This window comes from Lissotriton helveticus, chromosome 8, assembly GCF_964261635.1.
Source record: "Lissotriton helveticus chromosome 8, aLisHel1.1, whole genome shotgun sequence".
Classification (NCBI taxonomy): domain Eukaryota; kingdom Metazoa; phylum Chordata; class Amphibia; order Caudata; family Salamandridae; genus Lissotriton; species Lissotriton helveticus.
In genome coordinates, this window is record NC_136069.1 from 65,045,020 (window position 1) to 65,117,108 (window position 72,089).

The 72,089-nt window shown below is 47.6% G+C and overlaps 1 protein-coding gene across 1 annotated transcript; it reads left to right on the plus strand.

Annotated features, from left to right (window-relative positions):
- The first annotated feature begins 27,427 nt into the window (after positions 1-27,427).
- On the plus strand, positions 27,428-55,060 carry LOC144772364 (cystatin-B-like). Its single transcript, XM_078656629.1, has 3 exons — positions 27,428-27,584; positions 35,216-35,317; positions 54,770-55,060. The coding sequence occupies exons 1-3, from the start codon at positions 27,519-27,521 to the stop codon at positions 54,896-54,898; spliced, it is 297 nt and encodes a 98-aa protein (XP_078512755.1). The 5' UTR covers positions 27,428-27,518; the 3' UTR covers positions 54,899-55,060.
- Positions 55,061-72,089: the final 17,029 nt, after the last annotated feature.

Here is a 72,089-nt window from a genome sequence, read left to right on the forward strand (position 1 = left end):
GTGGTGCACCCTGTCCTGAAGAAGGAGTTGATCTCCGAAACATGTCGACGCACCCAAGAGGTGTTGTGCTTAATATCACATAACCACCTCGACTTGCACCTTTTTAACAGTAACAGCCCGGGGGCTCATTGAAATTTAATTGACCATCCCCACGAGCCAGGCACTTTTTAAACAACTCACTCACTTAAATTAAATTTCTCCACCAGATACTCACACACAACCCTCACACGAACCACGCATAGTCTTGATATTCAGTGCTCCCGTGTAGTCGTAGGTTGTAGCACGCCGCATCCCGTAGAGGGGTGCGAAGACCCCAATGATGAAGCATGACCCCAAGGGTCCTTTTGGTTTGTGAGGGGTATTTTAAAAACACTATGTGCTCTCCACCACAGTAGGGAACACACCACCCACTTTGTAGTGTAAAACATACATATAAGTATTTAGAAAATTAAAGTATAAATAATAAAATGGAATTTCAAGACTTTAAAAGAGAATGGAAAGCAAATTAAGTTGTATTTTTAAGTATTACATGGGTATGCATTTGTTCAGTTTAATAGCACAATTCTCATAGTTGTACAGTAATGTAAAGTTCATAGAAAGAGGGGGATGGAAGAGTGTTACAATTGTGTTGGTATTTTTAAGAGCTAAAGTTGATAGAAGTGTATTTCAAATTGCTTGGGGCTAATTATTTGAGGTAAACAGTGTTTTTTTTGTTATACTTGCCAAATGTTATGCTTGTTGCCCGTCATTTTATGGAATGTTTAGTGGATGTTTGCGTTATAGTGCAAAAGACTATTTCAATCTTTAAAAAGAAGTGTTTATATCTTCTTAAATATTGTCAAATTCAACATAAACATAAATTGCCCCTTTTTCACAGAACTGCCACCATAGGAATGAAGTATGATGTGCACCTGGTAAAAGTGGAGGTAGGTTAGGAATAGTGGGCTTTGCAAATTAGGTATGGTAGCTCGGTATGTTTGGTATGGTAGAAAGAGGCATTGTAGGTGAGGTCTGGTAAGTAGGTCAGTATATGTTGATAAGAAAGGCATAAGATACATATTAACTATCATCCGCTGCACTAATGGACGAATATGTGGACTATAAGCAAGTCAACCTCAAATGAGTACACCATCCTTTCTGGAAGACTTCAGACTCCTCTGGGGTCCCAAAATGTTCTGACCAATCTACCTATCTTTCCTTAACGACCATGACCTTAATTAATTCATTTGAAAACTTCCACGTACCTAAGAAGGTACCCTAGCCCTTCTTATGGCAATACCAGATTCTCTGACTTTTGATGAGTTCTGAGAAGTCTATTGGTCTGATCATCTTGGGATCCCTTTCAACCTCCTACATATGCATAAAAATCTGCAAACTGGTACTCTATAAATCTTAAGAATAAAAAAGAACCGTACAGGCTACATATAAAATAAATCAAGGAAAATCCCTTCATCTTTCTCTAGGCATATGTTAAAACTAAAGAAGAACCCTACAAGAAAAAGCCATCATGGCCAAATCAGACATTTTAAGTAAACTTTTAAGCAAAAAAGATGAGAAAGTTATTCCTAATGCTGGATGAGTCATATACTCCAAAGGAAAAAACTGAATTTACAGCAGAAAAATTAGGTGGTTTTACAAACTATTTACTTAAAAATATTCTTTGATATAAATGTGGTTCCTCTATATGTGATACCTATGGTAGAAGTATAACTAAGCAAACCAATACTTCATGGTTTAACTTTAAACTAGTTACAAAGGAGTCTCTCAATGACAAAGTAAATCAAACAAAACTCTCCAGCTATGCAGATGACTCAATACCACCAAAACTGGCACATACATCAGTCAAGCTCTAATACCTAACTGGCTTGAGGTTATTAGTTATCACTTCATCTTTAATAAGTGTTTCTAATCCAAACCTTTTGAGAAAGTTGGTCATGTTAAATCACTGCTTGAAAAGCAACGATGGACCAATGCTACCTTAAGAATTTTGGATAAATCACAGAACTTCTGTTTCTCTTGAAACGTATGGCATGATATGATGCATGCCAACTCAAGAATATCAGAATGAAAAAAGCTTCATTGGCAGATTCCAATCAGGTTTCCAGTTGGAGCACAACACAGAAACAATGGTAGATGATGTCCTAAAATCTTTTGAGGTCAGAGGTAGCAGCTGTCTAACCTTTTTAGGGGTTTCCTTAGCCTTTGAAACAGTGGCCCACAAATCCTCACATAATTCAAAAAAAGACTCCGTATCAATAAAGTAATACTATAATTAGATTAATCTTTTTTTAAACTAGACCAGTGTTGTTTAAAGATTACAGTCTCTCTTTAAACCGCTCCATTCTACCTGTTGTGTGCAACAGGGCTCAATATTGGTATCTCTACTTACCAATATTTATGTAGAATCACTTGGGTCTGCACTAACCGATTTAGGGCTCTTTGTAGATGATACTCATTAACATTACAGAGTCTGTGACTTTACAGTCTAAACCTCTTTGCTTAACTGGGATCTACAAATGACTAAATGGTCAACGCCTGAAATAAATAAACAACAGAATGTCTTCGACTTTCGCCTAACCTGACTTTCATATGAATGACAACAGCATTAATAAGATCAAATCCACTTCCAGCCCTAAATTGTTGAATCTGCTAAAACCGTCGGAGTCATATTAGAAAACAATCTCAACCCTGATCCACAGTCTTGGTCCTTTTTCACAGTGACTATGCTAATGCTCTACTCAACTGACTTCTGAAGAAGAGCCCTTAAGTGCTGGGATTATTGCTTCCCCCTTGTTTAAACCTTTTTTGAAGCTTTGGGGTAGTTCTCAATTAACCCTTACCATGAGGTTCTTTTCATAAAGGAGCACAGGCCTTGAGTCATTTTTCCCAAGTTGTGCATTCTAAAGGTACCCACGTTTCCTAGATTCTCCTGGAAGAAACCATGAAACTAGCTAAAAAATAGCAAACATTTATTCTTCTTTTTTTATTTGAACTATGTGCCATGCAAAAAGGTGACTTTTCTTTACTCAGAATGAAATCAATAAAAGGTTTGTTGTGCTGTAGGCACCCTCTTCTCATCCTTTCGGAACACAGTTTTAAAAAGATTGGGTTTTGTTTACAATTTTTGTAATTTTGTAAGTGCTAGTCAATTTTTCCTATATGTGTTGTTTCCAGGTATTTGAGGTTCATGGTGCAAACAAGTGTGAAACTCATACCTGGAAAGCTATATTTTTCTGAAAAACAGACAAAATTTGAAATTAGCAAGGAGTCATTTTTAGGTCTCGCCTAGCGTTGCAGCGCATGAGCTACTCGCTTGGCGAGCAGCGCCCCTAATTTCCATTGGCTTGCGTCATCGTTTATGGTCAACGGTGGGCTGCCATTGGAAATGAGCTTTCTGGGTTGCCTCCCTTTGGCTTTTTGGTCCGGCCCACACAGACTGGCTCGCCTGCTTTTCTTCTGTCGTAAAGCTTTTTCTTATCTTAGTGGGCGTGTTGTATTAGATTTTGTGTGTTTGTGTTCACTGGACCATTGCGGGTGCATAGCTGTTTGCTGATGTCATGCCAGGGTCATCTTCATGCCGTCTTGGTTTGGCGGGGTAATTAAGGTGAGTCAGGGTTGAGCGTGTCGTCCCTGCCTCTTGCTCGAAGTATCTTCAGCTGTTGAGGTTTTAAGCTGCACCAGGTACAAGCCGGGGAGCGAGAGACCCTTATGGGGACCCCGATGTTATGGGGGATTTGCGAGTAGTTGTGCGTGCCCGACTTTCTTTGCAGACGGGAACCCGATGCAACAGCACTTTGTGGCTCTCGGCTCTGTGGTCTCGAGTCCCAGTGGGTTGTGTGTACGGGAACCATTCCCATGTGTGGCCGCTGCGTCTTTTGCCTCTCAGGATGTAATCCCTCCCATCCTGATGTCCGGGCCCGTAAGCTTGTGGTGAGCAGTTGTGCTCTCCCCCCTGGTCACCAACCGGTCATTGTTTGGGGGGGCTTGCATGTAGGGGAGAGGCCCTTTGTGTGGACTCCCTCTGCCCGGCGGAGCATGTGTGGCGGTTGGGGGGGCGCAAATGGTGGACAGTTGCTGCGGGAGTCTGGGCCCTTTGAGCAGTTTGTGTTGTCTCCGTCGCTCCCTTGGGGCCGATGCCCCTGCCCATAGGCGTGTATATCAGAGCCCACCGTTGTCCTCTCTTCCCCTTTTGAAATAAGGCTATTAGAGGGGGCAATGTGCCGTGTAGGACAACGGTCGAGTGCGGCAACGGGTCACTGCACTGCGCAATCGGCAGCATACGAGCCTAGCACGGGAGGCCCACGACATGGGTTAAAGGCCCACGTCCTGGTTTTGTATGGCCATTGTTGGGTCCATGGGCTTTAGCTCTCTGCCGTGGCTCGCGGGGTGGGCGGTCGACTGAGCCAGGCCAGCTTCTCTGGCCTCCTGTGCAGCAGAGCTATAGAGTGGTTTAGCAGTGGGAAACAGTAAGCAGCATGGTGGGTGGCCCACATCACTGTTGGTGCACAAGCCCCCATTTGTGGCACGGACATGCAGTGTCCGGGGGTGAAGCGTAGCACAATGTTGTTTGCCGTGAGTTTATAGCTTCTCCGCAGCTTTCCTGGGGTGCTGTGATCCCTGCCTCCGTTGGGCACCACCCCAGTTTTAGCTGGATTATCATTTACCGCGAGTGTAGAGGTTGACCATGGGGATTGTTGTTAGGGAGGTCCTGTGGCGCGTTTTCCGTCTATGTGGGTTGTTTTCTGGCCTTGGTCCCGACTGTGTTGAGATGGGGGCATATTTGCTGGGCGAGTTCACGGGCATCCTTTCGCTTGTGATCTATTGCCCATTGGACACGCTCCCAGTGGCTACTCAAATAGTGTTTCATATATGGCGTGGAGCACTTCGCCGCATGGGGTGGTGGAACAGACTAACGAGGGAAACCCCATTGTGGCAGAATGGGCTACTGCCAGCATTGGCGTCCCTGCAGGGGTTCCGTGGCTGGGACGCGATTGGCATTTCAGCCTTAGGCCATGTTATCAAGGGTACGACCCTCAAGTCGTTCCAGGAGCTACGCGAGGAGTATGACATGCCCCGGACCCAGTTCTTTAGATACTTGCAGTTCCGTCATGCTATTGCACCCACCCTGAATGGCCTGGACTCATTGCCCGAGTTTAGCCCACTTGAAGCTAAGGTATTTATGGGGGAATTGGAAAGTAAAAAGATATCTACTATCTACCAAACGCTGGTTACACATTTCTCCTCTTCCCTAGACACTCTGCGGACTAAATGGGAAGGTGATGTGGGTCCATTTGAAGAGGAAGACTGGAGAGAAGCGCTTGAGGCTCCAAGAGGAGCGGCCATTGCGGTACGCCTGCGATTCATTCAGTTCAAATATTTACATAGAGCCTATTATACAAGGGAACGGCTGTGGAAGGCGGGCATGATTGCGTCCCCTGATTGTTTGAGATGTGGCAGAGAGGTGGGCACTTTTATACATACTGCATGGTCGTGTGACGGGCTACGGAGGTTTTGGTTGGGGGTGTGGGACTGCCTGTCTGAGGTGTTGGGCTGGGAGCTCCCCCACTCGCCACAGTTGGCTCTTCTCCATGTTCTGGAACAGGTGGGGGGAAATATCTACAAACGACATTTGTTGCTGCTAGGCCTCACAGTGGCCAAGAGAGATGTGGCCCGAGCCTGGAAAGACCCCTGGGCCCCACTAGTGGGAGTGTGGAAAAGGGGACTGGACTTTTATATGGGACTGGAGCGCCCGATCTTTGAAGCCAGGGGCTGTCCCCGGAAGCATTATAAGATTTGGTAGAGATGGGCAGACTATAGAGGACTGTGGCTGGAACCGCCAGCACACGATGAACCTGATGAACGACTATTGGACACTGATCCCGGGTGATGAGGAGTACACGCCGAATGTTTCTTGACATGCTTTTTGTTTATAGATTACCTAGACACTGTGCAGGGGGCGGGAGGGGGGCTCCGGGTAGGGGGAGTGGGAGGGAGAGGGGTGGGGGGACATAAGAAAGTTATCCTATCTTAAACTGTTGTTTGAATCGCCTAAATGTGATTATTACTCTAGTGCTCACAGCTCCTCCGGTTTCCGGGGCGCTGTGCTTGTCATTTTTTTTTTTTCTTGTAAAACATTTTTTATTGCAGGGATAGACAAAACATATCACGAATGAGCATCATACAGTTCAGTGTTATATTGCATCATTCGTTTCCCAGTTATGTGAAACACAGCCATTTAGCCCACATCCCGGAGGCAGGGCGGCGTCAATTCTCTGTACCGTATATTCTGCGGGCCGAGAGCGTTTATACTATTAGCTCTGCAGGAACTCCTTACTCTGCTTTTATTCATGTAGCGTGTCACCTCTCTATTGGGTTGTTCGTGATGTGCATAACCCTCCCCAGGAGCCCTGAACAAAGATCCCTCCCCTCCCCCTCCCCCTATCCACCCCTCCCTGTGCCTACGTCAGTGATCGGTGCTATCGTAAGGCCCAAATCGTGGGAAAAACTGAGTCAATGCTTCTTATTGTCTGTGTGCATCTGGTGAATGTACCGTGGGCGTGTTCGACCCTGTTCGAGGTGTCTCGTCTAGTGTCTCCTCTTCCTCTTCTCCCTCTGCCAAACTGTCATTTGAGCTACGGCGGGCCATCTGGTAACGTAACGTGCTCTCCGCAGTTGCCCACTTCAGGAATTCATTCACCCATCTTCTATGCGTCGGTGCCACTTTCGATTTCCACCCCCTAGTCAGTTCCCTCTTTGCTATCAGTAGTCCCAGATCTATACATTTACTCATCAGCTTGTTCTTCTTCGTGTGGGGGAACCGGTGTAAGATGGATACTGCGCTATCGTATTGTACGTTTCTGTCAGGGATTGTCAGGGATTGTGTTCAGGGTCTCTTCAATTCCCGTCCAATATATCTGTAATCCCGGACAACCCCGCAGCATGTGGACTAGGTCAGCCCCCATAAAATTACATCTGGGACATGCTGCATCCGTTACATGAAAGTATTCTGCGATCTTGCATGGTGTGAGGTACGCGCGATGGAGTATATATAGGTGTATCAATTGGAAGCGCGCATTCCTAGTGCCTTTCTTGACCCTTCGTACTAATTGTGTCCATGTAGTGTCTGGGATCTCTAATTGCAGGTCAGCCTCCCACTTATTCTTGAGTGTCGTGAGCGGTAGTAGGGCGTCCGTGTGCATTCTGCGATAGAGGCACGTAACAGCTTTAAACGTTCCCGCCGCCATCATGGTATACTGGCACGCTAGTGATGTAGCAGGTTCTATCAGGCCCTCACCCCAATGCGCCTGTATGGCTCTCACCACTGCTGCATGCAGTAGGTAGTCCCCCCTCGGGAGGTCATACCGTTCTTGCAGAGTCTGGTATGGGGATAACTCCCCATCCTCGTAGAGGTCACCCACCATCTGCAACCCCGCCTCTTCCCAAAGGTGCAGTCTCGGCCAATCACCGCCATGCGGGAGTGCCGTCACCATGCCCAGTGGAATTTCCGGAGCATACGGGTGTCCAGTTCCGGTTCGCCTCCGTGTTTTGTTCCAGCACTGGCGAAGGGTCCTCTCCTCCAGGGAGAGCTCTCGCAGAAGCAGTTTCTGCTGAAGAGTGATGTATGCTAGGACATGGCGAGGTGTGCCGAACTCCCTCCCCTGCTCTGGGCCTCAGTACACTCTCGCGGCTTCCTGCGTGAAGAATTGCAACTGAGCCGCTAAATAATAGCGCTGAAAGTCCGGAACCGCGAGACCCCCCTCGTCCTTTGGACGGGTCAGCGTCGTCAAAGCCACTCTTCGTCTGCCAGCTCCCCATAAGAAGGACACCACCGCTGATTTCAACTGTTTGAAAATCGTGCCGGGTATCCATACCGGGAGGGATCGGAAGAAATAGAGGAGACGAGGCAGAGCGATCATCTTCAGAAGAGCAACACGGCCTGCTGTTGAGAGCGGCAGAGTGGCCCAGAATGACATACAACTCTTCAGGGAGCGGATACAGCGGCCTATGTTACCGTCAAGAAGGTCTTTCGGGTCGTGGTAGATGTGCACTCCGAGGTAGCTCAGGCATTGGGGTTCCCAGCGCAGATTCTGGCGGAGTGAAGGACATTCCTCCCCCCTCCGTAGTGGGAAGAGACAGGTTTTCGACCAGTTCACCCGCAGACCCGACAGATTACCAAAGTGCTCCAGCAGACTCTCAGCGCCCTCTACCGCCTCTTCGGCGTTGTCTAGAAAGAGGAGGAGGTCGTCCGCGTATAAGGAGATATAATGGAGTGCACCCCCGCGAGCCAGCCCGGCGTAACAGGCCCCCTTCCGAGCCCGAGCCGCAAGCGGTTCCATCGCGAGCGCAAACAGCAGTGGGGACAAAGCACACCCCTGTCTGGTACCTCGGTGTATCTCGTATTGGTCCGACACCAACGATCCCACTCTCACTCTCGCTCTCGCCGAGGAGTAGAGCACCCTCGTCCATTGTATGTATCCCTCCCCTAGACCGAAGTTGTGCATTACCGTATACAGATATTGCCATTCAAGGCTATCAAAGGCCTTCTCAATGTCGACCGCCAACACCACGGGGGACCGCGCCTCAGATGGCGGAGCGTCCACCAATCGAAGCAACCTACGAATGTTGTGTGTAGTGTTCCTCGTGGGAATAAAACCAGATTGGTCTGTGTGGACCAGCTCCTGCATATGTGTTAGTAGCCTGTTGGCCAGCACTGTGCTCAGTATCTTGTAGTCAGTTGCAAGCATTGACAGTGGTCTGTAGGACGCCGGGTCTGTGTCCCTCCCTACGAGGCTTTAACAAGGGGACCATTATGGCTTCGCTCATCGATCGGGGGAGTCTTCCTACTTCCTTGGCCTCGTTATATATCGTTTGGAGTCTCGGGGCTAGTTGATCTAAGTATCTCCCGTAGAACTCTATGGGCAACCCGTCAATCCCTGGTGTTTTATTGCGCGCCATTCGTTTCACTGCCCCCCTTATTTCAGACAGGGCGATTGGGCCCCCCAAAGCATCTGCTTGTTCCCGCTCTAGGCGCGGTAGCTGCAGGTCGCTCAGGAAAACGTCCAACTCTGTAGCGCGATCGCTCAGCTCCGCCCTATATAGTTTCTCATAGTACAACCTGAAACAATCCAGTATTTCCGATTGTATAGTAAGTGTGTGGTTCCCACGTCCCCGCAAGGCCAAGACCGGCTGGTTGCGCCTATTGGGGTTCGCCAACCAGGCCAGGAGTGTCCCTGTTTTGTCCCCTTCAGCTAGGGTCCTCGTCAGGTATGCCTTATAATCGAAACTACGGAGGCGTTCCATCTCCACTGCTACCGCTTCCCGTGCTCCTCTCACTTTCTCCTGCATTTCAGGACGATTCGGTCGATCTAGTTCTACCTCTCGAAGAGTGCTCTCAGCCTTGTCTAAGTCATCTATTAACGTTTTGCGCACTCCCGCATATTTCCCGATGCAATGCCCCCTCACCACTATCTTAAATGCATCCCACTCTACCGCCCTGGAGGAAGCCGTGCCCTCATTCTCCGCAAAATACTGGGCAATCCGCTCCTCCAGCTCAGCTCGGAATGGTGGGTCATCCAGCGTGTCGGGCCGCAACTGCCATGTCGGAACTTTAGGAGGTTCAGTCACCCAGTCCAGCGTCAGGAGAAGAGGGTTGTGGTCGGACAATGTACGTGTCAGGTATTCCGTTCGGGTCACTGCGGCAAGCACCGGGGGGGAGCACAGGAAAGAATCTAGGCGCACGTGGAGGTCGTGTATACTAGAGTAGAATGAGTAATCGCGCTCAGTGGGGTGCTGTGAGCGCCAACAGTCAGTCAGGGCCCATGTGTTCTGCCAGTCAGTCCTGCATCTCGCTAATCGGTGGACGGGGGAGGTGTGTAGTGGCGGGTGTGATCTATCTAGCGTAACATCCTCTATAGTATTGTAGTCCCCTCCCATCAGCACCGGTCCTGTAAGATAGCCGGTAAGCCCCCTGGAGAGACCAGTAGAGAATGTCGCCTGGTCCGTATTCGGTGCGTAAACGCTACAGAGCACTATGTGTCGACCTCTCAGCAGTCCCTCAACAGCCACATACCTCCCATTTGGGTCCACCGTATGCTTAGTCACCTGAAGGGGGATTCCCGCCTTAACCCAGATGAGCACCCCCCTAGCAAACGCAGAGTACACAGTGTAGAACAGGTGACCTCTCCACCTGCGCTGGAGCGCAACACCCTCTTTTTTGGTTAAATGGGTCTCCTGCAGAAACGCTATATGCACCCCTCTACGAACCAGGTATGAATGGATCTTGTGTCTCTTCGCCATTGTGTGTAATCCCCGCACATTCCATGATACACATTTCAACAACCCTACATTAGCCATTGTCCCGATGGAGAAAAGGAAAATCACTGGTGTGTAGCATCCTGATCACTGACTCGACCCCGCCCTCATCCTTCCCCAAGTAGCCCCTAACTGCCCAACCCCAGGTCCCCCCCAGAGTCACCCCAACCTCTCCAGGCCCACCCTCCCCCAGAATGGGATCCAACCTCAAAGGGGTCGTTCCCATCCAAACAGTTGAGCAACGTGCTCACGTAATGTCTAATACGCAGTCAACGCTGCGTTGGCCTTATGGGCCTCGGGGTGCGCAAACAAGCTTCCGGGCCTCTCCAGTGCTGTTCCCTGACCCCCCGCCCATTCACACACAGTAAGTCCCACATCATTTCAGTTATAGAAACTTCTGCTCCAAGGGCATTAGAAATCTCAGCAAGCCCCCTCAGCCCCACCCGGTACCTTATCAAAGAGTTCAGCCCTCTACGATTTCCCCCGATGTTTGTGGCGTGATCTTCGGGCCCCTGGCTCCTCCCAGTTCAGATAGATCAGTGTCCGAGCCCGTGCCCTGGTCCTCCGAGCCCGTTCCTTTCTCCGAGTGGGTCAACGCCGCTCCCGATACTTCTTTCACCGCTTGTAGCGCCGCCTTCCGTTCATCCGCCGTTTGAAAGTTCGTCGGCCCCTTCAAGCCCCGTCCGCGCCCCCTGTGGCGCCTCGAACGCCGAAGTGATTGTCCCTGGCGCTCCTCCTCAGCCCGGAACCGGGCCCCATCCGTGCCAGCTTTGTAGGTGTCCCACCAGGCCCAAGCCTCCGAAGACGTCGGGAAGAACAGGGTGTTCTCGTCTACCATCACTCGGAGTCGGGCCGGGAATAGTAGCGAGTACTGTATACCTTCCGCTCTGAGCTCCCTTTTCAGAGAAAGGAAAGAGGAGCGCTGTCTTTGGGTTTCGAATGTGTAGTCCGGGAATAGTGTCACCTTGCTGTTGTCGACCTGGAATGGGCCCTTCTCTCTCGCCCGCTGCAATAGCAAGTCCCTGTCTTTGTAGTGGAGCAGTTTTATGACCACTGGACGCGGCGGGAGTCCTGGCTTCGGGGGTCTCGACGGCACCCGGTGCGCCCTCTCTAGTGTGAAGAAAGGGGATAGTCCCTCCGGGGCCACCACCGTCCGCAGCCATTCCTGTAGGTAGCTCACCATGTACGTTCCTTCTGTTTTTTCCGGAAGGCCCACGAGGCGCACGTTGTTCCGCCGACTGCGATTTTCAGCGTCCTCCGCCCTCCTCTCAAGCGCTTGAATCCGGTTGAGCGCGTCCGCGAGTTTCCCATCCATCGACTTCTGCGCCGGCGCCAGGTCCTTCAGGGTAGTCTCTGCCTCCTTGACCCTGTCCGACAGCTTCGCGTGGTCAGCTCGCAGGAGTCCCAGCCCCTCCGACACCTGCGCTATATCGTGGTGCAGGGCGTCTTTCGTGGCTGCTATGGCCTCCAGGATCCTGTCCTGCATTTGCTGTAGGTCCGTCGCTGGTTGCATGGGGTCCTCTGGTGTGTCCGTAGTAGGGGGCCCGTCCCCCTTGGGGCCCCTAGGCTTGCCCATGTCGCACCCGCGTCGCCGAACCGAGTCCCAGGGGGTAGGCAGCGAGGGGAGGTTCTTCTGTTTTGGGTCGGCCCTCGTGTCCCAGTCCCGGGCCGAGTAAGCAGTCCCCTCGGGTTCCCAGCTGCGACGTCAGTGCCCCAGCAGAGGGCATGATCAAGATCCCCACAGATGGCCAGTCCCTAGCGGGTAGGAAAAGGGGTGCATCCAGGATCAGCCTACTCTTTCCGGGGTGGTCGCGGTAGTCCAGGCAGTATGGCAGTCGGGCCTCGGGGCCCCACAGAGAAGGGCGTCGCAGGCCCCCCCCTAAAGCGATGTCTCGTCTTCTACTTCCGGGGAAACCCTGGGTCCAGTGCAGGAGGCAGTCGTTGGCTGACCCCCAGTGTCCGGCGCAGCACTCGGGGGGGGCCACGCCTCCCAGCCAGGGTTCGGTGATGGGGAGAGCGACCTCCCTGCAGGGTGTCCAAGGTTCCCGTTGCTCTCCGGAGTAGGCAGGGGGGCACAGCTGTAGCCGGATAGTAGGGCGAGGTCGCCGCTGATCTGCTGTCCCCTGGGGCACCACGGCAGGCGCGGCGGACGGACAGGGCCCCGGCCAGGGTCCTCACTCCATGCCAGGCCCCCCGCACCCAGTCCAAGAGTACAGTCCGCAATGGGGGCGGCGCCGTCAAGAGCTATGGGGTAGGCCTCGGAGCCGGGGCTTCAAGTTGAGTTCCCTGTTGGGGCGGTGCTCCGTCGCCCCCTCCCAGGCTCCGCCACCAGGTCGGCGCGTCCCTCTCGTCTCTCCGTTCCCCGCCCTCCCGGAGGGGCTAGCGTCGGCGGCTCCACAGGCCCCAAAGCCGGGGCCTGGATTTACGGCAGCGCTGGGCGGGGGGGCGGGGCCTCACCTGGTTCCTCCGCAGGCCGTCACCCGCCTCAGTCCGCACCTCAGGCGGGAGTCTGCCGACTCCCCAGGAAGGCGCCGGTCCGTCCAGTCAGGGCCCGCCCGCCGTTCACGATGCTGGCGGTCGCCGGCGGGGGTGCCTCCATGGACTCGAGGCGCTCAGTCACTCGGGAGCCGCCATCTTGGCCGCCATCGGCTCGGTCCTCTCCCAGCCCGCCGCAGCCTCCGCAGCAGCTCCACCGGCCTGATCTTCCCAGCGGAGCAGGTGTGGACGTATTACTCGGGATCCACCCAGGTGAAGCGGGGATCCCGAGTCTTGGGCAGGATTACGTCACGGATAGCCGGGCGGAGGGACGGGAGCCTCGCTAGGCTGCGTCCTTCTCCATCGGCTGCCGGCCACGCCCCCCCCGCGCTGTGCTTGTCATGCAATTATTCAACAATACAATAAAAATGTTGTTCTGAAAAAAGAAACGTTACCTATCAAAGAGTGTCCAAAGTCAAAACTTTGACGATGAGTTGGTATACGAACACAGCAAAGGAAACAGTAGCTGACACACAATAAACTGCAACTATGTTGTTATACACATCAAATGTTGTCACGTCCGAAATCATAACAACATATCCAATTAGAATCATATCCTCATGCTAGTCTGTCAAGTCAAATACCTCTAGAATAAGTTTTAAAAAATCATACCACATTAACCTCGCTTCACTAAAGGGCACCTGTTAACCACAAAAAAAGCATTTGCAATGCAATAGGTCTCGCATTTACGCAAATTTAAGCTACTGCCATTGTAAATAACAATGCCTTTTATTTATGTTTTTTTTAAACTTTAAAAAAAGGCATTATTATTTGCAATGTCAATAGCTTAAACTCTCAAAAATGCAAGACCTATTGCATTGCAAATGCTTGTTGTATATCTCTCAAGGTATTCCCCCAAAGAAAATAATCATTGAAAACAAAAACTAATCAAAGTATTAGGAAAAAGTTGAAATATGTGTAAATGTTTTAATCTATAATTTTTTGCCAAGGGCAGATCTACAAAAGCATCATACTGTTACGTCTGTCAGACCCTTCTAGTGGCACAGGTTTATAGGGTCACTTGGTTGTTCAAAAACACAATACCCACAGCTGCAGCTTATAATGATTTTTCATTGTGTACTGACCATGCATCCATCATGTAGCAAAATCTAATCCACAAAAAATGTTTTTGTACAACTCTGAATTTGGTGTCACCCATAAAAGCACATGATTCAGAGGGAATTTTGCAAAATGTGTTTTTTCTTGCACACTAATTGACAATAACAAATGTTCTACCTATTCTCTGTTCCCATACTTCTAATAAAAACGGTACCCTATCATCCGTGACTCAAAAGAGTCCCAAAATGCAATGTAGAAACATCAAGATTTTTTCCTAAGAAATTCACTTGTTGTGGAACTGTAGGTAGCTATAGTTTTTGTGGTCAGGCTCGGCCGGCACCAAGGGAAGCCTACCAACCCCAGACATTTCTGAAAACTAGACACCCCGGGGAGTTCAGGATGGCCTGACTCACGTTCTCTTCCTTAGAAGCTGTGCAAACTTCGGTTAAAATTGCAGGTTTTTCTCACATTCCTGTGAGGTCATGACAAAATTACTACCACCCAACATTCCCACAGTCCTTCCTATAAAAAAAAAGGTACCCTGTGGGTGAACCTATTGCTTTAGGACAACAAAAAGGCCACTAAAAGCAACCTGGCAACATTAAGATTTTCCTCTGAAATCCACTCATTCTGGTAAAGTGTGCAGCTGAGGTATTTAGGCCAGGGTGAGGCCGGCACCCAAGAAAAACTACCAACTCAAGGCATTTTTTAAAACTAGACATCCTGTGCAGTTCAGGGTGGTTACTTTTGTGACTCCCACAATGTTTTCCTACAGCATGCCCTGCAAGCCTCAAACTTTGACTAGAAAAACAGATGTTTCTCATATTTCTGTGAGGGAAAGTTCTGGAATCTGAGGGGATGAAGAAAATGCCTACCACCCAACGTAACTATACACCTCTCTATGAAAACGGTACCCCACTTGTATATCTGCACCTACGGCTGGAGACTGGGCGAGCCCCAAAATTCAATGGAGTAGGTATATTAGGCATTTTGAGAAGGTATTGTAGGTATGGTTAATATTGTAGGCATTTTTGGCAGGTATGGTAAGTAGGTACAAACACAAGTAGATAGGCATGGTAGGTTAGGTACGTAGTTATGGCTGGTAAGGTATGGCAGGTTAGGTATGGCAACCAGGCCAATTGCTAACAATGGATAACCCAAAGCCTTTCAATCAAAATGCATTTTATTAATGTAGTGTTTTTTTCATGCCATTGCAAAGGTATGCTTCGGTATGGAAATATCGATATGACCGAAAGCCTGTGTGTGAAGGATGCATGTTGTACGGTGAGTGTCGTGTGTATGGGTGAAATGGGGACTCTCCAACTATAGTTGTACTCTCAAAGAAGAGTGTTATAAAAAGGAGTCCCAAGGTGGAAATTTGTTACATAATGTACAGCAGATTCTTTTGAAATTATTTGGCTACATTCTTAAGAAAGCCTACACGTGCACGTCTTTACTTTGTGAATTAAAAAATCGGGAAACCTGGCAGTATGTTATTGGGACAGCGAAGTAAAACAAAGGAACATGCATGAAGGATTAGTGACTAGCACCATGGCTCAATTCTACTTTCTGCCTTATTTAATCTCAAACCTATGGGTGACATCATTAAGAATGCTGGCATATGCTCCCACCAGTAGGCAGATGATGCCTGGCTATATTTGAAAGTTTCTTCCGCTACCAACGTATCTTGACTGGCACCAAATCTGGTTAACAAACAATCCTGTATGACAATATCATTTGTAAAGTGCGGCTTATTACCCGTGAGGATATACAGGTACTGGGCTGGGGTCAAAGAGCCAGATCTTGAGCTTCTTCCTGAAATCTGTCAGCGAGGGTGGTGTTCGGAGGTGTAGGCGAGAGTGTTCCAGGACTTGGCCAAGAGGTGGGAGAAGAAGCATCCTCTGGTGCGGCAGTGGCGGATACGCGGTGTTTGAGCGAGGGCGAGGTGGGTGGAGTCGAGGTTCCTGGAAGGTTGGTGAAAGTTCAAACGGTGGTTCATGTATGCAGGTCCCAGGTCATGAAGGGCCTTGTGGGCATGAAGCAGGAGTTTGAAAAGGCATATTTTTGGGATGGGGAGCCAGTGGAGGCCTTTCAGGTGCTGTATGAAATGGGTCCTTTTGGACAGGTTGAGGATCAGTCTGGCTGCTGCGTTTTGTATTGTCTGGAGTCTTCTCATGAGTTCGCTGGTGGTGTCTGTATAGAGTGCATTGCCATAGTCGAGACAGCTGAGGATGAGGCCTTGCTTCACTGTTTTCCTGGTGCTGATAAGGACCCATTTGAAGATTTTGCAGAGAGTGTGGAAGCAGGCTGAAAAGACAGCATAGACCTGTCATTTCATGGAGAGAGAATTTGCTGTCCAGAATGATACCAAGGTTGCGGGTGTGGTCTTTTGGTGTGGGGGTGGGTCCGAGTTCCAGTGGTGTGGCTGCCGAAAATCAGCACCTTGGTCTTATCCATGTTGAGCTTGAGGCAGTTGCCCTTCATCCACGCTGAAACGTTCTTCATGCAGTTGTGGAATTTACATTTCGTGTTAGTGCGGTCGGCTGAGAGTGAGAGGACGAGCTGGGAGTCAAGAGCGTAGAAGATGATGTGGATGTCATAGGTCCTGACAATGTCTGCTGGCGGCGTCATGTAGACGTTGAAGAGGGTTGGACTGAGGGGTGAACCTTGAGGGACGCCGTAGATGGTGCGCTTGGTTGTGAGGTGAAGGGACGGTGGCAGATTCTCTGGGTGAGCTCTGTGAGGAATTATGTCATCCATCTAAGAGCGTCCTGTTTAATTCCAATCTGGTTTAAATGTTTGATGGGAGTGTGGTGGGAGACGGTGTTGAAGGCTACGGAGAGGTTGAGAAGGATGAGGCCGCCAAATCTCCTCTGTCAAGTAGGGTTCAGATGTCGTCTGTCGCAGCGATCAGGGCTGTCTTGGTGCTGTGGTTGGCTCTGAATCCTGATTGGGAGGATTCCAACCGGTTGTTTCTGTCCAGGTGTTCAGTGAGGTAAAGGTTGATGGCTTTCTCCAGGCCCTTGGCAGGAAACGGGAGAAGCGAGATGGGTATCACTGCGGTCTGTGGAGGGATTCTTAAATTGGGTTCTGACCTCTGAGTGTTTCCAGGCTTTGGGAAAGGTGACTGTGGCAATGGAAGCGTTGAGAATGGTGGTGAGCTGCAGGCTCTTCTCAATGCTTCTGAGGTTGAAGAGTCAATGGGGGCATGGGTCGGAGGGTGCTCCCACGTGGATGGAGTTCATTAAGGCAGTAGTGTTCAGTGTGCTGAGCTGTTTCCATGTGGTGAGTAGGTCATGGGTGGCGGTCTTCCATGGGAGTCGGGAGGCTAGAGAGGTCAGTGGGTTGGGGGGTTGAAATTTGTGTATATGGTGGCTATCTTGTGGAAGTGGTCTGCTAGAGCGTCGCAGAGTTCCAATGAGGAGGGTATCGAGATTTCGGTGGCTGATGGGCAGGTGCACTTTCTGATGATGGTGAAAAGTTCCTTGGTCTGGTTGGTGTTGGCCCGATGCAGTTTTCCAGGGCCTCCTTATTCGCATCTTGAATTGGTGGTGGTAGTTGTTGAGGGCAGACTTGAAGGTGGCTTGATCAGTGTCAATTCTGCTGGTACGTTGTATTCTCTATAGTCGTTTGCATCTGAGATTAGCCGCACTGAGCTCTGGGGTGTACTAGCTAGCTGGTTTGGTGGACTTGTGCATTTTTGCCGGTTTGGTGGGTGCGAATTGGTCGGTGGCATTGGTGACCCAGGCGTTGAAGTTCTCTACTGCCTGATCCAGGTTGGTGGCAACATCCAGCTGGGTGTTGCTGATGGCGTTGATCCATTGGTGCTGTGTGACTTTAGTCCAGTGTGGAAGGAGGTGCAAGGTGGTTGGGGGTGCAAGGTGGGCAGGCAATTGTGAAGTTCAGATCTCCCAGGAAGACATAGTGTTCGGATTCAATGGTGAGCGGGTGATGAATTCTGTAATGGCGTCGCTATGGCTTGCTCGTTGTCCTGGGGCTTATATGGGAGGGTGCTTATGATGACGGTTTTGTGGTCAGTGTGGAGTAGGGAATGTCCATGTGTTCCATGAATGGCGTGGTGGTGCAGGTGATTGATTGCTTGGGTACGATGGCCGAAGCCACATTCGTGTCTGTTGATGCTGTCTCTGTGTTTCATCTTGTAGTCGTGGGGTGTTGCAGTGGCGATGTCACGGGTCGAAGCCGGGGTGAACCAGGTTTCTGTGACTAAGGTCACATCGGGGGCGAGGATGGTGATGGTGTTCCATACTTCGGTGGTATGTCTACAGAGTGATCCGGCGTTGATCCGAAGACATCAGAGTGCCTACGGTGAGGTAACGTCCGGCGGAGGAGGCATGGCTCAGGTTTCTGCGGAGCGGTCGGTCCTGGGATGGAGGTGAATCTGCAGGGGCGGGAGGTGAACAGTTCAGTTGTGGCGCAAAGAGATTTGAGCAAAAGTTGTTGTTGCGACCGGAGTCCAGGACACGGAGGTCTGCTGCGGGGTACCTGTGGGAGCGCGGAGGGCAAGGGTTCCTGGTTCTGGGCATGGTCCAGGATTGGGCGGGCACTGAAGGGCTTGCCTTTGACATGTCAGTGCCACGGCTGCACTGTACCCTTCATTAAATAGATCAGGGGGAGAGGAGTTCTGGGTAGGCGAGAAAATCAGAACGGAAAAAAACGGTGAGGCAGGAGGTGACGTTGGGCCTATGGAAGTGGAACCTGGGCCTGGAGTCGCTAACAGGCGAGGCTGAGGCTGGCTGAGATTGGCTCCCAACAGGAGCGGTAGCGTTGTGGGAAGAAACAGCAGCATGGGGCAACCCTCACACTCTGTTAAACTGTCCTCCGCAGCGCACACACGGTGCTCCCTCTCCTCCGGCTTCAGCCAGTGCTCCTGCAGCTGCCCAACACCCACCTCCACCACTTTTATGTCGCTGTCGAGGGGCAAGAGGGAGAGGAAGGATCAGTGAACTTCCCAGAAGTGCAGTCATAACGTGAATAAAGTAAGAAGTACACCCACAAGACTTTTGCATGCATGGCAGGTATTTTTTATTTACATTGAATTAATTAACTTTGTTATTCAAACATATTTAGCTACTTTGAGCCTGTTTCACAGAGTCCTCTCAGTTATTCCTGAAGGTCTCAATTAACAAGGTATAGATTACGTTTACGGGGCTTAAATTTTACTGCTGCGATTGAACCAATGTATTTATTTTTTTGTTGGATTCTCAGAAATATTCAGAACTATGCCCAAAAATATCTAAATGGTTTAGATTTGAGAGCACAGTGGGCCATATGCAGACATGCCAACCCTCCCGATTCAGGCGTGAAACTACCGATTTGAAGGCTAGTCTCCCGCCTCCCGATTCCTGCAAGCAAAAACCCGATTCCTCGGGGTTTGTTGACAGGGCTTAGTATTGTGTGAAGTGCTCGCAGGGGCTCTCGATGGGGTGAAAAAACAACAAAGGGTCATTAACAAGGCAATAGTCTTTTGAAGACCTGTGAAGTAGGGGGTGGGGGCGTGTGTGTGCGCAGGAAGCTGTTTTCGGCTGGGGTGTCACACAGGGGGGGTGGGGGGGACAACACTTGCATCACCCTCTCAGCCTGCCATTGCGCTCTATGCTTGTAAAAGGTAAGAAAAAAAACGTACATTTGTGTTTCAAATGCCCAATCCTGCAGCAGCACACTTCCAAAGCCCATACACGCCAGTAACCCGATTTGAAGCCCCATTCTCCCGATTTTTAAAAAAAAATCTCCCTCTTTGCTCTTCTGAAATGTTGGCATGTATGCATATGTATCATCAACCTGATTTACGATTCTCAAATAGCGATTTTTTAGAAATCGCTATTTGAGAATCGCAAATAGGGATGTATGTACAAAATCGCAATATTTTTGCGATTTCTTAGTATTCCTTAATTGCGATTCGCAAATTGCGAATCGCAATTAAGGAATACTTTCCCATTCATTTCTATGGGCCAGGAGGCCCATAGGAATGAATGGAAAGTTATTCTCAATTTGCGATTCGCAATTTGAGAATCGCAAATTGAGAATAATTTCAAGGGTGCAGGGGTGTCCAAAGGAAACCCTGTTGCACCCCTGAAATCAGCATGGGTGCACATGTGGCGCACATACATGCCCCAAGGGCATGTATGTGCCTCACATTGCACTTTGAAAAATGCAAAAAAGTGCATTTTTCAAGGAATTCGCAAATTACCACCAACTTGAAGTTGGTGGTAATTTGCGATTCCTTAAGGCCAATTTGCATTTTTTTATGCTTCATACATTGCATTTAAGGAATCGCAAAATTTGCGATTCCTTAAATGCAATCGCAAAATAAGGAATCGGAAACTTTGCGATTCCTTATTTTGCACGCAGATTTCTGTGATACATACCATTTTGCACTAATGCGTTCGCAAACGCGCAAACGCATTAGTGCTTGATACATATGACCCAGTGTCCCCAGACCATACACTTGTGCACTGCTAGTGGCTTTAAGGCCTTGCGACCAGTGCGTTGTGCCTTTCTCACCCCTTTTCTATCCACTCCACAAACACGCATGGCACTGTTGGTTTCGTGTTTTCACCCTAGTCCACACCACCTGAAGTACCTGAAGCTCGGTCTGGTAGCTTAGTAGACTAATACATTGCTTTAGAAAAGGAACCGTGGGAGTACTTGAAATAATATAATGCATGCATGCTTCTTTTCTAAGGGCTGTATGTGCATGAGATCACAGTGTGCGTCACTGTTCACCAGTTCCCTTTCACCGTCCTAAAATGACTCGCAAAGTCGCAAACAGAACGAAAACAGTGAGCAACTAAATCAGTCCACATCCATACAATTACATGCTTACACATACACTACAGTATGTCACCCGCTAGCAATGAGATAGATCGGTTCTGGTGCCTGCCCGGTTGGAGCAACCTGGCACCCCTACTTACAGAAGCAAGATCACACGTTGCACCACACTGCTTTCTCTTTTTTTTTTATATATCAAAGGGGTTTACCCATTCATACCTAGAGGTCTTTTACAAACCCCTCATTATTGGAACAAATAATATTAAACAACAAGCATCTGCAATGCAATAGGTCTTGCATTTTCAAAACTTTGACCTATTGGTATTGTAAATGACAATGCCTTTTATTATTGCAGTTTTTTTGAACTCATAAATTACAATGCCAATAGCTTAAAATCTCGCAAATGCAGGACTTATTACATTGCAAATGCTTGTTATCATGTTATTTGCGGTTCGCAGTGGTGCAAAGTTTCGTCGTTTGTTTCATCTGTATCACACAGAAATCTAGACCAATAACTAACCTCCTTAACACGTGAGTTTTCTTCTTTCTTTCTGAGATCAAACATCACATGTATGGATATGGGGGTTGCAATTTACAAATGACTTGCACAAGGTAGAACTGAAAAAAATAACCTCCCTCACCAAATGAGCGCCCGCTGGGGGGGTGGGGGGTACACCTGGAGAGAGCAAGGGTTAAGAGGGAGTCGAGCCTCTTTTGTTGTGAAGTAATGTTGGTAATTACAACTTACTGTTCCCTGTATATGTTTATCCCAACACAGCTGCATCTATATTTTAAACTGCATTATTGCATGTTTTATATAGCACTTTTGGATGTTGTGTAATGGCCACAGCTGCGGACTTTGGAGCTGGGGAACCAGGCTTGAGTCTCGGCATCGGCTAAACATCCTGTGAGTCCGGGCAAATCACTTCATCTCCCTGTGCCTAACATGAAATGAATGTGTCCTTGTGTAATGTACCTGGTGCCCATGTAAAGCGCTCCAATACCTTCAGGCCACGTTTGCGCTATATAAAACCGCAAATAAAATGTAAAGGCCTGCCACTGTATTTGACAATTTAGACGTTTTTAACAGCACGACCAATGGGAGATGTTACCAAACTAGCAACATGATGGTAACAGTACAAATATCAGACATTTAAAAAACAATACGTGCTACAACGTGGCCAGTGCTGGCCACATCATGGCGCTTTCTTATAAGAAGGGTAGATCGGGAGGGAGGGTAAGTGGGGACCAACATGAGGATGGATGGGACAACAGAAGGTGGGAGGAAGGGGCTGGGAGCAAGCACACGACAAATGGATGTTGAGAGAGGGAGGGTAAGCAACTACACAAATATCAAGTGGGGGTGGACATGGAGGGAGGAGAAGTACACAAGAGGTCCTTGTTAAAAGAGTGCCTAAGCCCACAGAAAATGTAGCGCTTAAAAAATGGGCAGTGGAAGGACACAAGTAATGGGCTGTCTCCAAGACGACTGATAAAAAAACAAAATGTACCAAAGGAGCTCTAAAAACGGGCATATCATACCTATGGTTTGTTTTTCTAAAACAAACAGAGAAGAGCAGAAGGGAGATATTTATGCCAAATGTTTATTTTTTGCACAATAAAGGCAAACCTGCCAACTCACATGGTGCCACCATGTGACACACAATATTGGCTCCAATCACATGGGCACCCAGTGAGGAGACGATGACACACAGTGACAGGGAAAACAAGCTGAAAACCCCTGTGAACTGCAGACGTCCATTAAGGGTTGTGAAAACACCTCAGGACATCGGCAGAAAGCGTTTTTTTGGGTTTTGGAGGAAGGGGCTTGGGGATGGGAAGGGGGCAAAAGTGCCTCTTAGGTACTCCTTGGTGCGAGGACCCGCCCCCCTCCTCACATGGTAAGATTTAGGGTATGTAAAGGTCATTACAGGAAAAACAGAATTGCACTGCCTTTTTCTACACATTCTGAGCATCAGCACTTTTTAAATCTGACGCACATTAGAATCATTATTACAAACTGCTTTTTGGATGTGCTTCATTTTACATTAGAATCCACTTATTTTCTTCCTGTCTACAACAATACTTCCTCTTTCATATGAAAGAGAAAGAAGCACGGATTTAAGTGGTCTGCAGTAAGAGAGATGGTGTGACCATGTGTTATAAGGAATAAAGTTCACCCTATGTCCATTTTAAGGATATTAGAAGTTTCTTCAGAGTTCCATGACCTTTGGGCTCATTACTCTATATGGTCATGGAACTTCCCAGTGGCTTGGACTATCCTTGCAATGTATAACAGAGGGTACTTTATCCCATATATAACAACCCAAGTCACATTTAAGATAATATATGACAAGTGGCTTTATTTTTTGTTTTTACTAATGACGCTGCTTTCAGGGCAGTGGGGGACAGTGGTTCGAAGGTTCATGTTTAGAATCTATCAATTATAATAAATGCTATTCAATGAAGTGGTACAAAATCTAATGTACCTAAATAAAACCCTTAAGTATATTAAAGGAGTTCACTTTTTTCTTTTATTTCGAAGACGTCTTTGTCATATTTTGGAAGGCGCTTGTTGTGCTAGTTATATGCCGAATAGTTTGATGGCTCTGTTCGTATTGAGGCTTTTAAAGCCAAGCCAGTCCCTTGTCTCTGCTCTATTAATTTTCTGAAGTTCACAACTCTTTCTTGAGCACATAAATGTCGCTGCCACTGCTAATAAATAATGACACTGAAAATTCATCTATCCGCTCACTCTCATGACCACTTCAAAATGGAGATGCTTGGTGAGGCAATAGTTAACCCCTTCAAAGGGATAAGCTGGCCTTCTGCATATCCTTACTCTGCAACAAAAAGTTTTTTAAAAATATTTCTTTCTTAACAATTTGACAGACATACATGGCGCTGTGATTAGTGAAATAATTTGAGTATAATACCAGCAAAGCATTCTTCTTGTGCCAAAGATAGGGTTTACATGATATACAGTTCACATGTATCTACATCACACCATCATTTATGCGTCAACCCATACATATGATAGCCAAAATTACAGTCTCCTGGGTCTCATTTCAAGAAATACTCTGAACATTAACTGTGTGAGGGAAGGAATTGTATGATCTTAGTGGGATGGTACATACTGTCACTGATTGCGTGTGGTGTGAAGGTGGATTTTGACGAGTGCTACAACTCTAGTGATTGCTGGCTTCACCGTTGGTGGAGAGGGGGAGCGCTGGAGGCAGGGCTGGGGGTAGTGGGACAATGCACCAACCAATGTGTGGCTGGGTGCGTCACTCGCTTGTTCATTTTTAAGAGCCCCAGTGTGTCATAACCATTTATGTAGGAGTGTCCTTTAATCTGACTTCGACCACTGCAAGATATGTCTTACAGTCCAGAGGGATGAGCGTGACCAAGTGGCATGATATTGCCCTGTGTCATATCTCCATCTTGGCTACAATACCTCTACGTAGGTTGTTCAGCCCTAATTGGAAGGGAGGAGCTGCTGGCGATTGCCAGCTCATGGCTATCCTACGTTTAGCTACCACCAGTGCCAAATCTAAAAACGTGTTAAGGGTCTTGCGTGCTGCTGTGCTGGAGGTGATTCCCAAAAGAAAGTGTGGACTGTCTATTGGTACAGTATAGTCCACGGCCTTGGATAAAGTCTCAGTTATTGCCATCCAGTAGGATGACAAGCACGAGCACGACCATACCATATGGGTAGAATTAGCCCCAGGGTCATGGCAGCATGGGGAGGAGTCCAGAGAGGTTTGTAACATCTATGCAAGTCTATGAGGCGTGAGGTATGTTTGATGGAGATAATTAAATTGGGTATATTTAAGCCTAGCACTCAAGGAAACTACCTTGAGTGTGTTCCTCCCAGAGGAGGCCCACATCAATACATATGGAGTCCAGTTTTGGTTCAAGAGTGGATTTAATGTCCAGAACTGAAGTTAGGAGGTTGTTAAACCATCGGGAGCAGTTCGATAGTGTGGCTGCCAACGTCTTGTCCATGGGATCGCCGAGGTTTGGCCGTAAGTCATTCTCGTGTGCCCTACCGGCTGTCGCCGGGGCTCTGTCTAATTTTGCCTTCAACATCTCGGGGGCAAGAGAGTGATCAGTTATGGAACACCCCCTCATAGCAAATGGCGGCAATGATGCTGAGGTGATAGAAGCAAGCCAGGCGTATGTTAATATGGGCAAGCAGCAAGCCGCTGAGCAATACCTGCTTGATGGCTATGGCACGTAATGAGAGTTGCTATGGAGGTTCCTCCGTCATCCCGCCACCAGTCAAGGGTAACTTGCCTTTAGGTAGCCCAGTGCAACACCCCGGGTCGAAAGCAATGAGCTATTGCACGTGGCAAGGCGTTGCGTGGAGCAACACAGTTCATTAGGATCTTACTAATGCCGGGTGTATTGTGATTCCATTTGTGGTAGTGGTGCAGCAGGTGGGCTTCTGTTGTCCCCAATGTACTGGAGCTCTTTACTGCAGCAGGGATGGACTCATGCACCGCACTGCGATCCATGCATGCGGCGGGCCCTAGTGCCACTCTTCTCCAATTAGTCTGCTCCCGTGTCCACAATTCTTAACTTTAAAGAGAGTGGGGCAGCGCTGGATTTGGGCCTCCTCCAATTGCCACACCGATGGGGTGTTGTGGGGGAGGGGCGAAGGACAGAGCTTCCAGATCCCTTTAGAGGGAGTCATACCGCCTTCTCACAAACATCGAGTTAATTAATGCCGGGCCGTGCGATCTGTTTCACTACGTTATCTCCAGGGGCATGGCGCGGTGTGAGAGGAGATCTGTGCTATCTCCAGATTGCCGACCTGGTGAGTGCACACATCAGGGGGCTGCCCACGATTGCCCTCATGGCGATGAAGTCGCCGGATGCTCCTGTGTTGGGACATGGGCTGCTCCCAATCTCTGTTGCTCTGCCGCAGCTGCTCCAGGTATAACGTTGGCCACAGCACAGTTCCCAACTGCGCTGCCCAAAAGAAATCAAGGCCGCTGGCTCGATGCGGCTTGCTGGGCCTTGGTCACTGTACCGCTGTGACACTGACCCATGACCTGATCTGTGTTGGGCATTGTCCTTCGAGTCCGCGCAGCTTCGAGATCACTGTGGGCGTGCAGAAAGGGGCAGCGTGCCGGAGAATAAGCAAGATACTTAGCAGGCCTGACGCAGAGCTCTTCACCGTGTGTGCGACCCGGATGCCATCTTGGCCACGCCCCCCTCTTTAACAAAAATGTAATGGCCATGTAAGCGAGCCACTGAATGCTCGTGCCAGGTGCCTTGGTCTGGCTAAGCTTGAAGTCCTCTTGGACCTTCGAGCCCAAAGCAAGCCAAAATTGAATGTGACTTTTCCTTGTCAACAACATGACATAGTACCATTGTAAACCAAGCATTGAAGACAAAACATTTAACCTTTAATACTAAAAGAGAGAATGAAAAAGATACTCACATATTGGCTAAAGTGAACAATGTCAGTCAAGAAAAATGATCTGTGATAATTCCAGACTACCCAGCTTGCTAAAATAGTGTTATCCTAGGCAAATATTGTATTTCATTAAACCTCCTCTTTCCTGATTATCACAGCACCTTCATATATGTGAAATCAGGATGTGCATTGAACAAGAACCACTGGTGGCTGATAGAATTTTATTTTGCTCCATCTATATTAAGAATCTAGGTTTCTTAGTTCATAAATAGCATTGTCATCATGGTGTGGGTGCAGGGCTGGTATGTCTCTTAAGTTCATGGTCAACAACTATTTTTATAAACACCTTTCAATGAAGTGGTAGAATCTGATGGTTCTAGGGTGAAATGGTTCAGTGTGTAAAATAAATACATGGAATTTTGAAGAGACTTAATCATAATTGTATTTAATATTTTGTGCATTAGTTACAATTGCTGGCTCCAACCTTAGTCAATGTGACAGAAAAATTAGAACGGCAGCAACAGACCTCCTTGATACGTCTGCATTCTCGAAACCCTTTTTTCGAACCCTAAAAACCACACCCAACATTTCGGATTGACCCCTTTTGCTCCCCGGGCTAGTTTGGACACAGAGCTGTGCAGCAAATTCTTTCAACCGCACCTTAGACACTCAGCACGTGATCACATGACTCACGCGAACTCGTGCTGGGGCAAACTATCATCGGCGGGGTGTGGGGGGGAGTGCTCAACAAAAACTAGGCCCAGTGAGTTCAAAGCGTTGCAAATTCGTTTGAACAAGTCGGAAAGGACAATGTACTGTAAACTTCTCATTTCTTTACGGACGCGTCAGTTCTGCTGTGGCCTTACTTCGTATTTCATATTACTCTAATGGTATAGTCCATGCGATTGGGACACCGGAAATTAACAATAACAAAAGATACGTGTCAACCACGGAGCCCAACTTCAGCAGTATTTGAAAGCGGCGGCTGCAGTAGAACAGTGACTTTACTACCGTGTTTAGATGTTACGAAACATTTATACTTCACTTCTACCGTTTTTTTATTTTAATGATAAAGTTAACTTTCGGTATGTAAAATTGTATATACTTCTTTTTCGAGTTATAGTAACGCGTTAGTCTATCTGCATAGCAGGCTTTTACAATGTGATCTGTTCATGAAGGTTTTTTTGTGTTTCATGGAGAGAAATCCTATTAGGTCCTCAAACATCTTTCTGTTCAAAGATGGCCGTCGTGTGTGCGCTGTATTTGCGGAAGTGGATATTCGTGTCCTTTCTTTGTGTTGTCAGCTACAGTTTAAATGGCCTGATGCGCTGCTGCTGGCAGCAGATCACTTACAGACTCAGCATCTCGCGACACTAACATTCCTCAAGCGTCAATCATGAAGTGTGGTGGAACAGGAGACGTCAAGGTTGCTACCCCCGAGGTGCAGCAGTTGTGTGATCAGGTGAGATCAACAATTTCTTGTTTTAACAACAATTTATTGTTTTAGTGCATGGTTAATATTTCAGAAAGTGAGACTGAAGTGAATGGGGCAATCGAGACCTGATAGCGCTGCCCTCTCAGCTATAAAAGCTCAGTGGAGAGAAGGGCAGAAATTGTTAAAAGATAAAAGGAAAGTAAAATTGAAAAAGAGGGAGACAAAAAAGAGGTAGAAAATATGGTGTAATGGCTAGAGCTGCAGACTTTGGAACTTGAGAAACAGATTTCAGTCTTGGCGTTGGCTCAACATCCTGTGATTCTTGGCAAATCACTCAATATCCCCGTGCCTTAAAAAAAAATGTGTGTGTATATATGTATGTGTGTATGTATATATATATATATTGTTGTGTCCACGTAAAGCACTTTGATACTTTTGGGTCGTTTTTGTGCTATATCAAACTACAAATTAAAAGTGAATGATGAGGAAAATTATGAAGAAGAAAGCTGTAGAGGGTGTTAAACATGTCCTGGTCTATGGGAAAAAAGAAGGATGGTTGCTCCTTTGCATGCACTATCCTAATTCTTTCCTGTAGTCTAGGGTTCAGTTTAGAGGTTGTTGGCATTCCAAGAGGTGGTGCTAAATTTAGATTACAATCCACCAGTATAATTTCCTTCATCAAAGGCATGGAATGTTTAAAAAAAAAAAGAATTTACACTTGTGGATTCTCCTTTGGTTTAAATGCTGCCTCCAGGCAGAGGAGGACTTTCCGTTGCAGTCAGCAGCAAAATAATTTAGGTGGCATGTGAGAATATAACATTAGGTGTTGTACAATGGAATTCAAAAGGCAGAGGGAGGTGATAGAGGCTGATGGGAGAGAGCAAGAAAAGAGGAAAAAGGCAAGGTTTGCAAGACAGAGCAATGAAATAACACTTCAAGGAGAGATACAAAATGACAGGAGAAATATGGGCATGAGAGAGATAAAAATAACTGACGAAAGAGCCCACAGGTGAGGGAGAGAGGGATTTGCATCCAGCAAGAAAGACGGGAAAAGACAGAGGGGACACGTGAGAGACTGAGTGAAGGACATAGGTAGAATGACAGACATCAAGGAGAGGAAAAGAAGTATAGTATGAGAGCAAAAGAACTAGAGAGAGGGTAAACAAAAAGTGACAGCTGGAACAAGAGAGGTGTACCCAGCAAGTTAAGAAAGGGTTATTGAGACAGAGAAACAGGCATGTGGAGTAAATTCCCACAGGTTTTCCAGATTCAAATCAAGTCTCTGTGCACAATATAAAAGACCTTAAGTATGAAGCTGTATACAATCCCTAAAGACATCTCTTGCAGAGAGGCTCCTGAGTGACAACCAAAAAATACCCCCCTATTTCCTTGAGGATGAACAGAAGCCACCAGACATGAAGGAAGCACATGGCTCTCTGACTCGTTGCCTGAAAGTATACAGGATATTGATGGATTATTTGGGTGTGAGGGAGCACAGATTATTGGACCAATAGGTGACTAACAAATTCCGGCACCTGAAGCACAGAAATGTATTGCATGAAGATTGGGTGAAGTGACCTGTGGGCGAGTTGCAGTCGAATAATGGCTTCTAGTTTTGGCCAATACTACTGACCTCATGAGTTTTGAAAGCTTGATTATAGATTACTGCCAATACTGAGCAAAGTTTCATAAAGTCATTATCCACAAATGTGGGCCACTTCTTCTTTTGGTTCCTGGGCCTAATTTTGTTCCCAATCAGACCCTGCTATTACCCTGCCCGATCACCAGTATCCTGCACCTGGGATTACCTGGTGAGGGAACTCAGGCCGTTGTGCGCAATTTAAAAACAATAAAAAATAAACCCAGGGAGAGGGGATTCAGGGAGTGGCTGCCCAACCACGCCTCCACGAAAGTCATTCCAGTGGAACCTCCCCTGCCTGCCCATAGCTTCCCCCTTCTCAGCACCTAATATACTTTCATTTTTTTACCTGCCCAGAGCAGGTGGATAGTGGAGAAGAAAAGGACCTGCAATAGAGATTTTTTTTTCAAACCGGAAGCTGCATGTAATTCCCTATACCAGACTGAATACCTGATAATATCCAGATTCAGGGGTGGGATACAGTCTGAGAACACTAGTTCCATTCAGCCATGCACCGTTTGTAATCGGTCCCCTAGTCATTGGTATAGCTGTCAAATCTGGGCTCTGTCCAGTAGTCTGGCCTGCATGAGAGATTAATAAAACATCTATTTTAGGCGTTTGTAATCCTCGTGGACTGTCCCCACGAAGGCTTGCAAGAAACTCAAAGCAATGCAATATGAAAATGGAAATCCGCTGGATAATATTTTTAGGCACACATCTCTATCTTTTTATGAAAGTACACCAAATTGGTAAGATCGGGCTTTAACAAACACACCGCTCCCCTTCAAAGGAGGGTGGTGCACTTTGCACAAGAGTTTCAGACAGATCACTGATGCAAGGTTCGGAGCCGCGAGAATGTACAGCAGTTGAGCTCAGAGGTGTGTGGGCAGCAGCAACTCCTGATGCCTTTCAGTGCTCTGCTAACGTACACTAACTCAACTCACTTTACAGTCTTCCATTTCTACAGCTTGCTGATTTTTGCTCTGCTTCCAAATCCAGATACTTTTTTAGTTTAGTATGATCTTACATTGCAGGTATTTTTTAAATGTAGGTTCTTTTAATGAAAAACGGTGCACATTTTCTGTGTTGCTCCTTAAATCGACTCCATTCTTAGGAGAACCTGAAATTATTACGTTTATTTTTTGTTGTTGCTCCAGTCCAGCTTCCAAGAGCTGTGACTCAATGTAAATGCAAATCTTCTTAATGTCTCCTAATATGGATGTTCAGCTAGTGTCCAAGAGCTCTGAGCTTTGGAAAGCAGATCTGCTTAGCTGAGGAAGCGGGGATTAGAACTCTAGTATCCTGGTCCCACAGGGGTCAAGAAATAGGTGAAGCGAGCCTGCAAATGGGACAGAGATCACACCTAAAGTACAAAGGTCATGTACTCGGAACCTAAAGTCCTCTTCTGAACTCTACTCACCTGGTTCAAGTCCCTTCATTAACATGCTTAATTGTAGAGACCCAAAATCAAACTTGTGGTTCTTGTCCACAGATATGCAGGTCTAGAGATAGACTAGTGAGTGAGTTGCCGGACTTGATGGATTAAGGTGCATCAACAATTTTTGTATGGAGTTTAACGTATGGTAGATGTAATGCATTGTACTTGTACATACTGCCATGTGTTGCAGCACCGCTGTCTGGACTGGAGTTAAAATAGGGATCACAGGCGCAACTAGGCCTGAACTTTGGAGGGGATCGGGCTAACACTCCCAGCCAGGGCTGGCCCTAGCATCCCCTCCCCCATTTCCTCCTCCATGAATTCGCTCACCAACAATGCACCTCATCTCGTTATAGCACCTTTCTGACAAACATTTCATTTTTTTATAGCGCTTCTCATAATTTACTTACACTCCATTCTGTGGTCTGCATGGTACACTTTCTTTGTAGCAGGCACATTGACCCTCTGTACTGTGTGGGTGGAAGGAGTGCACGGTGAGCAATGCAACGGTGAGAGAGTAGGTTAAGAGGAGTGACTGCATGATGAGTGAGATGACCATATGAAGTGCCGAGTTGGACTAATGAAGGCATGGTTAGTGATGGGCTTGTTTGAGTGAGATTGCAGATTGAGCAGTGAGGGGGACAGGTGAGTGAAGTGTCACATGAGGGCAAGGTGAGTAGTATACTCGTGTGACTGCAGGATGAGGTACAGGGTGAACCGCACAAGTGCAGAGTGATCACTGTGAGTGCTGGGTGAGCGGGTGAATGGTGAGTGTATGGTGACCAGTACGAGGGCATTGTGACTGCTGTGAGCGTGAAAGTGAAGGATATGGATGTTGCGTGCCTGATAGGGATGCCCTATTTCTTTCTCAGTCCGTACCAGCAGGTGTATGCAAGTTCTAGGAAGTGGATGCAGCCAAGCAGAGCCTTGCCCTGGCAGGTCCTGATTCAGGAAAGATGTTTATTACCAGCTTGGAATAAACCTAACATTATTTCCCCCTTGGAGACCCTAGTCCTGAAGCAGTGTAGCAAGTAAAGTCAGCTAGGCATTTGGCAAACTCGCAATGCCTATGTGCACTTGAGGTCTGTATTTGAGGTGACCCGGCTGATGGTGAAACATGCCTGACTGCTGCCGGTCGAACAACTTCCTAGACATCTTTAAACTCTGTGCTTAAAATGAAAAAAAAAAAGACATTCAATGTTTTCTTTCACCGCTACTCGAAGGCCACCTTAGTTCCTGGGAACTGCTGTGCCTTTGACCACAGGAATGCACTGGGGCTGCACCCTTGAATAAAAGGGCATTGTGCAGCTGAAGTCCAGTGCCTCACCCCCCAGATGTGCAAACTCTCCGTGTTTGTCCTGCTCCTATTTAATCATGTTTTTGCAAAGTGCCATTGTGTATCCTTGAGTGACGGTTCCATACCTGGTGTAATGTCTAATCAGTCACACATCTCCATTCAGTCTACTTCACGTAGGTACCATTTTCTTACCAGGTTCTCAGTTAAATGCTCTATTGCTGTTAACTTCTTCCTCGTGCTGTAGTTCTCAGAAATGTGTGATCTGCTTCAACCCGGTTTTATAGCTTTATTTGTCTGTGTTCTTGGCCTGTGTTTTACCTGGCGTTATTGTCACCTCACCATTGCCTATTTATGGATTCCTTACAAGTCTGTTAACTGCATGTGAAGGCTTTGGGTGTCCAGTCCCCACCCCCGTTATTTGTGCTTCAGACATAGCAATCCCTGGTGATGAGGGGGACTTTTGATCTGATTTTCCAGCCAGTAGACACAACTATGCTCAGGTTTGTAGTTTGGCACTTTGTAGAATCTGCAAACTCTGTGCTACTGACAAATTGCACTGATTGCATGAGGCTAGTTGGCAGCTATGTTAAGTTCACTACCCCCCTTCCACCCCTACCCCCTCAGATCCACTAGCCTGCACAGATGGTATATGGCTAGGAGCAGGAGTCTTCCTCCTGAAACTACAGAGAACCAAAAAGCTTTTACCATTAGCACAAGGTGACCAAATGTATCCAGAGTGAGCACAGGGCCCTTCCAAAGGCTGATTACAGGTGTCTGCAGAGTTGTCGAGGGCAGCCACATGGGCGTTCATTAATGCCGTAGGTACAGCATTTTTGGTCTTTTACGATCTGATTTTTCTGCTTCTCAAAAGATGATGCATCCTTCGCTCAAGCGCTGTTCACTGCTTCTAATAAACAAAACCTCTTATCCACAAAGGTCGTGATGACGCTAAGTTAACCAGTGTGAACATAAGTAGAGGATGTGCTTAAACCCAGACAAGGAATAGTTGGCCTACTTGACAATGCTGGCATTTTGTTTTATAGAAGTGAAGTTAACAAAGCTACCCTTTTCATATGTCCTCCAGACATGTTTGCCAGTCTAGTGTTCTACAAATGCAGCTTATCTCGTTCTAGGCCTTGGATGCTTCCATTGTCTTCACTGAATTGTGCAGAGAAGTGCCCGAGATAAGACCGCTGCACAAACACCACTTGTGGGTGGGAAAGCAGAACACGAGTGTGTGCTGTGTCCCCTGCTAGATCCTAGTAAAACCAGCTTTGGCAAAGCTAATGGGTATCACTCATGCAAGAGCAGTTCGCGTTGCCAGTGTGTATTAGCCATGACAAATAGCAGTCACGCTGGAGTATTACATGGTTAAAAGTTAGGTTTGTGGAGTGGAATATGTATAGTGTGGGAGTGCACTGCCCTTTCCGGCAACACATTTTCAGTTGAAATGACCACTACGTTACACTTGCACAGACATGCAGTTTATAAAACTATGCAGCCCACAAACATTTTGCGTAAATGGAATCATGTAATGTATTGATTTGTTTTGATCATATTAAAATATTTCTCGCTCCCTTCAGAATTAAAAAATGCTATCCTAATTCTGTTATTTTCTGACCTATTTGCACAGTGCATTTATAGATATTTTACACTTGTTAGCTATTAGAAAAAATATTTCCTTTCACACCCCCTAGTTGTCAAATAAATCCTGTCACTTTAAAGTCCGAGAAATAAAAGTAAACACCAAGCTCCCTGGAAGATAGCCAGATTTTTTTTTTACCTCTTTCAATTCATCGCAAATGTGATGAGATAAACGGAAGAATCAGTACACTGGCTGTTTCACCCTGGAGCATAAAGACTGCTTGTCAGCCTAAAACGAATAAAGCCAGCAAATAGAAGACAAGCAAATATCAGTTACAAAGCCAATGGGCGGGATGCATTATTAGGTGCGCTTTCATAATGTCCCCAAGACTTCTTTAGCAACCAGACAGGTGAGCTGTCTGGTAAACTTTGACCCAATTACATTTATGATGGACTGCATGTACATCCCACTGTTTGGAAAAAGTTGTAATCCCCCTCGCCGGACAAAGTTACGTTGTGTTATGACAGAAAATCAGTCGAACATACGTTCTAGAAACTGCACACAGGAAGAGGTTGTGTATGCTTGTGGTCCTAACAATTGGGATATACTGCCTTAAAGCATCAACAAAGAATGGTGCTTTGTTGTAACATGACGACTCTGAAGCCAGAAGCAGAAAATATAGTGGTCTCTCCCTTGATCAATAAATAAGTCTTTTTTTTTTTTTTTTAAGACTGGTTGCATACTAAGACTTGCTTTGTGATTTGTTTGTGTTTGCGACCCATGTCACTCGCATTCAGCAGAGTTCTAACACAAATTCAGCATCTGGTTTTTAGAGTTCCATCTCCTGCGGCTGTGGGTCTTCAGTCCTAGTCTCTATTAAATACCATTCTTTTCATCTTCTGCTCCCTGCGGTCTTTGATGTGCTGCCTTTCTTTGATATTGACAAATGTGTGCTGTGTCCTCTGCTAGATCTAGATAAAGTGACATTACTCATGCACTCTGAACATCCCTCCGACTTTGCAGGGCAGAGTTGTTTTATTTAGTTATGAATGTAACTCTGTCAAGAACATACTCCTCGAATGTTTTTAGAAACTGCTCATAGGAAGGGGGAAGTATGTTTGATGTTCCAACATTTAGATTATATTGCCTTTAAGCAACTTCAAAAAATGTTGATTCGTTGTAATATGCCCACCCCAAATTCGGAAGCAAAGATAGCAGCCAGTCCTTTGCACAATAAATTAGCCATTGGCATAATAACATTTTTTTTATGACTGGTTATGGACTATGACATGTGTGTTTTTTTTGTTGTTTTTTTTGGAGGGGGGGGGGGTTGTTAAATAGTAAATGCACGTTGAGATGTGATTTGAATTTCAATAATTTTTTAGAATTTAGCAATTTACATGTTTCTTAAGTTTCAAGTGAGTGGTGTAAGTCTTACAGACTAAATTAAGTAGCACAGTGTGCTTCGGCCCTTCACCACAATGTGGCTGGTGCAGACCATGACGGAAGCGTCCACTGTGGCTATGCAAATACTCTGGTCACTTCCACGCATGTACACAGCTAACACCCCTCTGAGTTTGCGATTCTGTGCGTAAATCATTCAAATGTTCCCTCCTTAGTTCTCCACCATCGTTCTATTTTATCCTTCATTGCTTCATTCCTCTAAGTTTTGTATCACCCGGTTTTTTGTCTCCTCTAGTTAAAGGCAGACGTGGAAAAGCATTCTGGGGAGAACTACAATGAGTTTGTCGCCATTGAGTACAAGACTCAAGTTGTTGCTGGAACTAATTACTTCATAAAGGTAAGTGGACGTCGGTGTGTTTTATATGGCAGGTCACCCAACCACATGGGTATTGGATTCCTGCAGTGACCACATGACCATGTCCGCGTGCCCACTAACCTAGAGAAGGAGCGACTCCCAATCCTGAGGCAGCATGGCCGCTCATTAATGTAGTGACGGGCTGTCCTTTTAATGTGAATGGCACGTAGCCCAATGTAGACGGTGGGCTTTCTCCATTATGTAGTAAGGGAGCGGCTCTTTAATGTAGAGGTCGTGGAGCCCAATGTAGACAGCGACACCTTTTTAACATGAGGATGAAGGAGCATCTTTTGTAGACCCAGTAAGCCAGCTCCTTGTTCAGCTAGGGTGGGTAAGGTCATTGAATGCAGACTGTCTGCTTCTTACGTGGTTGTTGGACGTAAAGGTGTTCATTGTTAACAGCATTTCTGTTGTAGTCTCCCTAAAGAGTTTTTAGGTCGAGGCTACCGTCCCTCAGCGAAGCTGGGGGCGGAGCCGAAGATTTAATGATTTCAACAGTGGGGCTTTATTTCACCTCTCTCTCCAATGGCTAGCTTCGTAAATAGAGGCTAGCCATTGGAAGAGATGTGTGTCAATTACTATTTTCCCCGCCTTTATGCGATCCGTGGGCGTTTCTGCCTCTTAAGTCCCGCCCCCTTTTTGTCGTCATTCGGAGGTGGGCGTTAACTTTTTTGCCGGCGCTTTTGTTTTGCCATTTCCCCGACCGCCGCTGGAGAGAGGTTGTGCTGCCCGCCCCCGCCCCCCCTTCTCGTTGTGCTTGTTTTTTATTTTAATCAAATTTGATTGATTTTAAAACAACATATTTTGCTTTTACACTTGGCATTTAGTGAAAGATGAATGGGGAAAATGCGAGCTTTATTCTCTGCAGGCGTTTTTACATGGACGGTTTATTTTTTGAGATCGATCTTTGACGACGACCAGTTTCCGCGAGCTTCTTGGTTAGTAAAGTTGAAGAGGATTCTGGGTAGGAAAAGCAGTTGCAGATGGAAATACTGCCTGTCAGTCGTTCCAACGCCTGTGAACCTCTGGTGTGCAGCGAGCGCTCACTACCCTGGCCTGACGTGCATCACGTTGCCCGGTCCCAGCAGCACCAGGGCCCCCGGGAGCGCCTCACATCTGCATGGGCCCTGCTGCATGAAGCGCTTTTCCTTCGTTAATTGTTTCTTGATTCTGCGTGTGATGCAGGCGGACTCCATGGCAACGGTGCTCAACGCTGGTATGTTCGACGAGCACACGCGCCGATGACAGGCGCAACGATGGCAGCTAAAACAGGACACCACACCATTGTGGGAACGAAGAGGAGGCGAATTTATGGGGTCAAAAGCTTTATTCTGCAACAGCCCCTACACAACTATGCGGTTCGGACTCCAAGGTTCCTCTCATGACAGTTGGAACCGTTGGGGGTGACAGGGAATGCAATGTGGAGTGTTGGGGGACCAATGAGGGGGCAGGAATGACAACAGGGGCTCTCGCGCAGGAGAGCAATGGAACACTAGCTGCCGCGAGCCAGGTGCTGGCTCGCGGCATTAACCGTAAATACAACAACCAGCATGGCAGAGAGGCTTGTGTTTTTACAAGCAGTGCCATGAAATTCAAAAAGTCCAGGTTGGATGTTATAAAGTGACCTGCATCACGCTGTTTATTGGTAATGCCAACGCAGGCGCTCGCTGCCTTGCTGGTGCTGCTCCCCGCTTGATGAACCGGGAGCCTTGTAATAAGACAGCGTCTTCGTGTAGTGCGGTTAGGAGTGAATATAAACACGGAATGTTGCTTCCTAAAGCAGCCAGATAAACGCTGGAGGATGAAGCTATGTTTCTCTAGTTCCCTGTTGCATTGGAGGCAGACTGCGAGTGGCATTTTTAGGTCTGGCTAGGGGGAGCTTCTCGTTCATTCATTTAGCCTAATGGTGTGGTCATAAGAGGGGAAGTTGCAGGAAAAGCTCCGGGTCACGTGACCGGAAGTCCCGGAAGCCCGCATTTCACATACCGGGAAGTTTTCAGACGTAACAGTGCTTCCTTTCTGTATGTGTCCATCTGCTCCAAGCTCACGGTAGAAAGGGTACAGTGTTTACTGTCTCACACGAGTGCACTGTTTACATCTGTGCACTAACCTAGCGCTGGAAAAATCTGGTGTTTACAGCCTCCTTTTAATAAGCACATGATACAGTGTTTAACACCTCTCTGTTCTTAAACACTGCAGGTAAAATTTGAAGTGTTTCTTATGATACAAGAAGTGTAGTGTTTATTCATAGGTCTGTACCAAGGTGTCCACTATCAGTACTATGCAGCTGAATACATCAATGCAATATGTATAATCTTGGTGCCTGGCTGTACCAAGAACATGGCGCGCACACACAACCTGTGGAACTGTGCAGTGTCTACAGTCTGTCTGCACTAAGCATATAATAAAACAAATGCAGTAGTATTGCCCCTTTGATTAACTGCACCAAAGATTTTGGAAAATGTCATGTTTACAGCTTGCGTGAGTGTGTGCCCTAAACACATGATGCAATAATGCTATTTTCACAGCTTTTTTTCGTGATTGCACCGACAACATGGTTCCAATAGTGCTGTATTCACAACCCTTTACTTTGGCTGAGGCCACCAAGTCTTTCAGAAATTGTCATTTCTTTGCACACATGTTTGTGTGTGTTTTTTTATGCATGCAAGCGGCAGCACTAAACACATGATGAAAATAGAGCAGTGATAAGTTAGTGTCTTTTATGCTTATATTGTTTATAGATATTTGATTATTTTTTGATGAATGTTTTGTATTCAGAATTTTGCAAGCATCTGTTCTTCCACAAAGAAATGGAGACAGCACAACAGTGGTTTTACATGGTGTTGCCTCGATTTTAGTCGGCTGTCGGGGTGTATTGCTGGTAGATTGGCCAGCACTTTTTAGTTTTTTCAGGCAAGGCCATTTCTGCTACCTTTTCATTTATGGGTGAACATACAAAGCCTTAAAGAGGGAACCTTAGCTGCAGTCACATGCAGGCACACATGCTAAATCTCATAGTTGTTCATCAAAAGTTATTGCAACAAACAAACTTGTATATTAGTCCGTTTACTGGCAATCCACCTATTTAAGATGTTACAAATACCCAAATGTAGCTGAAATATACGCAGAAGATACTATGAAATACAACATTGGGATCTTTAACTGGAATGAAACCCTTACAATGGTTGAGTGGATACAAATCATATCGGAGGAAATGGAGCTTTGAAAGGCCACTGTGTATAGTGTTTACGGCACCCGTCTGTGGCATGAGGGCTTGGAATTTCTAGCAAGGCCTGAAGGTTGGGTTTGCTTTATGTAGGCTAATGGGGATAAGCTGATGAGCTAGTATTACCAATGCTGTTCTATTACTTTCACAAGGCCATGTGCAATCTAAAAGCTGGATGTAAATATTAGGCGGCACAAGAGGCGTGCCTTCTCGCGAGGAAGCAGGGCTAGTACTGAGCGTAACCAAGCGGCTTCCTTCTGCGTCACTTCCCATTCGCCCAAGTGTTGGTGGCGGCTTCCTGGACCCGGATGGTGACTAGCGGTAGTGCTGCAGCGGCGGTAGCGGCTACCACTGCCCCGCGAGCGCACAAGCACCGTGGGCCAGGCCGCGGTCGCCCCAGCAGTGCTGCGGGGAGGATGGCTGCTGTCGGTGGTCCTAGGGGCTTGGGCGGAGCCTCAGAAGGTGGCGGCGGATGGGGACAAGCAACCCTGTTGGTGCGGGACGGCTGCCTACGCTGCGACGAAGAAGGGCTGTACAGCTTGAGCTACCACCCGGCACTCAACGCCATCCTAGCCGTCACCAGCCGGGGCCGTGTCAAAGTCATCGATGGCACCTCGGGAGCCTTGCTGCAGCAGGCCAAGGGCCTGAGTGGTGAGTTGGGGTTACTGGGGGGGCACCTATATCTGGCGGGTTATGTCTCCATAACCACTCCATCTGCCTTTCTCCCTTGTTAGATTCTGGTGGAAGGGGGTTCTGCCTCTTATGGTGGTCTCTCTCGCCAACCTCGCCACTTTCCCTCCTCCCCTCCAACTCCCCCCAATCTTAAGTATCCTGTTACCCATCAGACACCTTGGGGACGTTGACAGCATCACTTGACAGACTCCTTTCCCTGACAGGATCGGTGTGTTGGAGCTGTCAATTCCTGTAGTAGGAGTGAAGTTGGGGACTGGATTTCGTGTTGGTGCACCTGTGATTTTTCATCCCACCAGTATCACATTTGCTCATGCATATGCAGTTATTCGAGGACCTGAGTATCTGTCCGGTGGATTATATGAACTTTTTATGTACACATAACCCACTCCATCGGGCTAAGTAAACATGAGAACACACATTTGCCTTGCATATGGTGCTGCTTCGTCGACAAGGGAATCGGCTCCTTGGTTTTTGCGTCCACTTCCTAAATTGCTTATCTTGCTCGATAGATCAGCAGATTGACTAACATTTTAGTTTCAACTAGTATTGTTTTTGGGTGACCTTGCTGTGTGTGTGTGGCGGGGGGGCTGTGTGTGTAGGGCTCTGTGTGTGTGTGTGGGGCTCTGTGTGTGTGTGTGGGGCTCTGTGTGTGTGGGGCTCTGTGTGTGTGTGTGGGGCTCTGTGTGTGTGTGTGGGGCTCTGTGTGTGTGTGTGGGGCTCTGTGTGTGTGTGTGTGGGGCTCTGTGTGTGTGTGTGTGGGGCTCTGTGTGTGTGTGTGTGGGGCTCTCTGTGTGTGTGGGGCTCTGTGTGTGTGTGGGGCTCTGTGTGTGTGTGTGTGTGGGGCTCTGTGTGTGTGTGTGTGGGGCTCTGTGTGTGTGTGTGTGGGGCTCTGTGTGTGTGTGTGTGTGTGGGGCTCTGTGTGTGTGTGTGGGGCTCTGTGTGTGTGTGGGGCTCTGTGTGTGTGTGTGGGGCTCTGTGTGTGTGTGTGGGGCTCTGTGTGTGTGTGTGTGGGGCTCTGTGTGTGTGTGTGTGGGGCTCTGTGTGTGTGTGTGTGGGGCTCTGTGTGTGTGTGGGGCTGTGTGTGTGTGTGTGTGTGGGGGGGCTCTGTGTGTGTGTGGCTCTGTGTGTGTGTGGCGCTCTGTGTGTGTGTGTGTGTGTGTGGCGCTCTGTGTGGATAGCTTTTTTTTGTAGGTGGCTCTATGTGTGGGTGGCTCTGTCTGTGTGAGGGTGGCTCTGTGTAGGTGGCTGTGTGTGTGAGGGTGGCTCTCAGTAGGTGGCTGTGTATGTGTTGCTGGCTCTATGTGAATGACTCTGTGTGGGTAGCTCTGTGTGTGTGGGTGTAAATGCAATTTCATGCATATGCGAGCGATTAAGCTATTGGCATTGTAAATGACAATGCCATTTATTTAACGATTAAGCTATTGGCAATGTAAATGACAATGTTATTTATGATTTAAAAAATCATGAGCAATGCCAATAGCTCTACCTTTAATAATGCCGAGACCATTGCATTGTAAATGCTTGTTTATGATTTCTGTTCAAATTCCCTACCTCGGCGAATGGCTTCTAAAGAATACATAAACGAGGAGCTGTGAATACACAATCGTGCTCTTAACAAAACTCTGTTCACTGGACTATTTATTGCCAACGGGTCTGGAAAAGCACACCGCAACTGATTCTTAATTTATTGGGCCTGGACCTACCACATTTAAAGAACAGGGCAGGAATATTAAGGAATGACCCCTAAAATCCTTGCAAGTGAAAACTATATCCCCTTCTGCCAACGATAACTTGAGTGTGGTTTGGCTATTGTTATGAATTCAAAACATCCATTGTCAATCACTCTGTTGTAGAAAGTGATTTTCACAACTGTGCACCAGTATTCTAAGTGAACTCTACATAAACGTCCAAAAGCCGCTTTGATACCTTTAGCACATGTGTATAGAATCCACTGAGGCTGGAACCCAGGTACAAATGGATCCTGGGAAGCTTTGTACAAATGTATCGAGTGGAAGAAAAAGTCAAGACATTATTTTACTTGTCCAGGCCTAAACTATACAGTCCGATAGTTCCCTTGGTACGGATCCGTTACTCTAAGCTGATGCCAGCGTGATGATTGATAACATCACTACTTGTAATTGTTTTCTCTTGGCTCTGTGCGTCAATGATCCTGCCTTTCATCTGATTACCCAGTGTTCTTGGAACACGCATGATCACTGTCATTTCTGGCTTGCATCCTGTGATCCCGTTGGGACAAAAAAGTCCCTTGCATGGTAATGCACATGTACCCTTCTCTGAGTGCCCTAAATGTAATGGTGTCTGGATCTCAAGTGATAACTTCTGTTGTCATGGGTGAACGAAGACCATGTGTGTTCACCATGACATAGGCCTGTCTCACAAATTGCAATCTCTTTGGACCGGGAGGGCAGCCAAAGCGCTAACCTCCTAGTGGTGAAATGCAACTTACTTTGCCAGTAGTTAAGGAGCACAGTGGTGGCAGCATAAAATGTAGTGATCAGGGCCTACACACTGTTTCATTTAAAGTTCCGCCGCTGTGTGCTCAACTCGCCCAGGGCTGACATTGCTTTGGTGTGTAGTGCTGCGCAGTACACATGGAATACACGTGCTAGGTGTATGTGTGCAAGTGAATGGTAGAATGCATGTAAGACTTTTAATTTCATTTGGGAGACCTAGGGCTGCCTGGAGGAATGAGGAGAGGAGGTAAAGGAATTTTCTCCACTCCACCCTCCCAGCCCCAGCAGATTTGCGTATTTATTGTTGCATTCCTGTAAGCTGGGTGGGGGACACTGGAGGAAGGGAGAGCCAGGGGCTCTAGCACACTTCAAACAGGGCTCCATGATTCAGAGTTACTGGATGAGTGTTTGGTGGGAGACCGTGTCAAAGGCTGCAGAGAGTTCTGGGAGGAAGAGGGCTGCTGTTTCTCCTGTGCCAAGTAAGGCTCAGATGTCATCTGTTGCGGCGACCAGGGCTGTCTCTGGGGTGTTTGTTGTTGGCTCTGGAGCCCAACTGGGAGGAGCTCAGTAGTTTTCCTTTCAGATCGTTGAGTTTGAGGTTGATTGCCTTCTCCAGGACTTTTGTGGGGAATGGAAGTAGGGAAATGGGACGGTAATCCTTGAGATCTCTGAGGTCTGCTGACTGTTTCTTGAGGACGGGCCTGACCTCCGCATGCTTCCATGCATCAGGGGATATGCTTGTAGTGATGGTGGCGTTGAGGATGGTGGTGAGCTGGTGGCTGGTCTCGAAGCTTGAGGTTGAAGGGGTCGGTTGGTGCTCCTGGGTGGCTGTATTTCAGCAGGGTGGTAGTAGTTGGTGGACTGAGTTGTTACCATGTGGTGAGCGAGTTGTTGCTGGTCGTGTTCAATGGGTTTCTGAGGATGTTGGAGAGTTGGAGTTCGAAGATTGTGTAGAGGGTTATCTTGTTGTGGACATGGTTGCTAGGGAGTCGCAGATTTCTTGTGAGCTAGGGATCACGTTTTCTATTGCTGATGGGCAAGAATTCTTATAGCTTTAAAAGGACAAAGGGGTGTATGTATCTGGCTTTGTACTTCAAAATCTTTCAGCTGCATTTGATATGGTCTACCACAACAAAGTGGTTCCTTGCCATGGACTATGGTGTGGGACTTGAAGGTCCGGTTCTGTGGTAGTTTGCCTGGTTTCTATCCAATCACTACTAAGTGCTAAAGATTAAATGAAAGCACATTTTAAACAGGGTATCAATGCTACATGGACTTTCCAAAATCTGTCCTTGTGCTTTTGTTCAAGTTGTAACTTGAATCTTAACACTTAATTCTTGAGGAATCTGGTGTACCCATACAGATGTATACTGATGGCTTGCATACATCAATTCAAAACAGGTTAGCCAGTGTTCTTGGAACACACGTTATTACTGTCTGTTGCTGGCTTGCGCCCCGTGCCCCTGTTGAGACTGAAAAGTCCCTTGCATGGTAATGGATGTGTACTCTTCACTGAGTGCCCCAAATGTAATTGTGTCTGGATCTCTACTGATGATTTTTGTAATCATGGGTGAAGCAATTGTAGATTAATAGTTATGATAAAAATGTGCTTATTTATGCATTGACCTATATACATGTTAAACATGGAATAATATGACCGTAAGTAATGCGTTCATTCATTAAGCAGAAATAATGAATATCTATTTGTAAACCTGATTAAAATACACATTTATACAAAGGAATAAACCTATCTAGGTACACTTGTGTAATCCAAATGAGTGTTTATAGACGCGTGGATATTGCTGTATATTTATGTTTGAGTATGGTGGTTATGTGGCGAAGAGCAAACTCTAAGTAGTCTTCTGAAGATAAGGTAGTTATCCATGGATCTTATGTTTGGAGGTAAAGAGTTCCATAACTTGGCTGCTTGAACAGAAGGTTGTGCCACCTATGGTTTTTAATTGTATGGAGGGATTTTTAGGCAAGGTGCCAATCTACAGCAGACATTCCTTTGAATGTAGTTGGTGATTTTATTCCTGATGAAGAGCAGCCCTGTTCAATCTCAGTTTGTGGGAGCTACAAAGCAGCTTGAATGTCGATCTTCTGTCAGCCAATAACTAATGTAGGGCCTTCAAGGCAGGGGAAAAGTGGGTTGTGGCTTGACATGTAAGAGAAGTCTTTCAGACGAGTTCTGAATCCATTCTTTTCATAGCTATGAACGGTCCGTGGTAGAGGCTATTGGTGTAATCTAATTTGGACACTACAAGAGATTGTAGCCTGGAGCTTGTGTGGAAATTTCAGGTGGGGGAAGATGTGTCCGAGTTCTTATAGTAATAAAGCTTGATCTTACTAGTTTGTCCAATTGGGCATTCACTGATAGCTTAGAGTCCATGGTAATTTTGAGGTTTCTTACTTCCTTGGATACTTTAGTAGGTTTCCCAGATCGCCAGGTGGTGAGTGGGTCATAATATTTCCAATCTGCACATGTGCGTATTTCCATTTTGGAATCATTCAATTTGAGATGGCTGTGTCATCCACTGATCAACTTCTGTGAGGCAACTGAAAATTTGTGAGTTTTAAATGTCTGGGTCCAGTTGAAGTAGTATTTGTGAGTCATCTGTATAGTTATAGCACGCGTGGTGAAATGTATTGATCAGTGCCGGTAATTACTTCTATGGAGATATCAAAAAGCATGGGTGAGATGATGGGAGCCTTGAGGGGCACCTGCTTTTGTGAAGTATAGTTTGGATGAGAAAGGTGTTGGGGAGTATAGATGACATAAGTTTTCTTTTGAAGGTAAGATGTGATCCAGTTGAGAGCAGTCCCCTCTATGCCGGCTTTGTGAAGTCCTGGCCAACTGTGTCAAAGGCAGCTGAGAGGTCCAAGAGAAATACTGCAGCAACCCCATTCCTGTCACTTGTGTTAAGCTCATCCCAGATGGCAGTGAGGGCAGATTCTGTGCCTCTTTCTGGGCGAAATCCTGTTTGGAAGTCCGAAAGTGTGGCATGATCTTCAATGAATTGTGACATCTGGGTGAACGCTGCTCTTTCTATCAGTTTTCCCAGGAAAGGTCCATTTGTAATCAGTCTGTGGTTGTCTGGGTTCAGCGGGCCCAGGTTTCTTTTCTTTAGTAATGGGCTACTATGTCTTTTTTTAGGTCTTCTGGAAATATTCCTGTAGTTAAGGAATTGTTGACGATTCATCAAACTGGTGTGGCAGCAGAAGTAGTTGGAACTTTTTGAAGACTTGTGGTGGACATGGGTCAGAAGGCCTGCTTGCTTTGACCAGTCCATAAATTCTTTGTGTGATATTTTTTGGGAATGAATGTAGGGGCAGCCTACTCTTGAAGGGTTTTTGGGAAAAGGCTGGGTGCTTGTAGTGGTAGCTCTGTGCGCCATGCTGTATTGAGTTGGGGATTTGAAGCTCCGCCCACTCTCTGCCCATATTTTTAATTGGCTTGTCCTTTGCAAATGCTGGCTTGTGATTCCTTAATCGACCTTGTTAGTCCCTCCTTAGTACCGCCTTGTATTTATTTGAAACCTCCCACGGTGACTGGCCCTTTTACTAATGTTGTGACACAGTATATTTTAATTCATCTGTAAGCACTATTTTCTTTAATAGGGTTCGCCCTACTGAAGGCACAACGTACTTTCCTTGCATTCAGTGCGATATGTGCACTTTCACTTTTCAAGCAGCCCTGACAATGGCGGCCGCAGCTTTGCAATGCCCTAGGTCTCACATTTACAAGAGTTTGAGCTATTGGCATTGTAAATGCCAATAGCTTAAACTCTCGCAAATGCGAGACCTATGGTATTGCAAATATTTTTTTTTTATTGTCAAAGTCCCCATGCTGCACTTTCACGTTCATGAAGGCGGAGCCCCTTTCTTTAGAAAAGCTGTGTCTAAGGAAAGGCGCGCGGCTGCTATTAAAGTGAAACCGCGGCGTGGGGGCTTTTACAAAACAACCAGGAGAGATGGTTTGCAGCGGGACACAGAGGGGCCATGAGAAGAGAGACTAACTGAACTAAAAACGACATCCATATTAAAATAAATGGCGTCTCCAAGAAATTGTGGCACAACCACTTATCTGTATTAATTGCATCTTACAATGACTCCTCGTTGGATATTGGGCTACTGGTTGGTCATTTAAAACTATGCAGCATTTAAACTATTAATTTTGAAAAATCACTTTTCTCCTGACCATTTTCCCATTTTTAAATAAAAAAGCTACAACAGAAATGAGGTTGAGCAGACAAAGCCTTCACTGAGGGAGTGTGGGCGGGGAGAGTAAGGGCTTAGAACTCAACAGCAGTCCCAATAACATTGTCCAACTTGAGTGTTCATCTTTCATGTAAGAGCAAGTACTTCCTTTAGTGCTGCCGTTGGACGTTGCGAGCACTACCTCCGTAGTGCTGCGTACGTCCAACGGCCGACACGGCCCCACCCGTTTCTTAGAACGTTCAGCACTGGCGCTGAACGTTCGACGCAAGAAACGGGTTAATCTTTCCATAAAACTCAAGTTACATGGTTAAACATAATAAAGGATGTTCAGCACTGAAGCGCTAAACCACCTGCCCTCTCTGGTGACCCTCTCTGCACTGAGTGTTGTAGATCATATCCGTGGGATCCAGAACTTGGTATCTTGGGCATCGACTTAACACGGGTGCAGATACTGGAAAATACACTCAGAGGTCAGATGGGCAACTCGGTTCAGTGTATTTTGCTCTGCTGGTTGGAAATGGTGATGGGGAGCAGCGGAGTTATTACATGGGACTGGGAAAGATCTAGTGAGGGTGGAACTTGCAGAGGACCGATTGTCGTTAACAGGACTACTAGGGAGCAAGACAACTCTCTGACGCCTGGTACTTCACCAGAAGGTTTCAGATATTTAGACTCCATGTAAAGACACTACATGCAACTGCATATACTTGATATTGAAGCCATGAAAACTAGACTTGCGTCTGAGAGATTAATCGAAGTATTTTTTTACTATTGACTCGATACTGGGATATAAAATTGCAATTTCGGTGAATTCCAAGCCCTGATGGAAGTCCTGGTGAAGAGACCAGACGAAATATGTTAGCTAGGAATGTTTGAAGAACTATATGCAAGGGTAAAAAAAAGAATCTGTCTAAAGATACTTTGTCCTTCAGTGTGCTTTCAAGAATAACCCGAAACTATAGTCAGTTTTCCTGGTTTTGGAGCGCAGTGGTGTATCTCCTCTCCCCTTGTGTTTGTACTTTTTAGGGCCATTAAGAAGACGAGTACTATTCAGGTGGAGTTTGCGCTGATGTTATCCCTGCCCTCACACCTTGTGCCTATTTTATCTACTTATGGGATGATTTCTTCAGTCACTGAATAGACTGCTTGTTTGCTTTCTCAACTGGTGACCTTCTAGTGCTAGTATCAGTCAGCATGGCGAGAGTGTGCAATTCTCATTTTCAATACCTGCTGCCATGCACTGCTACTGCTGTCACGTCTCTTGGGCCTCATTGGGAAGGAAGTTTAAACTCTCACACAATGACACAACTCCACCATTGTCCCTGAGGCTTGATTCCCTGCTAGTTACTGTCCTACTACATTACCTGGCCAAAAAGTCCCATTTTGTTTTTGTCACTCAAAAAAAGAACAATTATAATAAAAAATGTAATGCTATGTTCCCACTCTTAATTGCGAATCCTTTTACAATCCCTTGTAAAATAAGTCAGTACCTTATTTATAAATTTCTAAAAAGCAGTTACATTTGTGTTCCTAGCGTATGATGGGTAAAAAAAATCTCTAGCCATACACTTGGGCAAGAGCGATGCTGTTCAGTGTGCTAAATAGGTTATATATGAATATAGCAGTCTCTGCCTGTCCCTTCTTTTCCAAAATATGAAGAGTGCCTGTCGGGCTGAGCAAAACCCAGCCTGACCGACACTCCATGTTCAGGTAAGGCAGTCCGGCGCTGTACATGTGCTAAATGTGTAGGCACCTGGCAGCCTAAGCACACTTTTACAAGGCTGAAGATTTCACAGCCCTGAGGGCATGACCTCAGACAGTCAAAGTGATGTAAGGTCCCACTCTCATACGGCGAGTGGGCTAATCAGAGGGATTCTGACCTGGGCACCTCTGCTTTAAGCCCTGAAGTGCCCAGGGCAGTCTGTCAGTTACACGCCATCACTGTGGCTCGGTGCGGTCAGCAAGTCTCACTAACCCATCCCACTTTGTGACGAGTAAGGGAAGGTCTTCCTCTCATTGGCTATCCAATGATCAGGTCGGCCAGTGAGAGGTGGTGGCAGGATCTTCTGGCAGTCGCTGCCCAAAGCCTCCAGGAACCAGAGGCTTTCCTCTTGCCACCTGTAGAGAGCCATCCGGGCTCTCACATACATTGTATCCTTACACGCACGCACGCACACGCAACCTTGGGGCGGGCTCGCCCCTCGGTATAAATAAACAAGCGGAAGACCGCTCGGGGTCTTTCCGGCTGAGTGCAAGCAAGTGTTGGTGTAGTTATTCAGTGCATATACATACACGTGGTAGGCCCAGCCTCACCACTCTACATTGGCGACGAGGCCGGTGTACCTGGACCCGCGTGTGTCTGCCTCGCGCGGCGGTGCCTGCCGCTGTGCTGCTCTGGCCCCGTGCGCCTGAGACCCGCCCACGCGTCTCCCGTGAGGGTGCGCCTTCGGCTGGCGGGACTCGGGACCGGCGGAAGCTGACGTGCGGCTGGGTGAAGGTCCTGCGGGTGAGTGCTCATCTGCCCCGCTTGCGCGGCCCCTGCCTTCCGCACTCCGCCTGCCACCGCGGAGGAGGCGCGCCTGCTGACTGCAGGCCCGGCGAGCGCCACGTGACGACCCGCCCTGGGCCCGCCCTCGCTCTTCGGAGCTGCCGCGCATGAGGCGCCCTTGCAGAGGCGCGCGCTAGGCACGACGCCAGGCCCCTCCTGCTGTGCTCCTGCCCTCGTGGGGCGAAGGGACGTTCTCACGGACTGTGAGTCAATTAATGGGAACATTTGCAGGTGTCAACACGATCAAAAAAAAAAAAATAAAATCAACTAAGGAAAAAGGCAACAAGCATTGGCACATGCAACAAGGCATCTCCATTCACATTGGCTCCCACAAGGCCGTGCATCATTGTCCTTGCCGCCACAGCTGGTCCCTGGGGTCCTATCCATCGCCACTGCTGACTCTTCCCGCGTCACGCCCTAAGGCGCCTCGAAACGCTGCGTGGCCTGCGCCCCTGCCCTGCGCCTCACGCCGCCGCCATCCCGGAAAGCACCAGCAAGGCCAGAGTGACGCCTCGCCATGAACAACGGCGCTCCAGGAGCGGTCCAAGACGGGGCTGGCCAGCCCCCCCAGCAGCAGCCAGCTGCGCCCGCCGCTCAACCACAGGCTCAAGCACAGGCCGGAGCAGGCGCCCCTGCAGGTCCTCACGCACCCGCGCCCCATGCGCATCAGCACGCCGGCGTAGCACCCATACCGCCATTCAGCGAATCAGCAGACCCGGCAACGGCGGCCGTCCGCTGGAGAGCATGGGTCGGACGCCTCAATCTGTACTTCAGGGGCACAAGAGAAACCGACGGTACGGTGAAGAGGTCGCTCCTCATTCTCTATGGGGGTCAAGAGATCTATGACTTATTTGAATCGCTCCCGAACACTGGAGCCGAGGACAACTATGACGCCGCAGTCGCGGCCCTCAACGCGCACTTTGACCCTCAGTTGAACAATGATTTTGAAAAATTCAAATTCAAGCGCGCGTGGCAGCTGGACTCCGAGTCAGTCGACATGTACTACACTCGACTCCGACGGCTCGCGAGCACGTGTCCCTTCATCAACCCTCGCGACGAAATCAGGGACCAGATCATCGTCGGCTGCAAATCTAAGTTGCTGAGAAAGCTGATCCTCCGACAGCCGGGGATCACCTTAGACGAGATCCTCATCCTGGCAAGGTCGCACGAGTTGTCGGATGCCCGGGCGGAGGAGATGGAGGTCGCGCTGCGCACCCCGGTGATCGCCCCGTCTGGGGCAAGGGCCCCGGCCATCAAGGAAGAGCGAGTGGAGGTGATCCAAAGAAGATTCCCGCCAGCAAGGCTGCGGGGTGGCCCGCCAAGGGACAGCCAGTGCGGGTACTGTGGTGTGGACCATCCTTCCACGGCCACGTGTGGTGCCAAAGGCAAGACGTGCCTCAAGTGTGGGCGCATGAATCACTTCGCTGCTGTCTGCCGGGGAGGGAAGTTCCGGGCAGCAGGCCCGCGCGCCAGAACAGTGACCCAACGAGTCCGACAGCTGTCTCTTGACCAGGAGAGACCCCCTCCCGACACGGAGGCTCAAGACCGCCGGCCCAGATATGAGGACGACGAAGACGATGAGGTGTATGTCATCTCCTACGTGAGCAGGGCATCCACGAAAAGGCGACCGCCTCCAATGTGTTCCGTCTCAGTGGACGGGACGAGTGTCAACGCGCTGATAGACACCGGGGCGTCCGTGAACGTCATGGACTCGGACCAGTATGAGCGCATGTCCCCAAAGCCGACGCTAGCACCGTCCGCGGCACGCATCTACACCTATGGCGGGACAGAGCCCATGCCTCTTCGTGGAGTGATTCAAACCACAGTAGTCAACGGAGAATATTCGACTGTGACCAGATTCCACATCACCGAGGGCAAGAAAGGCACCCTCTTGAGCTGCCACACAGCAGAGGATCTGGGACTGGTGTTTTTCGCCAACCAAGTACACCAGGCTCACGCTGACTTCATGTTAAAGGACTTCCCAGAACTGTTCAAAGGCCTCGGCAAGCTCAAGGGTAAAAAGTTTAAGCTACACATTGATGCGACGGTGAAACCTGTCGCTCTCAGACACCGGCGAGTACCGTTTAACCTCAGGCCCCAAGTTGAGGAAGAGCTTCGCAAGCTTGAGGAGTTGGGAGTGATCGAGAAAGTGTCGGGCCCGACACCCTGGGTCTCGCCCCTGGTGGTTGCCCCAAAACCGAAGCAGCCGGGAGCCATACGTCTGTGCGTGGACATGAGGCTCCCCAACACCGCTGTCAAGCGCGAACGACACATCACCCCCACTATGGACGATATTATAGCTGACCTCAACGGGGCGAAATGGTTTTCCAAATTAGACCTCAACTCCGGATATCACCAGCTGGAGCTAGAGCCGGCTAGCAGGTACATCACCACGTTTTCGACGCACGTGGGGCTGCGTCGCTACACTCGGCTCAGTTTTGGCGTCTCGTCGGCCGCCGAGGTCTTCCAGAACGCCATTCGCGAGGTGCTCTCCGGACTAAAAGGGGTGATCAACCTGAGTGATGACATCCTAGTTTACTCAACGACCCTAGAGGAGCATCACGCCAACTTGAGGGCGACTCTGCAGAGACTCGCCGATAGCGGCCTCACCCTCCACCGCGCTAAATGTGCCTTCTATCAGGAGTCAGTGGACTTCTTTGGATATATCTTTACGAGGGAAGGCCTTAAAGTCGACCCTAAGAAGGCCGAAGCCATCAAAGCGGCCAGCACGCCTAGAAGTCAAACAGAAGTCCGCAGTTTTCTGGGCATGGCCACGTACTGTGGCCGGTTTATCCCGAACCTGGCCGACTTAGCGGAGCCTCTCCGTGCCCTCACCCGTGCTGATCAGAAATGGGACTGGACTGCTGCTGCACACAAGGCGTTCCAGGCCGTCAAGGCCAGTCTGCTTGACAATACCGTCATGGCCTACTTCCAGCCACGGAGACGGACCGAGTTGATAGTCGATGCCAGCCCAGTGGGATTGGGAGCCGTGCTGCTGCAGGAGTATGGGCCGGAAGAGTGGAAGCCTGTCGCCTATGCCAGCAAGGCCCTGTCCGACACGGAGACCAGGTATGCCCAAATTGAAAGGGAGGCGCTGGCCATCAAGTGGGCATGCCAGCACTTTCACCTCTATCTCTGTGGACAGGACTTCACGGTGGTCACAGACCATAAACCCCTGTTGCCCCTCTTTGCGGGGACATCCCGGCTTGCTCCCCCACGCATCGAGAGGTGGGCTGTCCAGCTGCAGGGTTACCGGTTCAAGGTGGTGTTCAGGCCAGGAGCACACAACCCTGCCGACTACTTGTCGCGTCATCCGGATGTCACACCCCCACCGGCCCTCGATGCTGAAGGAGATGAAGTGGAGGAGATAGTGCACATGGTCACCCTAGCGGCGTGCCCCGAGAACATGTCGCTCCAGGAAATTAGCGACGCCACTGCGACGGACGAGACCCTGGCGAAGGTTAGGGAGGCACTCGAAGGAAATCGTTGGGCCCATTTCCTTGATGGCGCTTCGTGCCTCCGGCCGGAGGTGCGTCATGCCAGGCAGCAGCTGTGGCAGATACGGAGTGAACTTAGCGTCGGAGATGAGGGGGTGGTGCTGCGTGGGCACCTCATCGTCATGCCCGAAAGCCTCCAGCAACGAGCCCTGAGCCTGGCTCACGTGGGACACCAAGGGATGGCAAAGACCAAGGCCCGCCTGAGGAGCAAGGTGTGGTTTCCCGCGATGGACAGCCAGGTGGAAGCCATGATACAGGCCTGCCACGCATGCACGATCACGGGCGGAGACCCTGCCCCAGCGCCCGTGCTCACGGAAGAAGCGCCCCAGGCCCCGTGGGCTCAACTCAGCATAGACTTTGGCAGTTTTCCAGACGGGCGGCACATGCTAGTGCTGGTAGACTCTTTTTCCAAATTCCCAGTTGTGGAAGTCATCGCATCCACTGCGTTCCCGCAGGTCAAGAAAGTCCTAAACCGAGTGTTTGCTACGATGGGGCTTCCTGAAGAAATCAAGTCCGATAATGGGGCCCCCTTTCAAGGGAGAGAGTTTCAGGCTTACTTGGAGGCTCTCCGGATCAAACATCGGAAAATCACACCCCTGTGGCCTCAAGCCAACGGGGAAGTCGAGAGGTTGATGCGGACATTAAACAGAGCGCTGCGGATTGCGGTGGATAATGGCGAAGACCCGGAGGCCGCCCTGGACGACTTCCTTGGAGCCTATCGGCAGACACCCCACTCAACGACAAAGTGTGCTCCCTCTCATGTTCTGTTCAAGCGAGCTCCAAGGGATGGCATTCCCACTGTCAACACGTGGGTGCCGGGAGAAAGGGACGCTGAGGCCATACAGGCCCGGCGACAGGCCACCAACATCAAAGCAAGCGCACATCGGCATGCCAAAGAACCAGCCCTCCGGCAGGGGGACACTGTCGTTGTCAAGGATCGCCATCCTGGGTGGAAGTTTCGGACTCCTTTTGAGCCAGAAGTGTGGACAGTGGAGCGAGTGCAAGGGACTATGATTACAGCTAGGAGGAATGGCCAAACCGTGACGAGGAATGCCTCATGTTTCAAGAAGGTACTGGACAATGTCAATGTGCGTCAACGGACCGAGGGAATGGAACATGGAGACCAAGAAAACATGGACTTTGATAATTGTTCTGATCCAACTCCTACTCTGCCGCGAATGGCCACCCCACCAAGGCCAGTGTCACCAGGCCCTGCGGCCGGGCGGAGTCAGCCAAGGGTCGAGGATGCGAGCGAGGGTCCGAGGACAACCCCGGCTGGGGTTGTCGAACTACCTCGGACCCAGGATCGTCGCTACAACCTGCGGCCCAATCCTAGGCCGAGTCAACGGTTGTTGGACTTTGCTTGTTCGTCTCCATGAGTAAGAGACTATGAATGTGCCTGCAGAAAGAGACTAAAATAAAGGAGGGATGTAGAGAGCCATCCGGGCTCTCACATACATTGTATCCTTACACGCACGCACGCACACGCAACCTTGGGGCGGGCTCGCCCCTCGGTATAAATAAACAAGCGGAAGACCGCTCGGGGTCTTTCCGGCTGAGTGCAAGCAAGTGTTGGTGTAGTTATTCAGTGCATATACATACACGTGGTAGGCCCAGCCTCACCACTCTACACCACCCAATGTCGCCGCCTAGTAAGGTGTGTTTATTTTTTTTATTAACCGGTTTGCCGCGATTTCGCGGCAGTGCGGCACTTCCGTAAAACGGGTGGGGCCGCACTGCGAACGTAGTGCTTGCGACGGCCGACGGCAGCACTTAAGGGGTTAATGTTGGGGGTGTGGGTGAATGTACGTGTATTTCTGCATGCTGTGATTGGATGATTGAGTGAGTGCATGGGGATGGGTGAGTGTGTGCACATGCTTGTGGCCGCCCCACTGCTCGGGCACTAGAGTGCAGACAGGGCCCCTGGAATTATGTGGCAGGGCAGACTAAATCATGCCGCAAGAAAAAGCCAAATTATGCAGCAAATTTTCTGATTGTAATACTTCATTATTTTGTTATTTTTTGCACATAGTAATACTGTCACCTCCTTAGTACCAGTTTAACAGTTTGGTACAAGATGACCAGTTAACGTTTGCAAAGTGTCTTCCAACGCATGCAGACCTACATCCCCAGTTTTGATCCATTTGGACTAGAAACAGTATTTTTTGTGGTTGTTTATATCTGCATATTATTCAGCAGATGGATTATGTGGCAAATCCCAGAATATGCACCAAAAAAAATTCCAGTGGCCCTGGATATTGGTATATCAAGATTTGATTGCTGCATATTTGCTGTAGTTTTTCAGGCATCGTTTGATATTTTCTTATAACTTGACAAAGTGCAGTGCTTGTATCTGTCTTCATATCGATGACTAGCGAAGTGTAAGGCTGAGTATTTTAAATCTGGATGGGTCTCCTGGCCTTCCTTTCTCTGCACTCTCAAACCTTATCTTTACATGCACTTCCATGACCACCATTCCCCGACCTCCAGAGGAGCATATGACCCCACGGCAGTCCCAGGAAAAAATCTGAGAAGGTCCTTAACTTTCATTGGTTCACCATGCAGCCAGTGCAGTCCATGCCTAGCCAGCTCTGTCTCTAAAATGTGTGTTTTTTGTTTCCTTTGTTTTTTGTTTTTTTTTGATTTTTTTTTTTTTTTTAGCAGTGACCTAGTAATGTTAGGAAGTAGGCACATTATGACCTGTAAACGTGATTTTATTTTCTCTTCCTGTACTTGCTCTAACTTTTGGCTTTTTTTGTTTCTGTTCTCCTTCAGGTTCATGTTGGCTGTGAGTCGTATGTACATCTGCGTGTATATAAACCCCTTCCACATACCGGGAAGCCAGCCGAGCTTTCTTCCTGTCAGACGTCAAAAACCAAGCATGACTCTATAAGCTACTTCTGAACCCGCTGCGCCTGCCCCCCTCGCCCCCTTAATCATGGGTAGCATAGTTGCTTGATTTGTCGAAAGAATGTATTCTGCCTTTGCTGCTTCTGTGTAATGAATTCCAAGTATATCAAATTTACTTTTGCACATGTTTTGATAAAGTAACCATTTTAGACTTAATTTTGATTTGCGTGGTTCTTCCTTTTGCGTCGAGCCGATGGTTGTTGCTGAAAGAAGCCAGCTTTCTTTGGTGGCCTTTTGCGTGCTCATTGTTTGCCATCTACCTAGCTCTCAAAGACCTGGTGTATAGTCTGAAATTAAGACCATCGCTCCCACTTAACTGCCCATGAGTCGAAGGCTCCTAGTGCGCACCTGTGCGTCATCTGTCGCTACCCAACATGCAAGTACACTTCTCTGGAGCATATGGCAGCATACCTGAGAGTTTAGCGTTTCCATGCTTTGTGTTGCAAGGGTTGGCTGTGCCATAGGACAGTATGTGTCAATTGATCCTGTATCTTTTCCTCCCCTGTGGTAAATTAATGTTGATACAGGTGTGACATCTGTAGCTTTCTGGGGCTAACCTCTTCGATGGGCTGCACTCTGTTAGAAAGTCCTGCCACTGGATTAATGTGCAGTGGAAAAATCTAGTTAATTATGCATTTTAGGTATCTATATAGATGTTACAAGTAACTGCGTAAAAACAATGGGTAGCAAATAATGGAACGGTGGAGAAACCTGTGCTCTTTTTAGGAAGGACTTGGAACTCTCACCCACTTATGTTGTATGTATTTGTATAGCACACAACTCACCCAGGAGGGTGTCCTGGTACTGAAAGCAGAAGCTACATGGTCTGAGCCTGGGCCGGGGCTAGGTGAAGAGCCAGGTCTCCAGTTCCTTGTGGAGCTCATAAACTAAGCAGGAGGCTCTGATGTGCAAGGGCTAGTAGTTCCAGGCTTTATGAGCAAAGTAGAAGAAGGCACGACCAACTGTTCTGAATATGTTGGGCAGGGGTGCATAGGGGAGGGTGAGTAGGAGTCCAGCTGAGCAGAGGTGTATGGTAGGTTATGGAAGTTTAAGCGGTTCGGTTGTGGAAGAACGTGGGGCCAATGTTGTGTAATGGTGGCATGGGGTGATTACCACCAGTCAGTAGACTGTTTCCTTGTGGACCGTGCAGTGTCCCAGAGAAGGCCACTGATACAGTTGGACCTTAAAGCTGGCTGAAACATGTTGAAACATTGATCCACAGATGTAGGAATATTAAAAATTCCTAACCTCTACATTTTGGATTAGTCTGTCTTTTTTCCCCCATATCTTTTTCCGACACATGTAATAACAAGCATTTGCAATGCAATAGGTCTCGCATTAGGAAAGTTTGAGCTATTGGTATTGTAAATGACAATTTTTTTATTTATGTGTTGGTTTTGAAAATAGGGAACTTAAAAGCTTTGTCATTTACAATGCCAATAGTTCTAACTTTCGCAAATGTGACACCTATAGCATTTCTAATGCAATATGTGTTGTATTTACATGAGTTAGATGTGTTGATATTATAAATAACAATGGCTTTTTAAAAAAAAAAAAAAAAATTAATACTTACATTTTAATGGTAGAGAACCAGCGCTTCTCAGCATGAATGTAATACTTTTAATGGGAGTGTACCTGCGCTTTTAAGCTTGGGTGCAACACTTTTAATGGGAGAGAACCAGCGCTCCTCAGCATGGGTGTAATACTTTTAATGGGAATGTACCTGTCCTTCTTAGTAGGGGTGCAATACTTTTAATGGGAGAGTACCAGTGCTTCTCAGCAGGGGTGCAACATTTTTAATGGGAGAGTACCAGCGCTTCTCAGGAGGGGTGCAACGCTTTTAATGGGAGAGTATAACCGCACGAGTGCAATACTTTTAATGGGATGGTTCTAAACCTTCCAGTTACTGGTGCAATAAATGTATCAGCACTTCTCAGTACCAGTGCAATATGTGTACTAGCTGTTCCCAGTACTGGAATAACACTGTTAGGAGAGTGGCAGCACTTCAAAGTACTGATACAATGCAATACCACAGTTTACACTTAAAGAATATCAGGAGATGTTGAAATACCCTGGCGGCTGCTCATATTCTGTGTACTTTTCATTTGTGGAGACAATACATAGCCAGTAAATGGGGAGCCCTCATGTGTGTGAATTATATCTTGATTAAGGCAGAAAATAATATCTTGTAATGCTGGTGCCATAAAAGGTTTCAGGAACGCAAAGGCAACGAATCTGAGTCATTGTAGTTTGAAAATATACGCACCGAAACAATGAACACTCTCCCCTTTTCAAAAGGTGCAACTTTTCTCAAGTGGTAGGATGCATGAATCACTGCAGCAATTAACATAATAGAAAAATCTATAAAATTGTTTCAAGTTTCACCGTAAAAATTGAATACGATTTACCTATAACACGAGGGTCCTCTATTGAGCGTCCTACATTTTCTTCACCCACAGACAATAACAAGAAAAAAGCAGAAAAATGTACAAGGCGAAACAGATTGCCCAATGAAGGTTGGGCATTTTAAACATAGCGGGGTACAATGGGGTAATGGTGAGATTACACAAGGCCATTTCCATGTCCACACATTCCCGACTGGCATGCATAAGCAAAACTTGTCGTCAGAGGCAAGTGTCACGTGAAACCCAGACACATCAAATACCTTAGAGATTACCCCTGCCTTTAATGAGGCTTGAAGAACAACTTTCCAATCACTGAAATCCATTCGTCGCTGTTTTAAGAAGCACGGACTGACAACAAATGACACGTGATCTACTGCAGCTCCCGTACAGGCAATTCATAGTCCCGCTAGCGTAGAGCTGCAAAAAGTTTTACAGTTGTGACTTAAAATGCACCAAACGTATTTTTTGAAGGAGCTACAATGAAGACGAGCTCATCCATTTTCTTAAGAATATGAAACTCGTTACATTTTCATAACAACTGGCACACTATTAAGACTAAATCATTGTTAAAGGGTAAGAATAACAAACATGCACATTAGAAGAATCATCGGTTATTTATTTCGATAAATATGGTGCATTTCGGAAATTGGAGGTGATGACCCACATTCTACCTCAACGGTGACACGAGATGCTAATTAATAAACGTGCATGTTTGGACATACATAGATCCATTATTATGGGCTTAAAACATAGAGCAGTGCAGGCAGCCAAGCGCAGGCTGAGATCACGGCTTTCTGCATGACACATCCTTGTGGCCTGTTAGCAGGCATGCTGCAATCTCATCCTCCCAGCCCTCTCCGACGCGATTTTGGAGTATGCCATCAGTGGGTGCATTAACGGTAGAACGTACTGAAAAATAATACGCCTCTTGGGTTCCACTGGGAAGGTGAGGCTTGCGGGATAAACTGCCCTGTGATGGATCGAGCAAAGGTTGAAAGAAGCTGACCTATCATTTGATGGACATGCACGGAGGGCGCTGAAAGTAGGACGTGAGAGATCGGAGCCTGTCCAGTGGTGGGGGTGTCAAGAGTTTAAGCGACAGAGGGCAAACGCTGTTAAATATTAAAGATTCGTTGTGATGAAGGCGCCTACCTATGGTTGTGCAGTAAAGGAGTGGGCAGATGTGTCGGAATACTATAGACCAATACGTGAAGGACCCAGAACGAGACCGCGCTGAGGCCACCCTAACATTAATAAACATTAAATATTTGTAAACATTGCAGATATCAAACGCTGCACAACGCCCCGAATCGAGCGGACACGAAGGTTCAGAAAGAACGTGTGTATGGTCGTCTACTTTGGGGCACGTCCAACTTCCTGTCTGTTCCCCCTCAGATGCCCCCTGTACTAGGCTCCCAATCACTCTGGGGCTGTCGCCTCACCTCTATCTGTAATGATCAAGTTGTGGCTGCTCCTCCACCTGCCTCCATTATCTTCTCCCGGGTAGTCTCAGCGCCGGCCGCCTCCGAGGGACAGCTCATGGTGCGCCGGCTCCAGGGTGTGCAGACCGCAGGCCGGGTCCGCAGCGCCTCTGCCTCTGTGACATCAGCTGAGGAGCCTCCGCAGCATCCCCCGCCCTCTCTCCCCTACGGCGCGCACGCGCGCCCAGCTCTTTGGTCGAGCTCACGCGCAGAAGCCGCGCGCACGCAGTCCAAAGAGCTTCGTGCAAGCGCCTTACGGTCCTTCACGTCGTGCGTCCCATTCATTGCGCCACGCCTCAACATTCCCATTGCTATGTCTGACCGAGGGCTTTCCATGTGGACAGGAGCTACCAGCAGAGTAATGGAGAAGAAAGTAGCGCCTGCACTCTCTCAAGGCACACCCGTCCCTGGGTCTAATAAGCTGCGAGCATGCGCATCCTGAAAACGGAAGTTCGGGAGCGTCACGCCTGTCGTGGGGCGGGACTTCTGTTTTCCGCGAAGCCCGCGCCCACGGAGTTGATGCCCCGCGGTGGCTGCAGAAGTCAGGACGGAGTGGCGGCGATGCGGTGAGTAAGCCTTAGTTGTAAGGGGGGTGGTGTGTGTGGGTGGGGGGGAAGGTAGAGGGCGGCGGCGTGTGTATGCGTGCGTGTCTGTGTGTGCAGGGGGTGGGAGCTGGCTGTGTCTGTGTGTGCGCGAAAGCAGGGGCTGGGAGTTCATCTGCGCAAGCGCGGCTCAGACGCGCGCTCCCGCGGTCAAAACTGAGACTGCAAAAGCGCGCGTCTGACTCGTGTCCCACATTCCCAAAAACGGATCACAATAGTTGTCGAAGCACACTGCAATCAATGCTTACGCATTGAATGCAGGTCGTGCTTAGACCTAAAAATTGGCAGATGGCCATTAGACAACTTGATCTAATATTACACTGGATCCCAATTTCTCAACACAGAGATACCCTATGCACACAAGTATTAATGTACATGTAGGTGGTAGTACACGCAATAGTGAACAAATAACGTTACAGAGAAACAGTGAATAATCGAAAAAGAAGGTGACGTAAGGTAAATCCTTGGTTCTTTAATTTCTGTATGCTTTACAACAGCCAGCCGACACGTGTTTCATCGCTTGCGAGAATCTTCAGGGCTCAAAATGGCTGTGTATATGCCAAAGGTCGCTCTGCCGGTGATACTTCCGACCCGGTGGGGCCCTAGACCAATTCAATTGCGAATGTGGAAGTAAAGGCGTATTACTGGAAGCTCTGTATGCCTCAGCATATCCCGGGAGCTTGTTTCCTTAAAAACGAAATGGAGCAGATAACTCCATAGACATCGTATTCTCGGTATGTGAGTTAAGGCGGAGGGAAGGAAAGAGGTGTCTCCCAATCCCCCTCAGTTTGTCATAAATAGTGTATCTGCGATAACAGCGCTTAGGTGCAGCTCCCGGATCCCAATTTCTCACCTATTCACAGCTCTGTAAATAAACGTTTCTACAATGAGCTCATCTAGTGAGCCCATTCTGGCATGTCCACTGTCCTGAAGGAGGAAGAACCATTTGATGACGAATGTACCAGTTGTGGTTTGGGTATATGAAGTTGGGAAGACTTGCATGCGACCCTGATTTCTCACCTCACCCCCCTCACTTTTATGTATATAATAAATTAACCATCTGGGTCTAACTGGCGTTCTTGTCCATGTGAAAAGGTGATTATTTTAGTTCCTAAATTTCATCCTCCATGCCAGGCCAGATTTAGGTTTTTTAGAGTATCTTCAGATTCTTTGCCATCACTGCCGTGAAGACTTGCATGTAGAAATTGATTGATTGCAGCCCCCAAGAGACAACTATTTGTCTTCCAGTCCACCATAAACTTGTTGTGCTGTGCTTACAAAAAACCACGTTGAACTGCTGAACTCCGACTTATGAAACAGTAACCTCCTACAATCAGTACTATACATAACTTCCTTTTCGAACTACAAAATAGTTTCTGGAAAAACTCGATACAAGTTATAAAAAGCAGAAAATAACTAAGTACTATAAAAATGGCTGGAAGAAAACATAGATAATACACAGCTAGGCACAAGAAAAAAATAAATTCCTACAATTAAGCAAACCGAAGTGTGAAAAAAAACACAAAAAAAAAAAACATTTAATACTAGTAGTAGTTTTTTCACTTACAGCAGTGGTTCCCAACTTTTTGAGTCACTACTATAAGCCGGGGACCTCCAAGCAAAAAATCCACAAACATGTACACTCCAAATACTCGAATTACTAAAGGATTTTATATTGAAAAAGTACACTAATATTAGAAAAATGTTAATCGGAAGAATGGCACTGCATCTCAGCGACTAACTTTTCAATGTTATTATTTCCCGGTACGAGGTGACTAGCAATGTGCAGTAGCATTGACCAACCACAGAATGAGCTAAGATATGTAATATCTGTTTACCAAGTTGTCCCGATTTACCATGAACCAAAGACCTAAATGAATAGTGTTCATTGTCAAATCAAAAAAGTGAAACCTCTGCTAAATGCAAAATTTGGGACTGTGGGTTACTGCAAGCATTCAGGAAATGTTCAATTGGGGTTACGAATGTAGGTTAAATTGGACCTTTGCCCCCTCATGCCTTCCATTCTAGTTTAATAAGCTATTAGGCCTGCTGGTACAACCCACATCCAAGGGCGGGGTCCCGGTAAAGGAAAAATGTCGGACTCCTTTGTGGCAGGGACTGGCTCATCCTGGAACAAGGAGGGCAGTCAATGGGGCTCCGGGCTGGCAGGAGAAGGGGCCGTCCTGCTGGTGGTCCTGGACTCTCCGGCCCTACCCGAGATGCCGGTGCTTGGAAGAAGCAATTTGGGGAAAGCTGGGGCGCAAGTTAAGGCGCAAAGAAGTACCAGGTGGCCGCGTCTAGGGGGTAGACGACTGGTAGTTACCTGGAATGGAAGCAATGGAGATGGGTTGTGTCCTGCTGGTACAACCCACATCCAAGGTAGATCTGGAGATCCTGAATTGTAAATACAATTGTAAACTGTGGTGCAAACTAATACTGCACAAACCTATGTTGATTAATGTGTGTTGGATTATTTAATAAAGTTGGTCTAATGTTGACAATGCATCAACAAATAAAGAAGGCGTTATCTAAAAGAATTAATAAAGACTACGCAGTGAAGCTATTCGCTCAAGCTGGGCCATCTGCGCACCTGCAACCACCGGCACCGCTGGGCACGTCCTGAGCCCAGCAGGAGTGTGATACTGCCCACGGGAGATCTGCGGGAGCCTCTTGTCGATGACCGGTCGGTAAGAGCGGCTGGAGCAGGGTCTTCATGCCTGCACCGGGCTGCACCGGACCGAGGACAGATCCCTGAGCTGGTCGATGGGTCTGCTGCAGATCCTGCTGCCTCTGAGGAGACTGGCTCCACTCGGGAAGTCTCTCCCGTCATCGCGGGTGATCAGCTCAATTTTGAGAGGGGACGCTTACAGGGAGCACCGCGCCTACCCCCTGGATGATCAAATCAGCTGGAGCTTGATAGAGCCGGGCGGCCCGCAACGATAATAGCCACACCTCATGCCCACCCCCCCCTGCTGCCACCGGGAACTTACACGAGCGGAGCTGCAGCATATCCAGGGGTGCTACGAACGGCCGCCTGAATTTTCACAAGGTCTGTACACAAAAGGCTACTTTCCTAACACTTTTGTCGGCTTTCTCTCCCGCTGCCCGGATTTCCTAAAGAGCTATTGTCGTGCAAATAAAACTATTTTCGCCGACTGGACAGTATCGCCATTGTCTAAAATGGCGGGGGCCATAACTGGAGCAACAAACAAGCAATAAATTACACCACCGCCCCTAGATGACCGTGAGGCTGCATTCCAACTAGATCAAGGGTCGCCTAAACTGAGAAGTCTCTCTCCTCCCCACCAAGCAGCAACTAGGAAGCACCAACATAGAAATAGGACTAACTCGCCCTCAGTAGAAAGGGAAACTGATCTCTCCAAATACAGACAACAACAGACAAAGGACTAATACTCCTGCCTTATATACTCTATTTTGGCAGCCATCTTGAACAGCTTGCTGAGCAGAAATTGCAAAAAGGTATTTACATCACCCCACTCGATCACATTTGTTAACCTCCTCTGTTTAAAATTGGCTGGGGACAGAAAGCTGTAGCAATAATTCCCCTCCTGTACCCCCATTATGGACCAGTCATTTTCACTTTAAAGTGACCTTACCCTAAGAACTGGACTCTTTTAGACTAATCTCATCTACAGCGCACTTTTACATAGCTATGTATATACACCTCCTGTGATAGTGTCTGCCTTTATTGCAGTATTATACCTCTACTTGTACCTTGGATATTTTTAACCTGCACCTAATTCACTTTGCTACGATCGCTAACTCATATATTTCTGGCTGCTCATTAGTGTCACTTGACGCATTAACCTGCTGTTGGCATCTGTATTTTTTTCCAGTATTTCATCAGTATTATACTCATATCGGGTTATTGTATATTTGTGTATGCTGCACCCATTTCACTTTTTATTCCTGTAATGCACTTATTTGCTACCACATATATTTTGATCTCTCACTAGTGTCTCTTTTGACCCATGTAACTTATTGTCTGCATTTATCTGTGCTCTTGTATATCTCTTCTGTTCACTCTCCCACACCCACCTTTACGCCATCCTAACATGGATCACAGCGGCAAGCACACATATAAAATAAACTACCCACCCGCACTCACCAAAAAAGCCGCTAAACGCTTTAAACACAACTTCCTGAGGTCCCACCCTGAAACACCCTTTGCCGACACCTACTTCTCACCGGTAAATGGATCCCTGAACACCGATATCATCTTCCACACCGCACGCAGAGCTCAATGGAGAAAAGCGTTCCTTACCTTACTCAACGTCTCCACCATCAGGAAATCCGCTCATGGACTAACACTCTCCATCGCACCATCCCAACTCTTCCCAGGCAGAACAGCCATTACTATCTACAATAACGGGATTGTCCTAATTCAATCCACAGACAGGAACCTGGAACTACTCGACAACCTGTTCCCCACTTTCAAAGAGCACCTCTCCAACCGTCGGACCTCCACACATACTCCAATCCAACTGAACCGGAACTCCACACTTCCAACTAACGTCTCAGAACGACCCACCGCTTCTGACCCTCACAACCCGACTCTATCCCATCCCAACTCCCCCCCCCCCACTTTCTCCACCCCCTGCACTCCCGCCTCTCCTAGCTCCCCCTCCTGCCTTGACCTCTCTCCCCCCACTCCCTGCTCTCTTGCCTCACTTGGCCCCCACTCCTCCCTCAACATCTCCCCCCCCACTCTTTGCACTCAACCCACTCCTGACATACACCCCTCCCTCAACATCTCCCCCCCCCCACTCCCTGCACTCCCGCCACTCCTAGCCTTCACTCCTGCACTCCTAGCCTTAACTCCTGCACTCCCGCCACTCCTAGCCTTCACTCCTCCCTCAATCGTTCCCCCCCCCACTCTTTGCACTCCCGCCACTCCTGGCCCCCACTCCTCCCTCAACATCTCCCCCCCCCCCCCACTCTCACTCCCTTTTACTACACTTGCACCCCCGCAACGACCAGTCTCCACACGTCTCGCAATTGCCTCACCCCTCCTGTCATTGATTACCCTTCCAATAACACCAACCCCATACCCAACTGCACGCTGGACACAATCATGACCACCACCAATCAGAACTTCACACGCTCAAAGAGTTACTCCTCACGCACCCCAGGCACCCCCCCCCTCTCAACACCACTTCTCAACGAATCAACAACTCCCCCTCACATCCTATTCACCCTTTACATGGGACCTCCATCCCCTCTCGCAATACCTCCAACTGGCCCCAGCGCACTATCGAGACACATCCTACTCACCCCTTACATTGAACCTCTATCCCCTCTCGCAATACCTCCAACCGCCCCCAGCGCGCTATCAAGACTCTCTCGGACCTCGACATACACACCCTACTCAACACATATGTCCCGGCAACCCAAGACATCTTAGCCACCACACACCTGTCCATTCCTACGATTCTCTCCAACCCTATCAGGCACCCCACGCATAGCAACAGAGGCTCTCCCTTGCACCCCCAGACTCAAATGCACACTTCTCAACTGTAGATCGTCCCAAAAACACTGGTCGGAGGTCGCTGACCTCATCATGTCTATGAACCTTGACCTGGCCATACTAACTGAAACATGGTTAACTGAATCCTCCAATCCTATCATGGATATCCTAGTCCCCCCCCCCCAACTACTGCATCACTAGACTTGACAGGCCCAACAAGACAGGTAGCGGAATCGCATGCATTTACAAGAGCAACCTCTCAATTAATAGTCACCGCCCCTTCTCTTACCTCTTGTGAATACTTCTGCCTTGATGTCATCAGTGAGAACAAACCTGTATGTTCACTACACATCATATACCACCCTCCGGGGGACAACCTCGTCTTCTCCCAACAACTCATGGACACAATGTCAATCAACTCAGGACGGCAAAACACACAAATTTACCTTGGCGACTACAATCTCCATTGGAATGACTGCAGTGACGCAGTAGTTAATAGCCTCAAAAATGTCCTTAACGCTTCTGACCTCACTCAAATATGCAACACCCCGACACATGACAAAGGCTCTATCCTCGACCTTGTCATCTCCAAAGAAGGCACCATTCAACTTGACTCAATCCAACCTTGTGACTGGTCAGACCACCATATTATCACATTCCTCATCAAGGAAAAAGTTAAATGCATCCCGGTGCAATACTCCATGCCCAAAGTTTGGAAAAGAGACCTGAGGAAACTCAATCCAAACTCTCTACCCCCTAACAGCTGCAATCTCCTACCCCCCCCCCCCTTACCGACGTTATTGACGTTCAGTACCTAAGTGTCCACTATCTCAACTCCATGGCCTCAATAATCAATGAGGCCGCTCCATTGCAACTGAAAAGAGTATCCACCAAGATATCCAACCCCTGGTACAACGGGAGTCTCAATGAAGACAGACGGGCTATGCGAACGTCAGAGCGCACCTGGAGATCAGCTCCCTCGACATTGCACCTAAAAACTCTGAGGAAAAAGAGAAACGCATACTTCAGGAAAATAAAACGCTCAAAGTCAGAGTTCTTCAGACTCCAGCTAGACCAAGCAAAAAACCGTCCAAGTAAACTGTTCGAGCTAATCCGATCTCAATCTAAGGAACAACCCCCAGTTGTCGACATTATGAGCATTACTCCTTCCTGTGAAGATTTCTCGGCTTTCTTTAACAAAAAAACTGACAATATAAGGAGCGTCCTCCTCAATGACGCAAGCCTTTACTCAATACCCAACTGCATAACACCCAATAAACTAAAAAACAATGCGACATGGTCATCCTTTGACACCTACTCTGAAGAAGAAATTGACAGAATACTCAGCACCCTAAAACCATCCAATCACCTCACTGATCCTCTTCCTGCTAACGCCGTAAAATACTTCATCCCTTTGCTCCTCCCACTCTGGACTAAAATTATCAATAGCTCACTTCAACAAGGAACCATCCCTGACTCCCTCAAAGTTGGACAAGTTACACCTTTATTGAAGAAACCAACAGCCGACCCCACTGATCTAAGCAATTACTGTCCGATTACCAACATTCCCACTCTCGCCAAACTTTTAGAAAAATGCGTCCAACTACAACTGACAAAGCACATAGAACAGTTTGATCTCCTCAACCCACATCAATCAGGCTTCCGAGCAGGGCACAGCACTGAAACAGCTATGACTCACATAATTGACGACGCCCTCCAAATTTTAGATCAAAATGATACCTGCCTCCTCATCCTTCTTGATCTCTCTTCAGCATTCGACACAGTGAAACATGAGAACTTACTCGAACTCTTAAACACAAGAATGGGCTTCTCTGGGACTGTTCTTCGTTGGTTCACTTCCTTTCTACACAACCGGTCTCAAAAATTCAAGAGCAAAAACTTGATGTCTTCCCCGGTACCGGTATCGTTAGGTGTCTCTCAAGGATCCTGCCTATCCCCTACTTTGTTCAACCTAGTTATGGAACCTCTCACCACCCTGCTAAAAGCATCCAATGTACACTTTCACATGTACTCCGATGACACTCAACTATATCTCAAGTTACAATCCCCCAAAGACATCCTGAGTCTGAACTCAACGATCAGAAGCACCCAATCTTGGCTGGCCGATAACCACCTCAAACTCAATGCTATGAAAACTGAGTTCTTCCTAATCTCACCTCCCACGAAAATATCTTCCGCACAAACATGGCTTAAGCACCTAACAGCACTCAATGTCCAACCGACCATCGTGGATTCAGCAAAACACTTGACACCAACCTCAACATGCAGCAGCATATCAGCAAGGCAACTAAGGGGGCGAACTTCCAAATAAATACCTTGAGAAAACTTAAACCCTTCCTCCCAGCAAAAGACTTCCAAACCGCAGTACAAGCACTAGTCATCCCTCGCATAGACTACGGCAGCATGGCCCTCTGCGGCCTCCCCCTAACTACAACTGCACCCCTCAGAGCGTCACTAAACGCGGCAGCAAGACTCCTCACTGGATCAAAAAAACATTCGCATATCTCCCCTGACTTTAAATCCTTGAACTGGCTGCCTCTTGAAGCCAGAATACAGCTGAAAATTGCCTGCATGACGCACAAGGCTATACACCTGAAATCACCCAGCTACCTCACTCATAAGTTGACAATTTCCGGCGGGTCCAGAACCACCAGAAGTACAAACAATCTTCTGCTGAAACCTCAAAGATTCCGGAAGGAAAAAACTTACAAACGCTCCTTCTTAGGAATGGCGCCTAGGATCTGGAACGCACTCCCTCCTGAAACCAGACTCATCTCCTCCACTTTTCTTTTTAAGAAAGAAGTAAAAAAATATCCTTATGGCTAAATACACTTGAACAACTACGTTTGATTTACAATGCGTCGATCAGTATTACCGGTCCGATTCCTATGCACATGTGTTTTTACTTGTATTAGACTAAAGTGTTCAGATTCTTGCTTCCTCATATCTGTATTATTTTCTATTTCTGTATTATCTACATTGTTTTGAGGACCCACGTTCCAACTATGCCATGCTACCTCATACCTGTACTATATGTAATATTTGTACTATTTACATTAACTTGATGACCTACCTTCCTACTATGCTCCCTTGTTTCCCTACCCTTCCACCTGCCTTTGTAAAGCGCTCTGTTATCTGCAAAGATCTTGTTTGCGCTATATAAAACTTTCAAAATAAAATAAATAAATAAAATTCAGTTAGCTACATAGAACCATAGTGAGTGGAATCAACAAGTCATTGTGGTCCTGTTCCCAGTCTCTGTTTCCACCACAATGTACGGCCTGGTGATCTACGGGAGGGAGGCGAAAGCATCGACGGAACAGAGTCCAATCTCCTGGGACCTTGAGAACCTAGAAAAGCTCAATATATTTCTCTTCCCCTGGGGAAACAGCAACCTGCTAGTAGTACATAGTAGTACATATCCTGGCCTGTGTAGATTAAACTCAGGAGGTTTTGCTGGCCTGCATCAGAGACTGGCTAATAGTACATCTCTTCCCTCGCGTAGAGTCAACAGAGAAGATGATTGGTGGACTTGCATCTATGACCTGCCAGTAGTACATTTCCTGGCTTCTGTAGATTCAACGCAGAAGAGGATTGGCAGGCTTGCATCTGCGACTTTCCAATAGTACATGTCCTGGCTTGCGTAGATTCAACAGAGAAGAAGAATGGCTGGCTTGCATCTGTGACCTGCCAGTAGTGCATTTCCAGGCTCGAGTAGATTCAACAGATTGGCTGACCTGCATGTAAACATCTGTCTCTCATCCTTATTTCAAGAATCCAGACAATGAAATGTTCACTCTTGCTTACAGGTTTTAGCTGTGGGACTATTATAAAAAAAAACACTTATTTAAATCTCATTTTATTGGAATAACATGGAGCCTGCATTAGTTTTAAAACCGGATGTTGGGCCACAGTAAGACTGATTGAGCTGCTGAAACACTAAAGTTGTTATCCACGTTTTTAGTGATATATTAGTTTATTCCATTATGAAATGTAGCATTCTCCAGATGCGGTCTTGTTTTACATGTCAGAAGTCACAAAGTGATTTTATGAATGTATTTATTTGTTAATCTGAATGGAATCAACAAAAGGTTTCTTCTGCTTTGGATACCCTCTTCTCCGTGTTCATAAACCGTTGTAAACAACATTTTTTTCCCCATTGCGTTTTTGTAAGTGGAAGTCCAAGTTTACTATTGGTGTGGTTTCTACATAAATGATGCTTGTGGTGGAAACGGGCATGAAACTCATGGATGAACTTGGAATGTTATATATTTCTAAAGTAGACCACATTAAAAAAAATCAGCAAGGGGATCATTTGTGTAGGGTTCTTTTGTCCCCCTCCCCAACCCTTCACCGAAAACAAAACTAAGTAGAAAAATATGACAAGGTTTTCATCTATAATGTTTTTGCCCCGATGGCCAATTTACAAAAGTAATATACTGTTAAGTCTGTCAGACCCTTGTGGTTGCAAGGATATATTGGTTGTTCAAAAACATGCACTACTAAGTGCTGCATCTTATAATTATTTTTCATTGTGTACTGACCCCGTGGCAAAATATAATGAATGAAAAATGTTTTAGTTTTAACTGCATTTGGTGTTACCCATAATAACACAGGGTTCAGAGGGCTTTATGCAAAAAAAAATTCTTGCACACTAGCAGACACCCTGGTGCCTGACTTTAAGATGGCGGCTATGACAAGAACGAGCAGAGCCGGGAGTCCCGCAAGCGTGTACTGGTACCACCTTCACTCCAAACTATCTTCACTGGGAAGATTTGGCACCCTACTTGCCTGGGCAAGCTTTCACCCACAATTCAAGAGGGTCCAGATCGATGGCCTGCCCCCACGGAATGAACCGGCAGATCCAAAGGAGACGTTTAAATACATGAGCCCTGTGCTATGCTGACCCTCTCCCCCCAAAAAGGCGACAGGCAAAGCCTCTACCTGATTTAACCCCCCCCCCCGGCTGCGCTGTATTCACCCTACACAGTGATCGCTTCTGAAATACTGCCTGTACCTGCCTAAAATGACGGCCGCAATATCCCACAATACGCATGTACATTCTTCTCGTCGCAATATTTGTTTCCTGTGTAATGAGGAACTTCAAGTTTTTCATCTCTCTTTTCACTCTGTGGCCCTTGGATCTGCTACAAGTAGTGCCTGTCCCCAAGATGGCGATTGGGGCCAGTCTTGACTACCACCTCGGAGGACTCCTGAGGTACCAGGGCACTCCCAAACTGAGCTGGTGGGATGTTCCACGGGATCCAGTAGCTCTCCTGATCTAAAATCATTGGTCATCGTCCTGTTCTGGATCAGCCCTCACCCGACCCCACTCCTACTCACCCTCCATGACACTTGACTCGGACATCTTTCTATCGGTGGCTGAGACCTAGACATTTTGACTGACGCCCGGTGGAGCTACCTTGCTAGCTAAAGGGGAGATGGGCTATGGATTTCCCTCCTTGACTATCAACTACCCAGCCGGTCTTTGGGCAAACTTTCCTGTGTCTCTCTACTGGACCTTTCTCCCTTCTCTTCACCATACCCCCTACCCCCCTCCTCTCTACTCCTCTTTCCCTCTATTGACTTTTGCCCTCACCTGTCCTTGCTCATAGTTTCCACCCTGCCTGTCCACTGGACTTCCTTCTATGAACTTTCCCTCGTCAGTTGAGACCTAGCTATCTGACTGAAGCCTGATGGAGCTACCTGTTTAGCTATTGGGATGATGGTCTGTAGATTCCCTCCTCGGACGTCACCTACCCAGTCGGTCTTTGGGAAGACTTCCTTTTGTCTTTTCATCTCTCCTGTGGCCTTTTCCCTCATCCTCCCCCTTCACACTTCCCCCTTCCTCTCTATTTGTCTCACCTTTCTTTTCCTCTCCCAATTTGTTGTTTAATTTTTTACGTAATGTGTATTTGTTTTCAGTCCCTGTAACATTGTGTAGCCTAATGGTAAGTGCTCTGATACCTACGGGTCTAGCCAGCACTATATATAACGTTCCCCTGAACTTCTGTTGGACCTTTGACGATTCCCCATTGGCATCAAAACTGTTTGAACTCACCTCGATGCACGAGCAACCTTGGCCGATGCCCGGTGGATCTGTCACATGCAGCTAAAGAGGAGTCTGGCCCTGGTTTCACCCCCTCGGCCGTCACCTACCCAGTCGGACATCTGACATTGTTTTCCTCGTTTCTCCAGTTGTGTATTCCCTCCCTCCAGCTCAGATTTAAGTGATGTAACTATGTAACCTGTAACTCGCTGTAACTCATGTAAAGCCCTCTGATACCTCTGGGTCTAGCCAGCACTATTTAAAACTTTTCAAATAAAAATAAATAAACATTTGGTAGTCAAAAATGGAAATCCAATTGAAAATAACAAATGTTCCAACTATTCTATTTTCCTGTACTTCTGATAAACTGTCTCCATTTGCATGGATGGACATATTGTTCATGACTGGAAAAGACCACAAAATGCAATGTGAAACATCAAGATTTTACCTTTTGAAAATCACTCGTTCTGGAGATGTGGGTACCTCCGGTGCATGGAATCCGTCTCAGATGGCACCCAGGAAAGCCAACCAACCCCAGACATTGAACTGTAAACACCCTGGGGAGTGTCACGGCTGCTGGCTCCTCGAGGTCGGAACGATGCTTAAATGGGGTCCACCTCCTGATGTCCCTGCACTCTGACTAATAGTACTATCCAGAGCACAAGGCAATCAAGCGAGGGATAGGTAGGGGTAGGAGCAGCAGGGGTAGAGGGACCTGCAACAAAAAAGGACACACATTAGTACGCACCCCTCTTCTCTCTAAGCTCCTATACTATTCTTTACCCTTTAAACCATACCTGTATACTCAGGAGATGAACCCGTCCCTCTTCGGAGATACTTCTCTCCTAAGGCTGCACAATGGGTCAAAAAGGGGCAATACGATGAGTAGGGCGGGGTACTCAGCTACTCAGTTCTCCAAGCCAAACCACAAAACCCTCACGAAGTCGATAATGCAAAGTTACTCCACCAAAGGTAACAAAAGAAATACCCCAAAGGAAACAAAAGTTTTTAGAGTTCCAGGGGGGTGCAAATCCAGCGTCCCCTGACTCTAGGGAGGATGGTAACAACCACTACCACCAACAATAGAAGTAGAGTTCCAGGGGGGTGCAAATCCAGCGTCCCCTGACTCTAGGGAAAGA

Bases quoted from the DNA above. Each gene is read 5' to 3' on its own strand.
- LOC144772364 (XM_078656629.1), top strand. From the start codon at position 27,519: ATGAAGTGTGGTGGAACAGGAGACGTCAAGGTTGCTACCCCCGAGGTG. The intron at 27,585-35,215 runs GTGAGATCAACA...TGTCTCCTCTAG, and splicing joins TGCAGCAGTTGTGTGATCAG to TTAAAGGCAGACGTGGAAAA. The intron at 35,318-54,769 runs GTAAGTGGACGT...GTTCTCCTTCAG, and splicing joins GAACTAATTACTTCATAAAG to GTTCATGTTGGCTGTGAGTC.